Source organism: Sarcophilus harrisii, chromosome 2 (assembly GCF_902635505.1).
Source record: "Sarcophilus harrisii chromosome 2, mSarHar1.11, whole genome shotgun sequence".
Classification (NCBI taxonomy): Eukaryota; Metazoa; Chordata; class Mammalia; order Dasyuromorphia; family Dasyuridae; genus Sarcophilus; species Sarcophilus harrisii.
The window spans coordinates 158,903,483-158,975,571 of NC_045427.1; the positions used below are offsets into that span (position 1 = coordinate 158,903,483).

The following is a 72,089-nucleotide window of genomic DNA, read 5'->3' on the forward strand; positions in this document are numbered from 1 at the left end:
GCAGGAGATACATATAGAGTAAAGCGTAAAAGGCTGGAGCAAAATCTATTATGCTTAGGTGAAGTCAAAAAGAGGAGCCATCCTTATCTCCAGATCAAGCAAAAAGTAAAATTGATCTAATTAAAAGAGATAAGGAAGGAAAATACATCCTGCTAAAGGGTAGCATAAACAACAAAGCAATATCAATATTAAACATATATGCACCAAGTGGTAATGGCATCCAACTTCCTAAAGGAGAAGTAGAAGTTGCAAGAAGAAATAGCACAAAAAAACCTGTAATAGTAGGAGAACTCCAACCTTACACCTCAGAATTAGACAAATCAAAACCACAAAACAAATAAGAAAGAAATTAAAGAATAAATAGAATATTAGAAAAAATTAGGTATGTTGGATCTTTGGAGAAAAATTGAATGGAGATAGAAAGGAAATATTTCTTCTCAGCAGTTCATGGAACCTATTCAAAATTGACCATATATTAGGACATAAAGACCTCAAAATTAAATGCAAGAAAGCAGAAATGTAAATGCTTTCTTCAGATCATGATGCAATAAAACTACATTCAACAAAAAGTTAGGGGAAAATAGACCAAAAGAATTGAAACTAAACAATTCATCTTAAAGAATGATTGGGTGAAGCAGCAAATTATAGATAACAATTAATAATTTCACTCAAGATAATGACAATGATGAGACGTCATACCAAAATTTGGGGATACACCAAAAGCGGTAATAAGAGGGAATTTTGTATCCCTCAGAGGCTTACTTGAATAAAACAGAAAGAAAAGATTAATGAATTGGGCTTGCAACTAAAAAAACTAAAAAGACCAAATTAAAAAACCCCCAATCAAATACTAAATTGGAAATTCTAAAATTAAAAGGAGAAATTAAAAATTGAAAGTAAAAAACTATTGAACTACATTAATAAAACTAAGAGTTGGTTCTATGAAAAGCCAATAAAATAGATCAGCCTTGGTAAATCTGATTAGAAAAAGGAGGGAGGAAAATGAAATTAGTAGTCTTAAAATGAAAAGGAGAACTTTCCACCAATGAAGAGGAAATAGGAGAAATAATAAGGAGTTATTTTGCTCAACTTTATGCCAATAAATTTGATAACCCAAGTGAAAATGGATGACTACCTCCAAAAATACAGACTTCCCAGACTAACAGAGGAAGAAGTAAATTGCTTGACATAGTCCCATTTCAAAAAGAAATAGAAACAGGCAATTAAACAACTCCCTAAGAAAAATCCCCAGGACCAGATGGATTACATTGAATTTTACCAAAACATTTAAAGAACAATTGGCCCCAATGCTATATAAAATTATTTGATAAAATAGGGAATACAGGAGTCCTACCAAATTCCTTCTATGACACAGACATGGTACTAATACCTAAAACCAGGTAGGCTGAAAACAGAGAAAGAAAATTATAGACCAATCTCCCTAATGAATATTGATGCTAAAATCTAAATAAATTATTAGCAAAAGACTACAGAAAATCATCTCCAAGATAATACACTATGATCAAGTAGGATTTTACCAGGAAATGCAGGGCTGGTTCAATATTAGAAAACTATCAATACTAATTGGCCATGTCAATAACCAAATTAACAAAACCATATGATCATCTCAATAGATGCAGAAAAGCATTTGATAAAATCCAACATCCATTCCTATTAAAACACTTTGAGAGTATAGGAATAAATGGACTTTTCCTCAAAATAATCAGCAGCATCTATTTAAACCATCAGTAAGCATCATATGTAATGGAGACAAACTGCAACCATCTCCCACCAAGATCTGAGGAACAAAGGTTGCCTCATATCACCGTTACTATTTAAATTGTATTAGAAACGCTAGCTATAAGCAATAAGAGCTGAGAAAGAGATTCAAAGGAATAAGAATAGGCAATGAGGAAGCCAAATATCACTCTTTGCCGATGACATGATGGTATACTTAGAGAACCCAGAATTCTAGCTAAAAGTTATTAGAAATAATCCACAACTTTAGCAAAGTTGTTGGTTATAAAATAAACCCAATAAGTCATCAGCATTCTTATATCACCAACAAATTCCAACAGTCAGAGTTACAAAGAGAAATTCCATTTAAAGTAACTACTGATAATATAAAATATTTAGGAATCTATCTGCCAAGGGAAAATCAGAAACTATATGAGCAAAATTACAGGACCACTTTTCACACAAATTAAGTCTGAGATCTAACCAATTGAAAATATTAAATGCTCTTGGATAGGGCGAGCAAATATAATAAAGATGACAATATTACCTAAACTAATCTATTTATTTAGCCTATACCAATCAGACTCCAGAAAACTATTTTAATGACCTATGAAAAATAACAACAAAGTTCATATGGAAAAACAAAAGGTCAAGAATTCAAGGATGTACATAAAAAAATCAAAATGATGGTGGCTTAGCTGTACCAGATCTAAAACTATACTATAGAGCAGCAGTTACCAAAACTATTTGGTATTGGCTAAGAATAGATTAGTTGATCAGTGGAACTAGATTAGGTTCAATGGATAAAACAGTCAACAAATATAGCAAATCCTAGTTCTTTTGACAAACCCAAAAGATCCCAGTCTTTGGGATAAGAACTTACTGTTTGATAAAAATTGCTGGGAAAATTGGAAACTAATATGGCAGAAACTAGGCATTGATCCATACTTAACGTCTGACACCAAGATAAGGTCAAAATGGTTCATGACCTAGGCATAAAGAATGAAATTATTAATAAATTAGAGGAACATAGGATAGTATTACCTCCTCAGACCTGTGAAGGGGAAGGTTTTTAAGACCAAAGCAGAACTTCAGAAGATCATTACTGATCACAAAATAGAAAATTTGATTATACCAAACTGAAAAGCTTTTGTACAAACAAAACTAATGCAGACAAGATTAGAAGGGAAGCAATAAACTGGGAAAAATATTTTACAAGTCAAAGTGTTCTGATAAAGAGCCTCATTTCCAAAAATATAGAGAATTAACTCAAATTTATAAAAAATCAAGCTCTATTCTCCAATTGAAAAATGGTCAAAGGATATGAAACAGACAATTCTCCAGATGAAGAAATTGAAACTATTTCTAGTCATAGAAAAGAGCTCCAAGTCACTATTAATCAGAGAAATGCAAATTAAGACAACTCTAAGATACCACTACACACCTGTCGATTGGCTAAGATGACAGGAAAAAATAATGATGATTGTTGAGGGATGTGGGAAAACTGGGACATTGATTCATTGTTGGTGGAGTTGTGAACGAATCCAACCATTTTGGAGAAGTTTGGAACTATGCTCAAAAAGTTATCAAACTGTGCATACCCTTTGATCCAAGTATACTACTGGGATATATCCCAAAGAGATTATAAAAGAAGGGAAAGAGACCTGTATGTGCACGAATATTTGTGGCAGCCTTTTGTAGTGGCTAGAAACTGAAACGAATGGATGTCCATCAGTTGGAGAATGGCTGAATAAATTGTGGTATATGAAAATTATGGAATATTACTGTTCTGGTAAGAAAATGACCAACAGGATGATTTCAGAAAGGCCTGGAGAGATCTTACACGAACTGATGCTAAGTGAAATGAGCAGGACCAGGAGATCATTATATACTCAACAAATACTAGATGATGACCAATCCTGATGGATCAGGCCATCCTCAGCAACAGATCAACCAAATCATTTCTAATGGAGCAGTAATGAACTGAACTAGCTATACCCAGAAAAAAGAACCTGGAGATGACTAAAAACCATTACATTGAATTCTCAGTCCCTATATTTATGACACAACCTGCATCTTTGATTTCCTTCAAAGCTAATTGTACAATAATTCAGAGTCTGATTCTTTTGTACAGCAAAATAAGTTTGGTCATGTATACTTATTGTGTATCTAAGTTATATTTAATATATTTAACATCTACTGGTCATCCTGCCATCTTAGGGAGGTGGGGGGTAAGAGGTGAAAAATTGGAACAAGAGGTTTGGCAATTGTTAATGCTGTAAAGTACCCATGTATATATCCTGTAAATTAAAAGACTCATAAAAAAAAAAAAAGAGAAAAAAAAAAAAAAAAAAAAGAGAACTGCCCAGATGTAAAGAATCAGAAGGTAAAATAGGCATTCGAAAAGAATTCATCGAACACCTTCTGAAAGAAACCCTAAAATAAAACCCTAGAATATTGTAGGCAAAACTCAGAACTATCAGATTAAGGAAAAATTTTACAAGCAGCAAAAACATTTAAATACTGAGGTGCCACAATAAGTGATCACCCAAGATCTGACTGCCCTATATTAAAGGAAAGAAAGGGCCTGAACATGATATCTGAAAAGGGCACAAGAACTTGGGATGCAGCATAAGAATAAACACCCAGCTAAGTTGAGCATTTTCTTCCAGGGAAGAAGATGGACGTTTAATGAAACAAATGAATTCCATTTGTTTCTGAAGAAAAACCAGAATTAACAACAAAAAATTTGATCTCCAGGCATAGAAACCAAGAGATGCAGAAAAGGTAAAAATAACTCCTTGAGAATTGTATTTCTGTTGGATATACAAAAAGAATACATGTATAATTTGATTCAGTACTGAATAACACAAAAAAGGGAAGCAGATATGGAAAAGGGATGATGGCAGAACAAGGTGGGAAGGAGGGTTAAAAAGAGGGAAACCACATCCCACAAAGAGGCAAAGGACAACATCACATCTGAGGAGTTAAGGGGAGGAACATTGGTGAATCTTACTCCCATCAGAGTTGGCTCAAAAGAAAAAATAATTGACATTTGTTTCAGAGAAAATTTCTCCCCATTAAAAACGGGGAAGGAAAAGGCAAAAGAAAAAGAGTAATAAGGGAATGGAAGGGAAAAGACTCAAAAGGGGAGAGGGAGGATTATAAAGAGGGTAAGCTAATCAAGATACAAGAGGGGTACATAAGTTTAAAAGAAAGAAGGAAGAAGAATAAAATGCACAATCTGGTATTAGGATGCAAATACATGAATTTAGTAATTCAACAACAAAATGCTAATGGGATGAACTCCCATAAAAGGAGGCAGATAGCAGACTGGATCAAAAGTCAGAACCCTACAATATGTTGTTTACAAGAAACAATATTAAAAGCAGGCAGATACATATAGAGTAAATGTAAAAGTCAAAATCATTATGCTTCAGGTAATCAAAAAAAGTAGGTAGCCATCCTATCTCCAGATCAAAGCAAAAGCAAAAATCTGATCTAATTAAAAGAAGATAATGAAGGAAAATACCATCCCTAGCTAAAGGGAGCAAAAAACAAAAGCAATATCAAATTAAAACATATATGCACCAAGTGAGTATAGCCATCCAACTTCCTAAAAGGAGAAGTTAAGAGAGTATGAAAAGAAATGAAACAAAACTGTCAATAGTAGAGAACTCAACCTATGCACTCCAGAAGTTATGGACAAATCAAAACCACTAAAAACAAATAAGAAAGAAATTAAAGAAGTAAATAGAATATAGAAAAATTAGGTATGTTGATCTTTGAGAAAACTGAATGAGATAGAAAGGAATATACTTTCTTTCAGCAGTTCATGGAACCACTTTCAAAAATTGACCATGAATTAGGACATAAAGACCTCAAAATTAAATGCAAGAAAGCAGAAATAGTAAATGCTTTCTTTTCAGACATGATAGCAATAAAATACATTCAACAAAAGTTAGGGAAATAGACCAAAAAGTAATTGAAACAAAGAATCTCATCTTAAAAGAATGATTTAGTGAAGCAGCAAATTATAGAACAATTAATAATTCATAAGATATGACAATGATGAGACATCATACCAAAATTTGTGGAATGCAGCACAAAGCGTAAAAGAGGGAATTTTATATCCTTAGAGGCTTACTTGAATAAAACAGAGAAAGAAAAGATTAATGAATTGGGCTTGAACTAAAAAACTAAAAAATCCAAATTAAAACCCCAATAAATACTAAATTGAAATTCTAAAATTAAAAGGAGAAATTAAAATATTGAAAGTAAAAAAAACTATTGAACTAATTAATAAAACTAAGAGTTGTTCTATGAAAAGCAATAAAATTAGATAAGCCTTTGGTAAATCGATTAGAAAATAGAGGGAGGAAAGAAATTAGTAGTCTTAAAATGAAAAGGTACTTTCCAACCAATGAAGAGAAATTAGAGAAATAATAAGGAGTTATTTTGCTCAACTTTATCCAAAATTTATAATCTATGAAATGGATGACTACCTCAAAAATATAGACTTCCCAGACTAACAGAGGAGGAAGTAATGTTTTGAATAGTCCCATTTCAGAAAAGAAATATGAACAGGCAATAAACTACTCCAAGAAAAATCCCCAGGACCAGATGGATTTACTATGTGAAATTTTACCAAACATTTAAAGAACATGCCCCTAATGTATATAAATTATTTGATAAAATAGGGAATGAAGGAGTCCACCAAATTCCTTCTATGACACAGAATGGTATGAACTCAAACCAGGTAGAGCTGAAACAGAGAAAGAAATAATATTAGACCAATCTCCTCTAATGAATATTGATGCTAAAATCTAAAAGAAGATATTAGCAAAAAGACCTACAGAAAATCATTCTCCAACATTACTACACTATGATCAAGTAGATTGTATACCTGGAATGCAGGGTGGTTCAATATTAGGAAAACTATCAATATAAATTGGCTAATAACAATATTATCAAAACCATAGATCGTCTCAATAGATGCAGAAAAGCATTTGATAAAATCCTAACATCCATTCCTATTAAAACACTTGAGAGTATAGAACAAATGGACTTTCCTTAAAATAATCAGCAGCATCTATTTAAAACCATCAGAAGCATCATATGAATGGAGACAAACTAACCATTCCCAAAAGATCTGAGTGAAACAAGGTTGCCCATATCACCAGATACTATTTAATATTGTATTAGAAATGCTAGCTATAGCAATAAGAGCTGGAAAGAGATTAAAGGAATAAGAATAGGCATATAGGAAACCAATTTATCACTCTTTTGCCGATGACATGATGGTATATCTTAGAGAACCCCAGATGATTTGCAAAAGTTATTAGAAATAATCCACAACTTTAGATAAGTTAGTTGGTTATAAAAAACCCACATAAGTCATCAGCATTCTTATATATCAGAACAAAATCAATCAGTCAGATTGCAAAGAGAAATTCCATTTAAAGTAACTATGATAATTATAAAAATATTTAGGAATTCATCTGCCAAGGGAAAATCCAGAAACTTTTGAGCAAAATTACGACCACTTTTCACATCCAAATTAAGTCTGATTCAACCAATTGAAAAATATTAAATGCTCTTGGATAGGGCAGCAAATTAAAAGATGACAATATTCCTAACTAATCTATTTATTTAGCCTATACTAACTCAGACTCCCAAAAACTATTTTAATGACTAGAAAAATAACAACAAAGTCCATATGGAAAAACAAAGGTCAAGAATTCAAGGGACATTAAAAAAATCAAATGAAGGTGGCTTATTGTACCAGATCTAAAATTATAGTATAGAGCTAGCAGTTACAAAACTATTTGGTATTGGCTAGGAACTAGATTAGTTATCAGTGGAATAGATTAGGTATCAAGGACAAAACAGTCAATAAATATAGCAACCAGTCTTTGATTAAACAAAGATCCCAGCTTTTGGGATAAGAACTTACTGTTTGATAAAATTGCTGGGAAAATTGGAACTAATATGGCAGAAACTAGGCATTGATCCATACCTAACGCCGAACACCAAGATAAGGTCAAAATGGTTCATGACCTAGGCATAAAGAATGAGATTATAAATAGATTAGAGGAATGAACACAGGATAGTTACCTCTCAGACCTGTGGAAGAGGAAGGAATTTATGAGCAAAGAAGAATTAGAGATCATTACTGATCACAAAATAGAAAAATTTTGACTATACTAAACTGAAAAGTTTTGTACAAACAAAACTAATGCAGACAAGATTAGACGGAAGCAATATAACTGGGAAAATATTTTTACAGTCAAAGGTTCTGATAAAGGCCTCATTTCCAAAATATATAGAGAATTAACTCTATTATAAAATCAAGCCATTTCCCAATTGAAAATGGTCAAAGGATATGAACAGACAATTCTCAGATGAAGAAATTGAAACTATTTCTAGTCATATGAAAAGATGCTCCAAGTCATTATTAATCAGGAGAAATGCAAATTAAGACAACTCTAAGATATCACTAACACCTGTCGATTGGCTAAGATGACAGGAAAAAATAATGATGATTGTTGAGGGATGCGGGAAAACCGGACATTGATGCATTGTTGGTGGAGTTGTGAACGAATCCAACCATTTTGGAGAGTAGTTTGGAACTATGCTCAAAAGTTATCAAACTGTGCATACCCTTGATCCAGCAGTGTTACTACTGGGATTATATCCCAAAGAGATTATAAAGAAGGGAAAGGGATCTGTATGTGCACGAATGTTTGTGGCAACCCTTTTTGTAGTGGCTAAAAACTGGAAAGTGAATGGATGTCCATCAGTTGGAGAATGGCTGAATAAATTGTGGTACATGAATATTATGGAATATTACTCTTCTGTAAGAAATGACCAACAGGATGATTTCAGAAAGGCCTGGAGAGACTTACACGAACTGATGCTGAGTGAAATGAGCAGGACCAGGAGATCATTATATACTTCAACAACAATACTATATGATGACCAGTTCTGATGGACCAGGCCATCCTCAGCAACGAGATCCACCAAATCATTTCTAATGGAGCACTAATGAACTGAACTAGCTATGCCCAGAAAAAGAACTCTGGGAGATGACTAAAAACCATTACATTGAATTCCCAATCCCTATATTTATGCACACATGCATTTTTGATTTCCTTCACAAGCTAATTGTACAATATTTCAGAGTCTGATTCTTTTTGTACAGCAAAATAACGTTTTGGTCATGTATACTTATTGTGTATCTAATTTATATTTTAATATATTTAACATCTACTGGTCATCCTGCCATCTAGGGGAGGGGGTAAAGGGGTAAGAGGTGAAAAATTGGAACAAGAGGTTTGGCAATTGTTAATGCTGTAATGTTACCCATGTATATATCCTGTAAATAAAAAGCTATTAAATTAAAAAAAAAAAGAAAGAAAGAAAGTTTTTTGAAAAGAAAAAGATACCATCAGAAGCATTTTGTGTCAGGCGAGATATCTTGCACGTTTGTCTATTCACAGGACTATCTAGATCTTGTCCTTCAAGAATATGGAAAGAATCTAATATGTAGTATTGCTTTTATATTATTTAAACAGACTTTCCTAGACATGATCACTTCAGCCGAAGTGTTTGTGACTTGCTTCCATAAGTGTCTTTGAAAAGCTTCAAGAAAATAATAAATACTTGGTGGTCTTGTCAGATGATGTTGTGATGATCAGAAGTGGTGTACAAAGCCAAGGATTGAATTAACCTTCATAGATGTAAAAGGCCTTGAAAAGGGGATTCTTTATGTCTTTGTACTTCCAGTATCTAATTTAGTACCTTATGCTTAATAATTGTTTGTTGATTGACTGATCAATACCTCTGACTTGCACTTTTCCAACTTTTACATTAGTGTAATAAAAATCTTGAGTACTAGTACAGTTCAGTTGGAGACTTTTTTGTAAAGTTGGGAAAGTAAATTATCCCCATGGGCCTCAGTTTATTCATTTTTAAAACAAGAACTTGAGGTTTCTAAGGTATCTCTAAGTTCTAACATTCTGTGATTTTGATTCTTCTGGTCAGTCTTGAGGCCTCAGCCTTCACAAAGGAAATGCTGACAGCTCAGCACTGTCAAATATCTTCTGAACTATTTTACTTTCCAAAGCATAGACATATATCTGATGCTTTGGGAGAAAACTAAAGAGTAAGAAAAGTAAAGGGGAAAGAAAAAGAGTCTTTCCAGTGAATTGAGATGACAAAAAGGTGTGAGGAGGTGTGGTTTGAAAAATAATCAAGGAACCTCAGAACTAAAGATCCTCTGGTTCTCAATAAACAGGTTAAAAAAATAAAAACAAGCTTTTACATGACTATTTTTTTTTATTGTCATGCAACCAGTCTGGACAAAGTGATAGATAACTGAGATAAGTTGCATTGTCCTTGGAATAGCACCTATGGGAACTCAAAATGACAGAACATTTCCAGAATCTCTAAGGAATAAAAGTATTCACATTGTACCATTATCCTTCTTGCTCTCCTTACTTAAATTAATATTTTAATGAGGAAAGGAATATTTTTGGAATGATTTTTGAGGCATATATATGGTAAATTAATGTAATGGAACATTATTGTGTCATAAGAAATGATGAAAGGGATGGTTTCAGAGAAACTTGGAAAGACATATGAATTGGTACAGAGTGAAATGAGCAGAACCAGAAAAATAATTTATACTATAATGATGACATTGTAAAAAGTAAACAGCTTTAAAAGACTCAAGAACTTTAATTAGATATAATGGCCCACTATAATTCCAGAGGAACAGTGATGAAGTATGCTTCTTCACTCATCATGGAGAGATAATGGACTAAATATGCAGAATGAATCTCATAATTTTTGAATATAAATAATGTGTGTTTTGCTTGACTGTGCATATCTGTTACAAGTATTTAGGTGTTTTTTTTTTCTTCCCTCCATGAGAAAGTTAAGTTAAGAAGAAAATGAATTTCATTCATTGGGGGGGGGATTCCAAATGGAAAAATACTAAATAGAGAATGATATTATTTTTATTTTTTGTGGGTTCATTGGGTTCATCAACTGGAAAAAATATTTACCTAAGAAAAACGTGACAAAAACTAGTGGAAGTGATATAAACCTTTAGAAATGATTTAATCTAAACTCCTTATTTTGCAGAAAAGAAAACAAATACAGATGAGGAAAGAAGTGATTTGCCTGACAAATTAGAAGAAGTCAGATTTGAAGCAAGACCTTCTGACTCTCAATTCTCTGTGGAAGGAGGATAAATAAGACTATAACACCCATCTCACTTGAGTAGTGAGGTTCAAATGATAAGGCTTCTGAATTGATTTACAAGCTTTAAAGCACTCTATAACTCCAACTAATTATTGTAATTATGAATAGATATATGCATCCTGACACAATAGAAAATGTAAAAGTAACAGAACAGAGAAGCTTAAAGTCCTCTGAGGGTTCTTAGGAGGGAATGATGATTTTCTGAAGGAGGTATCAGGGAATGCTCTATAGTAAAGAAATTTCAAGACATAAAGCAACTTGAAAACATATTTAAGAAGACACAAAGTAACCCAAAAACTCACATGATTTGTTCTCATAAAGCTGAGATACAGAATAAGAAGATTGAAAATCAAATCACCATCAATAAATATTTGTCAAATACTTATTTCATTCAGATCAAAGAATCCTTAAGTGAAAGAATATGATTCTGTTTCCTCATTTGTAAAATGATTATTATATCTATTTCATAGAGTTATTGTGAGAATAAATTGAGATAGTTCCATATAAAAGTACTTTGAAAATTTTGCTTACCTTGTTATTGTTGTACAATCATTATAGTAATAATATCAGACACTTTGTAATCTCATTTGAGGTTTTCTTGGCAAAGATACTGGAGCAACTTGCCATCTCCTTCTCCAGCTCATTTTATAAATAAGGAAGCAGAGGCAAAATAAGATTGAGTAACTTCCTCAGGGTCATATAGCTAATAAATATCTGAGGTCAGTTTTAAATTCAGTTGTTCTTGACTCCAGCCCAGTGCTCTATCCACTGCACCATCTAGTTACCCTCCCCCTATACATGTTAGCTGGTAATATGGCAATGACAACAATGATGATGATAACTACAATAGGGGAGTCATCCTCAATTTCATGATTTTCACGTATTATTTACCTTATTGGACTCAGGAAGCATTTGAGATGCTATCTGCACTCAAAAAACTAAATTTCCTAAAGAATAACTAACTCAAGAGTTCCATCCTATATTCAATATCCAGAATGCAGAGACATGGTGAGTGACCAAAGTCTTTCTCCAGGGCATAATCTCTGGAGATGCATACCAAAAAATCTGTCTCAATTCAGTTTGGTTACAGAGAAATAAGCTGAGGCCCATTTACCTTCTTACTAGACATGCTAAAAGACACACAGCAGGAAACTTGAGGCACAAGGAATGTAATTTTTTTTTTTTGCACACCTTGTTGTAGGCCCCAAGATATCACCTTTAAAGACATCTCCATCTAGTCAAATGAACACAATTCACTCCCTTCATGTTTACAGAGACATTATTTGGTCCTGATATTTCCCAGGGATTTCCCAGACCCTGCCACGAACAGATTTCTCTAAACAGAGAAGGAACTTAATTTACTTCATTGGACATTGTGGGAATTCTCTTCCATACTATCTATACCACCACCCTTTGTTCCCAGAATTATTTGTCTCCATTTGTCATATCCAGCCTCAATATACAAATCAGTCTCAGTAATGAGACTGAAGAGTCTCATTCTTTTGAATATCTTCAGTGAAATTATCAAAGCATACATTCTAGTAATCAAAATGACTCATTGGTCCATATATGTATCATTTCACAATCTAATGGCTCCCAAGGTAAATGATTCTAAACCTTAATCTGTTTTTTAGCCATGGGAGTCCATTTTCTGGTTCCCAGAATCACAGGTAGCTCAAGAACTCATCCAAAAACATTAATTGCACTTACATAGTACTTTAAGGTTTACAAAGCACTTTTTCAAGCATTAACTCTTTTAGATGAGGAAATTGAAACACAGAGAGGTTAAATGGATTGCCAAATGTCACACAGTGTCTGTCAGAGATTTGAATTCAGATCATCCTGTCACCATGCCCCACATTCTATTCATTGTACCAGCTAGCTATGACTAACAAGACTATGATTAGGAAGACATATAGGAACTCCATGCTCCTTATAGTTATGTGTTTCCTAATCATCCTGATTGCTGCTTTAATACCATCTAACACATCCTTTATCAGTCGGTCTAATCCAGACAGTTCTCAGGAGAACATATCTTATTAGAGTGGGGGAAAGGGAAGGAAAAGAACTGTATATTATATTTCTGTATTCTCTCATAATAGCTAGATCAAGGTTTTATTTGGTAGTTGCTCTTCTACCACCCCCATATTTAGAATATGTTGATAGATTACATATAAAATGGATTAGTGAATATTCCTTTCTACAGACATCACCAGGTGAGTCCATTATCTATAGATATTTGCTATTTGACTATTAGTTACAGACATCATTCATTAGCATCATCATAGGAAGAAGAGTGAAGGAGAAGAGGAGCTAGATGTTAGATAGATATAGATATAGATAGATACATACATACATATATATATATATACATATATATATATATGTGTGTGTGTGTGTGTGTGTGTGTGTGTGTGTGTACTTACTATGTGTCAAGCATTATACCAAATACTGAGAAGACAGATACAATGCATTATAAGGGGGCAGGGAGCAATAACATATATAAGGAACTTTGAAAGAGCAAGAGAAAAATCCCTGAGTAGTGGCAAAATTGCTGGTGAGGAGGTAGAGAAAAAATCTGAAGAGGGAGTAATGTTTGGTGTGAAGAAAAGAGAAGAGAAGAGGAAGAGAAGAGAAGAGAAGAGAAGAGAAGAGAAGAGAAGAGAAGAGAAGAGAAGAGAAGAGAAGAGAAGAGAAGAGAAGTTGGGCTCTTTATGTAATATTGGCTTAGAACTGGATCTTAGCACTAAGGGCAGTGGGTTCATAGGGAGGCTTTCCAATGTGGGAAGGATATAGGCAGAGACAGAATGGAGAAGTTTTGAACAGAATTTGAGTTGGAAGTAAAATATAATCCATCTGTTGAGCTTCTTATTCTCATTTCTGCTTAATGGGAAAAGATTGAAACCTATGGAAATTTTCAAGGTTCTGTCATTTCATCAAAATGAGTACTCTTACAGGTAGCACCCATCACAGTCCCACTATGTATAGGAGGTGGTTTTTAATTTTTTCTTTTTTATCTAGCAGCTGATTAAAATGAAAAAGAAGAGGGAAGTAGAAAATTGCTTTTATACAACTATCAAGCTTGAGAATAGTTATAAAATGGAAAAAGAAATCTTAAAAAAAAACCAGAAATTCAACTTTTAAAAGAAATAGTGCAAGAAATGGTTATCTATCTATATACAGATTCTCAAAATGTGGATAACAAGATAAACTTGAGGTCCTAAATCCCAAATCATGCCCCGGTAGCCAATGTCCTAATGGTAATATTCTTGGCACTTAACTAGTTGCCGCTGTTGTTAGAAACCCAGTGAATTGCCAGTCCTGTGCTCTAAAGAGTTGTAAGAGCTGATATACCCTTGGCAGAGCCTTTGAAAACTCAAAGTCAGCTTTGCACTGCAGTGAGGTATCAGAGCAAGACTGCAGAGAGAGGAATCTTCCTGTAGTTTTGTGTAAGTCAACAGAAGGTGAAGATATATCTGAATGGGGCAGGAGCTTTTCAAGCAGCTTTCCTTGAGAAGAGAGCATTAAACAGGAAAGAAACTTTCACAATGGCTTGCCAATTGGAAAATCAAAAGTGAGAAGAAAGGGGAAAAACAAGGTAGGAGACTGTCATTTTTAAAAAGAAAACAAGAAGAAAACTGAACTTACTGGTTTTTTTTTTAAACCCAACCACATCTTCTAAGTGAGGAAATTAAATGAACGTTTCTTTGAACAAAAGCTTCATGGCCCCTGATCTGCACAACAGGGTTGCTAAAAGGCCAATGCTAACCTCCCCTTTATAATGGGAAAATTTTTTATTTAGCAACTCTGATTAATTCAAATGCAAATTAGACATTCAAAGCATCTATTATTTATTTCCCATGTAGGGCCACGTCTCTGTCCTCCCCTTTTGATGCTCAGAGGCAGTATGCCAGGGGAGTATGGAGTGTTTAGGAGCTGTCTTTAAGGAACTGAAAGATTTTTGAACTTTGGGAGGTTCTCCAAAACTATGTGGCACAAATATTGTATTCTGCTTCAGGGACTTGACCTCTTCCTTTCCTTAGTATTTCTGTCAGTGAATTAATTCCCTTCATAACCAGTGAAAAACCTTGGGGGACCAAGTAACCCTGTACAGTAAGAAGTTAAATGACATCCCAGAATGTACCCATGGAATCACCTGTGATGGGATATTCAAATCAATCAGTAGATATTGTCAGGTACCTGAATTCTCAATCTGAGATACTTAGTGGGAGAAATAGCATTTTTATATTCATTAATCTATAATAGAAATTTAGCATTTCCTTCAATTATTTAAAAACATTTTTTTCTGAGAAGGGGTCCACAGACTTTACCAGATTAGCAAAGATTACCAGATTACATCACCCTTCTGACACAAAACTTTCTTTTTTCAGCTCAGGGAACTGACTTTAGTATTGCTTTTACCACTATTCAATTCAACAAATACAATTTTAAAAAGTATGAAATACCTGGCGAAACAGATTGCCTGACACTGGGAATAAAAAGATAATATGGGATATAGCCTTTCCTCAAAAGCTAATTAAAAAGTTGGTGTCTGGAATATAATTTAAATTTCTTAGCCCCAACTTAAAATACAGAAATAATATGCTCCTTGCAAGCAATGGAGTTCAAACAGCAAAGGATCCTAAGAATGCATTTGACCAGAGTCTTTTTAATCTAATCAAAAGGAATTTAAACTGAAAAGGAAAAGAAAGGAAGAAAAGTATTTTGTATGTCTAAAAGGTTAGCATGCGGTTATAACAGGAAAAAAGCAATAGAGAAACTCAGAAATCCATGAGAGATAAAAATGTAAACAAAAGAATATCTGTTTACATATAGATTTTCAAAGTATAAATAACAAGCAAGATTATCTTAATACCAAGAGGTAGGCTTAATTATATTATTTGAGAATCATCAATAGATATAATTCTGAAGTTGTTTGCTTCACTCAAAAGAATTAGTTCTGTGGGAAAAGAAGGTATATTTCTTTTGGTGATGACAAGCAACTGGAAACTGAAGGAATGCAGTGGCTAAACAAGTTGAATATGATCATGATGGAGCATTATCATTATATGAAAATAATGAGCAGGATGGTTTCATAAAAGCCTGGAGATACTTATGTGAAAGCAATTCATATTCACTAATGCAAAGTGGTGAGAAAAATTAGAAAAACATTATACACATAACAGCAAAATTATAGTATGAAGAACTGTGAATGACTTATATTTTGATCAATACAATTCCCAAGACAATTTCAAAGGACTTTAGATGAAAAAAGCTATCCACCTCCAGAGAAAGCTATCCATCTCCAGTAAAAGAATTGATACAGTCTAAATGTAAATTGAAGCTTAATTTTTTCAATTTACTTTTCTTGATTTTTTTTCAATGTTACTAAAATGGAAATAAGTTTTATATGATCTCACATGTAAAATTTATATCACATTTCTTGCTTTCAAAATGGGTGGGGAGAGGTAGAGTGAGAGAGGGAATTGGGGAGTGAAATTTTAAAAATAAATGTTAAAAATAATAATCAATTTTTTAAAACTTGTTAAAAAAAGAAGTGATAAAATAGTATTGTACACTAATAAAATATAGTCATGTGAGAAAATTAAGAAATCTAAAAAGTGATTTTGTAATTGGGCTCTAGATTAGCTGGACAAAAAGAGGAAAGAAATAAGGAACTTGGAAATTCATTCCAGAGCCTGTCATGGAGGTAAGTTACTGGAACTATGGGAGGTTCCTAACTTCTATTTTTCTACTTGAAGCATAAAACATATTAAATTATTAACTCACATTAATGATAATTTCATTATTCAAATGGTAAGTAACTATTCAAGCAAACCTGCTTTGGATCTGATTTTTATTAACAAGTTCTGGAAATGATGGGAACTTTAGGGTAAGTGGTCACTCTATGAAAGTATTTGTGAAAGGGAAGATGAAAGACTGTTATAGTCTGATAACTGGTGCAAATTGGCCACTCTTGAGATACTCATATCTCTGGGCTTAAAACTCAAAAAAGTAGAAAGGAAAATAGCCTGCTGTATTTTTGTTGTTGATGTTGCTTTTGTTCTTAATTTTTTGTTGCATTTTATTTTCAAAAAAAATAATTGTTGGAGGGATGGGCACAACTAACTACCAGTCTCCTCATCAGAAGGACAATAAAATCAACTCTCAAAAAAAAGTGTGAGATTATGCTGCATATCAGGTTAGCTACATCTAGATTTGGTCCTAGCCACAGCTTTACTTCAGTATGCATTCACCATCTCAACAATGAATGGTTTTGCTATTCTTTACAATTCTAGAATCATAATCAAATCACATTTGTTATAGCTTTTAGAAAGAGTGTACCAATCCAATCTCCTTTGACTTCCCTACTTAATGTCTCTGTAATTTTCTAAACTTTATAAATATATAGATACTAATAAAGAAATGTCATATTGCTGTTCTTCTTTTTTCAGTCATGTCTGACTCTTCATGAGTCCATTTGGGGTTTTCTTGGAAAAGATGCTTAAGTGGTTTGCCATTGCCTTCTCCAAAGTGAGGAAATTGATGCAAACAGGGTTAAGTGATTTACCCAGGATCAAACAGCTAATAAATGTAATAAATGTCTGAAACCAGACTTAGATTTTCCTGACTCCAGACCTGTTGTGTGTGTATGTGTGTATGTGCATGTGTGTATAAGTGTGTATGTGTGTGTTTGAGAGAGATAGAGAGGTAATAGATTGCGTGTGTGTGTGTGTGTGTGTGTGTGTGTGTTTATAGATAGATAGATATGTAGATATATCTCGATATACATATAGATATGTGTATATATATACATGCATATTTAGATTGGAGGAGGGTAAATTTATCTATTGTCCAAAAAAGGAAAAATAGAATTCTGTTAAGCATAGGTCAAGGGATTTAACTTTTATTCTTGGGATATTTATAGAACCTTCTATTAATGAGTTGGTTAATGAACATTTAGAAGACAATTATTGATCATAAAGAGCTGGAATGGTTTTGTCAATAATGGATGATGACATAGTGTTAATAGAGTATAGCCCAATTACTATTTAGCCTCATGTACTTGGGACCTCAGTGCATCAACTCAAACCTCAGCCCATTACCTCTCCTGCTTTCTTTTATTTTAGAACACAGGTGGTCATGCCATCCCTGACTCCCCCAAGGGGAGGTGATCACAGCCTCCCTAACTTCTCAGGAAAGGTGGTGAAAGCACTAAAAAGGAGATAATCACGCCCTCCCTGACATCTCAGGAAGGGAGATGAAAAGCACCAAAGGGAAGTGGGGGTTGCTAGTGGGTTTCTGGGCTGAAGGGTCTTATTATGCACAAACCCATCAGCATGGGAGGTATTACACAAGCACATAGCAATAACGCAGAGGCTATTAGGGATGACTCTCCCCACAGTCAGTGCAGGCTCGATGTGGTGTAACAAACATGAATTGTACACGCAAGTAGCGGAATAGCAAACAATATAAATCAACATGGTGTTGGAAAAGATCACCAGAAGTCCTAGAAGGAGGGTATGTAAACAACAGTCACACATACACCTTCTTCAGCAGCCAAGAGATAGTCCAAAACCAATCTATTGTCCATTGCTTCACATGTCAGGGAATCCAATGATCCCCCTGAGTTTTTGAAGTCCTGCAAAAGTCTTTTTATGTGTTAGGGAATCCAATGATTCCAGCAGATTTTGAAGTCCTGTAACAGTCTTATCATTTCTCAGAGAATCCAATGATTCCTGAGAGTTTTCAAGTCCTATGTCTCAGAGAATCCAATGATTCCTGAGGGTTTTCAAGTCCTATATCTTAGAGAATCCAATGATTCCTGAGGGTTTTCAAGTCCAACAATCTTTGATGTCCATGAGTCAAACGCCATAGAATGGCACTTGTCTTTAAGTATTTGAAAAGCTATTATTTGGAAGAAGGATTAGATTTGTTGACTCCTAGAAATAATTTTCTTCAGTTACTTTCATTATTCTTTCTCTTCTCCAAAAACCTATAGCACTAACTTAGACTGCAAATATTTGTAAAGTATTTAATACAATTGACTGGTATATGAAAATACTCAATAGAAGCTTCCTACTATCCATCCTTTCTTTCTTCTTTTCTTCCTTCCTTTTTTTCCTTCCTTCATCACAGTTCATATTGGCACCTTCTTTTTTTCCTCATACTTAGGACTTCATTGATACGAGAAAATCCCGGGTATATAAACTGTCTCCTCCAATTTATATTGCTAATCTTCTGTAACATAATTTTCAAGAGTTGACTGAAACAATAAAGTTAATAACAATACCATTATTATTCATAACTAGTATTTATATAACACTTTAAAGTTTGCAAAACACTTTATGAATATTATCTAGTTTTATCTTCAAAAAGGTTAACCCTAGGGTTTAAATACTATCTTTATTCCCATTTTTCAAGGAAACTGAGGTAGATAAAGTCTAAAATGACTTCCCAGAGTCATGATGTAGTTGAACTCAGATCTTCCTAATTCTAGGTCTGGTGCTCTATCTATTTTGTGTATTCCTTTCTAGATATATATATATATATATATATATATATATATTCATATATATTTCTATATATACAGAGAGAGAGAGAAATAGATATATAGATATGTAAATATGTAAATATAGATAGATACAGATAGATAGATATCAATATTGATATAAATAGATAGATAGATAGATAGATAGATATCATCTGATTAAAACTCAGGTCTTTGCAATCAGTTCTAAGAGTTGTGACCATCAGTAAAGGAAGATGAATGGACATTGTGATATATGGAATTCTTCATATTTGCTTACAATATTGAGCACAATGATGGTCATATTTTAAATGATTAATTATCAAAAAAGCAATATAATGGAGCACAAAAAATACTAATCTGGAGTCAGATAACATAGGTTCAAATCCTAACTCTTCTTATAACCTGTGTAACCTCATTTCTCTGGACCTCAGTTTTACCATCCTTGAAATAAAGGTTATAGAACAATCTACATGTAAGGCCCAGTTCTAAATTTGTGATCTATGAATATTCTTTGATTTGATTATCATCTCATTTTCCTTCATTTATTTCCTTAAAGATATCCATTTATGAATTAGCTCTGCCATTAAGAACTGTGTCTAGATCAATTCTTATCCAAGACTCATCCTTTATTTCCTTCTCAGCTTTTTTGTCTTTTCCTATTTTCAAACTTCATTCTGAATGCGTCTTTATTATTCATTCAGTCTTCTTTCACCTTTATACTGAACTTTCTTCTGACCTTGCTGCCTTTGCTACAACTGAGTTCACAATTATTGATCTGCACATATAGTCCATTATTTGAGATTTGGAACTGGTTTCTAATGAGATGACTTAACTACCCTTCTTCCCTTATATTGAATGTTATCTTCTCCTCCTCAAATTCCTCTAATTATACATAATCTATATTTCTTCCCCCTATTATTATAGACTGAATTTAATTACAATTATTTGTGCATCTCTTATCATCCCTCGTCACTGCCCATAGCTCTAGACCCCTGTTCAATGCCTTATACATAGCAAGGTACTTAATCTATGTTTCTAGCTTCGAATAGAATTGAAAGGAATTCCTAAAGTTCAACTATATTGAACAGAAATGAGAATTTGTACTATATATCTGAAACTCAGTTGCATAGCCAAATGAAAGAGATTTGGGTTTTCCTTCCTTCTGGATAAAAATTAATCACTTTTTCCCCCAAGACCCCTGAGGAGGAGACATTGAACAATTACACCATTCTGAAAGAATGGTCCAGACATTGACTAGTTGTTGTAATTGCACAGGAAACTGGCTCCAAGCCTCTGCAGCTTTTGGCCAGTCCTGAATCTCACCATTAGCTTTTCCTTTTTGTATGGCCAATAACCAAAGGCCAATAAAAGGATGGAGCTTGGGGCTGGGGAGGAAGTGGTGTGGAGTGCTGCCAAGGATAATCATGAAGGAAAAAGGCCATGTTGTTGAGAAACATTTTCCTGCTGGTGCCTTTCAGGCAGATGTTTTTAAACTTGAAAAACGCAGCTCCTCATAAGTTTGCTGAATGATGTGAGTGTCAGAGTCAGTGATTATGCAAATTCCTCCTCAGTATCAGGCGCAGACATTGCAGACTTACTCCTCTCCTAACATTCTAAAGGAACTCCGGAGTTAGGCAGTCACCAAGCTTGATGAATTTAGGAACATTTTTTTTTTTTCTGCTGACTGAGCTCTTTCTGTTTGTTTCAATAACAAGTAGAAGTCCCCTTTGGGGTACTAGGGGCTTGGCACTGAATGAATAACTAAGCATTCCGCATGACTCAGGGGCAGGGTGTTCTGTACTTTATCATTAAAAAAAATTGCACAGGGGAAAAAAGATATACACTTGCATGTGCACACACACACACAGGCACATTCTGATTTTAGGAACCCAAAATGTTGATTTTTAGCAGTAGAAATCGAAGGAACATTGCTGGCAAACAAAGTGCCTGTAACTCTCTCTCAAAACAAGCCTCCAAGGGTATGGTAAACCATCATTTCCAATACCCAAAAAGGGAAATAGCAACAATATCCATGTCCTCAAATCTATATACCAATCTGCTAACTATGGAATGAAAATCTGAGGTTCTAGAAAGATAAGTGCCATGTTCAAGGTCACACAGGAAAAAATTTTTGGGTGGGATCATTCAGTGCTACTCCCCCTGGTACTCCAAAAAGCAACTTCCACTTATTATTGAAACAGAGTCCAAATCCAGCACACTATCAATTGCACTGGGCTTATTTTGCATATAAGCCTGCACACACACACACATATAGAGACAAGAGTGCTTTCACATGGATATAGTAAGGAAATAGTGCTAATTCTGGAGACTAATCTTGTTATGCCAAAGTTCCCTTTTAATGGGGTGACCAGTTCCTCCAATTGTCCTATTTCGAAATTCTGCCTTAGGTTATAACCATCCCCTCTTAATGGTTGAGATAAAGGTTTTATAGACATTCCTTAATGTCATTAGAATATCAGTAACCAGGTCCTTCCATTATGTCATTATTCTTGTTATTCCATAAAAGGCTGGGTGCCCCGATACTGGGGCTAGACTCTTTGAGATGATAGTCTCCTCTAGCCCTGGGATCAACTGGTCTCAGTATTTCTCTCCATTTAATAAACTATTGAATTGGTCTCTAATCTCTGTCTTGCTCAGTTTCTTCGGCATTACAATTTTACCTCAGATGCTTTCTATCTATTTTACCTTGATTGGAAAGTTACTTAAGCTTTCCCAGGTCTCAATGTCCTCATTGAAAAAGGTTTGAATTTGACTAGATGACCTCTACTATCTCTTCCAACTCTAGATATATAAATAAGTATGTATGAATGGATGGATGTATGTGTAAGTGTTCTCAGGGAATAAGTATGCCATAAAAGTTGTAAATGGACCTTAATAAATGTTTGTCAATCAGATTTAAAATAAAATTTATTTGAAAACATATAGGGTGCAATTTTCTGAATGTGTATCAAGCAAAATACTGGCTACTATAAGTAAGTGGTAGGTCCTATAACCAGCAAAATGGAAACTATTTATTATTTTTTATTTTAACTATAACCTGAGTTATTGGATTTTCAGTTTAAAAATTGAATAAAGGCTTTCTGAAATATCTATATAGAAATACTTTTCTATATAAGATATGACTATAAATCAAAAAAAACTGAATCCCTTAAGATATTATCAAAGCTGTTTTTATGGTTACATATAGAAGCTATCTCAAATTCATAAAAAAAGATTTGTTCTAGAAGTTTGTAAACTGGTTGGCATTTTCTCTTAAAAGCAATGTAATGTCACAAAAAGCTTTGTTAGTGTCATGTATTGTAAATGACAGAGAGTATTACCCAAACATCATTTGTAAACCCATTCACCATATAACATTGATTTTATAATGATAATTTCCATATGAAATGCTTTACAAGTTATTTGTACATTTTTTTTTCTTATGGGAAGAGACATTCATAGTTTCTAGTGATGATATATGGAGTACATGCTCCCTGCTATGGTAGAATCAGTTTTTCATTTCCCTATTATTTGTCCAGTAGTTGGAGATTGAGATTTTCCCCAATTTCAGGCCAATGATTGAAAGAACCAAGTATGAGACCAAGAAGTCCCTTTACAAGATACATAAGCAATAGTTGTCCAGACTTTTCCATGAATACCTCTAATGAAGGAACTTACTACCTCCCAATTTTCTGATATCTATGAATCTTACCTACCTCTCTGAAATTTTACATGGTATTCCCAGGTCTGCCCCTAGGGCAAACAAACAATCTAGTGTAGATTCCACATGGCAGTCCTTCAAATACTGGAAGACCCTACTCCCCCCATCTTTCTTCAACCCCATTTCTTCAATCAGGCACCATAAGGCATGTCATTAATTCCTATATTGTTTTTGTTTCCCTCTTATTAATGTCCTATATTTTGTGCACATGCCTCTCAAATTTTGCACATAGAACTGAATACAATATCAGCACTTCACTATCTAGTTTTATGCTGCTGAGTTATTTAGAGAATTTTTGTCCCCTAAAACCTCCAAATACTTTTCACTTGAACTTTTGTGTCCTGCCCTATTCTTAGGTATTTGATTATTTGAACCAAAATACTGAACTTTACATTTATCATTATTCAGTTTTATTACCTTGGTTTCCATCCATTGTTCTGTTATCAAGATTCTTCTTGATCCTGATTTTGTCAACAAATCTGTTACTTATCCTCCCTATATGTGTAGCATGTGCAAATTTGACAACTATGGTTCTATTCTTTCATTCAAATCATTACTTTTTTTTAGAAAAGGTAAACAATATGTAGCCAATCACAGAAGACTGCAAATCCTCCACTGAAGACCTCATTCCAAGTTAAGACTGACCAATTAGTGACTACTTTTTCATTCTAATTCTAGCATCTGTTGTAATTCACCTAACTATACTTTTATCTATCCTCCAATATTAAGTATCTTTCTCCCTGTATTGATACTTATCCAATTACATTCTATTGCATTTCTCCTTTGGGTTTTGTAAATTTACTCAGGATATAATATCTTCTTTTTTTTTTTTTTTTAATTTAATACCCTTTTATTTACAGGATATATGCATGGGTAACTTTACAACATTAACAATTGCCAAACCTCTTGTTCCAATTTTTCACCTCTTACCCCCCCCCCAACCCCTCCCCTAGATGGCAGGATGACCAGTAGATGTTAAATATATTAAAATATAACTTAGATACACAATAAGTATACATGACCAAAACATTATTTTGCTGTACAAAAAGAATCAGGCTCTGAATTATTGTACGATTAGCTTGTGAAGGAAATCAAAAATGCATGTGTGCATAAATATAGGGATTGGGAATTCAATGTAATGGTTTTTAGTCATCTCCCAGAGTTCTTTTTCTGGGCATAGCTAGTTCAGTTCATTACTGCTCCATTAGAAATGATTTGGTTGATCTCGTTGCTGAGGATGGCCTGGTCCATCAGAACTGGTCATCATATAGTATTGTTGTTGAAGTATATAATGATCTCCTGGTCCTGCTCATTTCACTCAGCATCAGTTCGTGTAAGTCTCTCCAGGCCTTTCTGAAATCATCCTGTTGGTCATTTCTTACAGAACAGTAATATTCCATAATATTCATATACCACAATTTATTCAGCCATTCTCCAACTGATGGACATCCATTCAGTTTCCAGTTTCTAGCCACTACAAAAAGGGCTGCCACAAACATTCGTGCACATACAGGTCCCTTTCCCTTCTTTATAATCTCTTTGGGATATAATCCCAGTAGTTACTGGATCAAAGGGTATGCACAGTTTGATAACTTTTTGAGCATAGTTCCAAACTACTCTCCAAAATGGTTGGATTCGTTCACAACTCCACCAACAATGCATCAATGTCCCAGTTTTCCCGCATCTCCTCCAACAATCATCATTATTTTTTCCTGTCATCTTAGCCAATCTGACAGGTGTGTAGTGGTATCTTAGAGTTGTCTTAATTTACATTTCTCTGATTAATAATGACTTGGAGCATCTTTTCATATGACTAGAAATAGTTTCAATTTCTTCATCTGAGAATTGTCTGTTCATATCCTTTGACCATTTTTCAATTGGGGAATGGCTTGATTTTTTATAAATTAGAGTTAATTCTCTATATATTTTGGAAATGAGGCCTTTATCAGAACCTTTGACTGTAAAAATATTTTCCCAGTTTATTGCTTCCATTCTAATCTTGTCTGCATTAGTTTTGTTTGTACAAAAACTTTTCAGTTTGGTATAGTTGAAATTTTCTATTTTGTGATCAGTAATGATCTCTAGTTCTGCTTTGGTCATAAAGACCTTCCCCTTCCACAGGTCTGAGAGGTAAACAATCCTATGTTCCTCTAATTTATTAATAATTTCATTCTTTATGCCTAGGTCATGAAGCCATTTTGACCTTATCTTGGTGTACGGCGTTAAGTATGGATCAATGCCTAGTTTCTGCCATATTAGTTTCTAATTTTCCCAGCAATTTTTATCAAACAGTAAGTTCTTATCCCAAAAGCTGGGATCTTTGGGTTTGTCAAAGACTAGGTTGCTATATTTGTTGACTGTTTTATCCCTTGAACCTAATCTATTCCACTGATCAACTAATCTGTTCCTTAGCCAATACCAAATAGTTTTGGTAACTGCTGCTCTATAATATAATTTTAGATCTGGTACAGCTAAGCCACCTTCATTTGATTTTTTTTCATTAATTCCCTTGAAATTCTTGACCTTTTGTTTTTCCATATGGACTTTGTTGTTATTTTTTCTAGGTCATTAAAATAGTTTTTGGGAGTCTGATTGGTATAGCTAAATAAATAGATTAGTTTAGGTAATATTGTCATCTTTATTATATTTGCTCGCCCTATCCAAGAGCATTTAATATTTTTCCAATTGGTTAGATCAGACTTAATTTGTGTGAAAAGTGGTCTGTAATTTTGCTCATAAAGTTTCTGATTTTCCCTTGGCAGATAGATTCCTAAATATTTTATATTATCAGTAGTTACTTTAAATGGAATTTCTCTTTGTAACTCTGACTGTTGGATTTTGTTAGTAATATATAAAAATGCTGATGACTTATGTGGGTTTATTTCATAACCAGCAACTTTGCTAAAGTTGTGGATTATTTCTAATAACTTTTTAGCAGAATCTCTGGGGTTCTCTAAGTATACCATCATGTCATCGGCAAAGAGTGATAATTTGGTTTCCTCATTGCCTATTCTTATTCCTTTAATCTCTTTCTCAGCTCTTATTGCTATAGCTAGCATTTCTAATACAATATTAAATAGTAACGGTGATAGTGGGCAACCTTGTTTCACTCCAGATCTTATTGGGAATGGTTGCAGTTTGTCTCCATTACATATGATGCTTACTGATGGTTTTAAATAGATGCTGCTGATTATTTTAAGGAAAAGTCCATTTATTCCTATACTCTCAAGTGTTTTTAATAGGAATGGATGTTGGATTTTATCAAATGCTTTTTCTGCATCTATTGAGACGATCATATGGTTTTTGTTAATTTGGTTATTAACATGGCCAATTATATTGATAGTTTTCCTAATATTGAACCAGCCCTGCATTCCAGGTATAAATCCTACTTGATCATAGTGTATTATCTTGGAGATGATTTTCTGTAGTCTTTTTGCTAATATCTTATTTAAGATTTTAGCATCAATATTCATTAGGGAGATTGGTCTATAATTTTCTTTCTCTGTTTTCAGCCTACCTGGTTTAGGTATCAATACCATGTCTGTGTCATAGAAGGAATTTGGTAGGACTCCTTCATTCCCTATTTTATCAAATAATTTATATAGCATTGGGGCCAATTGTTCTTTAAATGTTTGGTAAAATTCACATGTAAATCCATCTGGTAGGGAGTTGTTTAATTGCCTGTTCTTTTTCTTTTTCTGAAATGGGACTATTCAAGCAATTTACTTCCTCCTCTGTTAGTCTGGGAAGTCTATATTTTTGGAGGTAGTCATCCATTTCACTTAGGTTATCAAATTTATTGGCATAAAGTTGAGCAAAATAACTCCTTATTATTTCTCTAATTTCCTCTTCATTGGTGGAAAGTTCTCCCTTTTCATTTTAAGACTATTAATTTCATTTTCCTCCCTCCTTTTTCTAATCAGATTTACCAAAGGACTTATCTATTTTATTGGCTTTTTCATAGAACCAACTCTTAGTTTTATTAATTAGTTCAATAGTTTTTTACTTTCAATATTTTTAATTTCTCCTTTTAATTTTAGAATTTCCAATTTATTATTTGATTGGGGGTTTTTAATTTGGTATTTTTTAGTTTTTTTAGTTGCAAGCCCAATTCATTAATCTTTTCTTTCTCTGTTTTATTCAAGTAAGCCTCTAAGGATATAAAATTCCCTCTTATTACCGCTTTGGCTGCATCCCACAAATTTTGGTATGATGTCTCATCATTGTCATTATCTTAGTGAAATTATTAATTGTATCTATAATTTGCTGCTTCACCCAATCATTCTTTAAGATGAGATTGTTTAGTTTCCAATTACTTTTGGTCTATTTCCCTAACTTTTTGTTGAATGTAGTTTTTATTGCATCATGATCTGAAAAGAAAGCATTTACTATTTCTGCTTTCTTGCATTTAATTTTGAGGTCTTTATGTCCTAATATATGGTCAATTTTTGAATAGGTTCCATGAACTGCTGAGAAGAAAGTATATTCCTTTCTATCTCCATTCTATTTTCTCCAAAGATCCAACATACCTAATTTTTCTAATATTCTATTTACTTCTTTAATTTCTTTCTTATTTGTTTGTGGTTTGATTTGTCTAATTCTGAGAGTGCAAGGTTGAGATCTCCTACTATTACAGTTTTGTTGTCTATTTCTTCTTGCAACTCTCTTAACTTCTCCTTTAGGAAGTTGGATGCCATACCACTTGGTGCATATATGTTTTGTATTGATATTGCTTAGTTGTTTATGCTACCCTTTAGCAGGATGTAGTTTCCTTCCTTATCTCTTTTAATTAGACCAATTTTTACTTTTGCTTGATCTGAAATAAGGATGGCTACCCCTGCTTTTTTGACTTCACCTGAAGCATACTTTATATGTATCTCCCTGCTTTAAATGTGTTTCTTGTAAACAACATATTGTAGGGTTCTGACTTTTGATCCAGTCTGCTATCTGCCTCCTCTTTATGGGGGAGTTCATCCCATTCACATTTATGGTTAGAATTACTAAATCTGTATTTCCTACCATCCTAATAACCCCAGATTGTGCTTTACTTATTCTTGCCTCCCCAACCCTCTTTCCCCCTTTTAATCTTATGTACCCCTCTTGTATCACGATGCTTACCCTCTTTATAATCCCTCCCTCTCCCCTTTGAGTCTTTTCCCCTTCCTTCCCTTATTACTCTTTTTCTTTTGCCTTTTCCTCTCCCCATTTTTTATGAGGCGAGAGAGAATTTTCTCTAAAACAAATGTCAATTATTTTTTCTTTGAGCCAACTCTGATGAGAGTAAGATTCACACAATGTTCCTCCCCCTCTCTAAATTCCCTCAGATATGATGTTTCCTTTGCCTCTTTGTGGGATGTGGTTTCCCTCTTTTTATCCCTCCTTCCCACCTTATTCTGCCATCATCCCTTTTCCATATCTACTTCCCTTTTTATGTTATATCAGTACAATCAAATTATACATGTATTCTTTTTGTATATCCACAACAGAAATACAATTCTCAAGAGTTATTTTTACCTTTTCTGCATCTCTTGAGTTCCATGGTTGGAGATCAAATTTTTTGTTTAGTTCTGGTTTTTTCTTCAGAAACAAATGGAATTCATTTGTTTCATTAAATGTCCATCTTCTTCCCTGGAAGAAAATGCTCAGCTTAGCTGGGTAGTTTATTTTTGGCTGCATCCCAAGTTCTTGTGCCTTTCGGAATATCATATTCCAGGCCCTTCTTTCCTTTAATGTAGAGGCAGCCAGATCTTGGGTGATCCTTATTGTGGCACCTCGGTATTTAAATGGTTTTTTTTTGGATGTTTGTAAATTTTTTTCCTTAATCTGATAGTTTTGAAATTTGGCCACAATATTCCTTGGGGTTTTTATTTTGGGTTTCTTTCAGAAGGTGTTCGATGAATTCTTTCAATGCCTATTTTACCTTCTGATTCTATTACATCTGGGCAGTTCTCTGTGATGATTTCTTGTAAAATAGTATCTAGGCTCTTTTTTTCATCATAGTTTTGGAAAGTCCAATAATCCTCAGATTATCTCTCCTAGATCTATTTTCCATGTCTGTCATTTTTGCAAGTAGATAATTCATGGTTTTTTCCAGTTTGTCATTTGTTTGTTTTTGCTTGACTGATTCTTGCTGTCTCAATGAATCATTAGTTTCAATTTGTTCAGTTCTAATTTTTAAAGAATTATTTTCTTCATTAGCTTTTTTTACTTCTTTCTGTATATGTCCAATTGAGTTTTTGAATGTATTGTTTTGGTCTGTGGAATTTTTTTCCATTTCACTAATTTTTTTTTTAGTGAATTATTTTCTTTTTCCAATTCACAGATCCTACTTTCTTGCGTGTTCTTTGTCTTTTCCAATTCACAGATCATACTTTCTTGTGAGTTCTTTGTCTTTTCCAATTCACAAATCCTACTTTCTAGTGAATTCTTTATTTTTTCCAATTCACCAATTTTGTTTCCCTGCACTTCCTGGGAATTTTTTAACTTTTCTAATTCGTATTTCAGGAAGTTTTTGCTCTCTTGTAAGGCTTCTCTTTCCTTTCCCCATTTATCTTCTAACTCTCTTTTGAGACTTTTAATGGTCTCTTCTATGAGAGCATCATGTAAAGGAGGACAGTCTGATGCATTTTTGCTGTTTGAGGTCTCTTCAGGTTTGCTGACCTGTTCTTTTTCTGTATAGAAGCTGTCGATTGTTCTTTTCATCTTTTTATTCATGTTTTAAAGCCTTTAGGGTAGGTCTCCTAGGCAAGGGGGTTACCAGCTTCCTCTGCAGAACAGGGAGAGATGTAAACAGATTTCCGGCTCCTATGGGAGTGCTCTGAGTGAGAGTTTTCCCTTCCCCCAACAGGAAGTGGATTCAGCACTGGCGGAGCTATCCAAGTGCCCAGTAGGGCTGTGTGGGTTAGTGATTGCCCTAGGCTAGAGACTAAGGGGTGAAAGTGTCACTGCCCCAGGCCGGAGCCTCTTGTGGGACTGTGAGTATTAGCAGCTGACCACAGATGCAGACCGCCCAGAACTCTGCCCCAGTGTCTCTGCCCAATGCAAATAGGTCCTGGAAAAGCTCTATGGCCCCAAGCCGAGCCCCCCACTGCGCAGATTGGAGGCTAACCCAGGCTGAGTCCTCCTGAAGTGCAGGATCACAACTGCCCCAAGCAAAAGCCCCGTACTGCGGGTTGGGGCTGTGTGCTTGTGCTGAGATCTGTGCTTTCACTTTCGGTTTGAGGCTCTCCTCGGAACCTAATTTCTCTCCCCGTCTGTGCCGATCTCCCCCCTGGCCCCGGAACTAACTTTTTTTGGCGAGACTGCAGATTTTCTTCGGCCGGTGAGTTGTTCTCCTTCTTATCTTTACGAATTGTGGCAGTCAAGACTATTTTTGAGGCTTGATATAATATTGATAAAGAGGGTAAGAGAAGAGCTTAGAAAGTCGCTTGTGTCTTCTCCTCCATCTTGGCTCCGCCCCCTCTTTCTTTCTTTTTAGTGCTCTTTTAATTCTTCTGATTATATCAGAGAGGATGGCCTTAATTAAAGCTAATGACAGTTAGCATTTTCTTTCAAGGGCAGAACCTCCAAATTCAGGAGAATTTGCAAGAGAGGTGGTAAAGGGGACTGAAAGAGAATTGGGAAAGAAGAGTATCAGAGGGGAATAAATATGTAAAACTAGACCCCTTAGTCCCACAATTAGGATGGTTTCTTGTGCTTATTACCTATATTAGACTACATTCTGAGTGGTTACTTAATTCAGAGGAAAGGCAGCTTGATGTTTTCCATGAGAGTTGTTTTTGTAGGTAAGAGAGACTTGAATAGGAATCTTATCTCTGATACTCACTATCTTTGTGATTTGGGCTGATTGATTAAACCTCTCAAAACTTTTTTCATGGAAAAATGGAAATCATAGCATAAACAGTTGGAAAGAGCCTTAGAAGTAATCAAGTCTAGCTTCCCTCTCCAACATACACATGCATACACATATACAATACCAATTTCATAGATGAGAAAACTGAGGCACATAGAGATTTAGTAATCTTGTTCAGAATTATCCAGCTAGTAAATGTCTTAGGTGGAATTTGGACCTACATTTTTTTGATTTACACTGACTCCAAACCCAGCATCCTCTAAATTCAGTGCTTCCTCACACCAGGATGAGATAATAAACATAAAGTGTTAACAATCCTACAAAAAACAGGTTTTATTATTTTATACTTTTAAAAATTGATGAGAGGTAGGGCCAAATTGTAAGGAATCCTAGTGAGTAAGGAATGATAAGTAAGTCTCAGTCATATTTTTTGGGTAACTTTTTGCTGAGAACATGATAATGTACTTGCCATTATTCGATAGAATTCCAGAAAAAAGTATAGAGGCAGACCATTCTTTTTATGCATTAATCAATGAGCATCTTTTATTGCAAGCCTGTGTTTACCCCAAAATTGGAAAATAGCATGGCAGATGATTGAAAAAGAAAAGTCTAACTGTCAGATCTGTAGAAAAGAGAGGAATTTATGGCCAAAAATAACTAAATAATATTATGAAATGCAAAATGAATTATTTTGGATACATAAAATTAAAAAGTTTTTGCACAAACTAAACCAATATATTCACGATTACAAGGGAAGCAAGAAACTGGGAAACAATTTTTATTGCTAGTGTTTCTGATAAGAACCATATTTCTAAAACATAAATAATTGAGTGAAATTTATAAGTATACAAGTTATTCCCCAATTGATAAATCTTAAAGAATATGAACAGATAATTTTCAGATAAAGAAATTAAAGCTATTTTAGTCATATGAAAAAATGCTTTAAATCACTATTGATGACAGTTGAAAACAATCTTTACATATATTTGGAAAAATAAAATAGTATTGAGAGGGAAAATGTTCATGATCTGGATAGATAAATAGTAATGCTATCTAAGAAATACTTACTCAGTCTAGTAGAAAACTGTAAGAGAAACTCATTTGGACACCATGAAGAAAGAAACAGACTTGTAAGGTTAAGATTTTGGAGCTGTCTTTTTCACAATGTTCTATGTATATGTATAGCACTAATATTGTACTTAAAATTTGAACTTATCCTTTTCAAGTGTGCAGAACCAATTCTATGTTCATTGAATGATGAGTTGTAACTATAGGTAAGAGGAGAATCAGCAGAAGCAGTATCACAAAAATCTGAAGGGGAGTGTATATATGGAAAAAGGTAATCATTAAAGTCCAGTGCTACAGAGATATGGAGAAGGATTAGGATTAAAGAAAAAAAAAAAAAAGACCTTAAGATTTGGCAATTTAGAGATGAATCACAACTTTGAAGAGAATGTTTTCCTTTGAATTATGAGGAAAGAAAGCAAATTCATAGGTTACAAAAAGGAGATGAACTGATGTCACCTAGTATAGATAGCTTTCTCAATGAGTTTATCTAAGAGGAAGAAAAGAGATATAGAACAATAATTAGCAAAGATGGTCAGATCAAATGAAATGTTTTGGGGGTTTTTTGGGTAGAGGAGAAATGAATATATTTAGTGGAAAAAAGCAGGAAGGTATTAAACAAAAAGAACCTTGACAGAAATTTGCCAAAAAGGTTAGAAAGGGGTGAGATCAAGGGAATTTGTACAGGGTACAACTATATCAAGGGCTACCTTTTCAGTGAAGAAATAGTAAGGGAAGATCCCTGAGTGATCTTAGAGGAAGATGATAAGAGAAGAGTTAATTCTTATTAAAGAACTTTTTTTTAAATGAATTATTAAGTACTACCCTTATCACATGTGAAAAGTTTGGATACTGAGAAACAAAAAAATATTTTAAGGTAGAAAATTAACTTTGTATTAAGAAAAAAAGATTAAATCATTTTATCAAGGTTATAGAGTATTGCTCTTTTTGTATGTGAATTGTTTGATTACTGAAAGGGACATAAATGTTTATGATGAACTGAAAATTCGTATGTGAAGAAACACGGTTCTTTCTGATGAATAGATGTGAGAACAGATATAGATTGTTCAGAAGACTGCATAGAGAACTGAGGGAACCTGTTTGGGAGCATAAGAAAAGAATGAAACTTCATGGTATGAGAATCTCTCAGTTTATTTTCACATGTTTAGAAGTTAAATTCTTTTTTTAGCTAAAATTATGTGTAAATAAATATTAATTTGAAGAAAATAGAAAAATTAAGGATTATTGACTTTATAATTAATAGAAAGTTGGACTTCATGAATTTTAACTTAAAAGGGAAAGTTATAAAAACTGCATTAGGGACATTGAGGCATGGGGAAAGGTAAAAAGATTTTTTAAAATTTCTTTTAAATTTATTTAGTTTTTTTATTTTCTCCATTTGGCGAGGGGATGGGGCTTCCAAAAATTTTTGGAAAAGTAGGTTTTGCAAGGGCAAATGTCGAAAATTACCCATACTTATGTTGAAAATAAAAAAGCTTTAATAATAAAAAAAACTTAGAGTTTAGATTCTTTCCCTTCCTCCCTCCTCACTCTCTTCATTGAAAATGCAAGCAGTTCAATATAATAACATATACATATGCTATTATCAACGTAATAATAACAATTATACATGTATAGTCATGAAAAACATTTGTATAATAGTCATGTAGTTAAAGAAAATATGTCCACATAGATTAAAAATATGTCAAGAAAAATAAAGTTTAAAAAATTATTTTCAATCGGCATTTAGACACCATCAGTTATTTCTCTAGGTATAGATAGCATTTTTCATCATATGTCCTTCACAGTTGTCTTGAATCATGTATTGCTGAAAATAGCTATGCCATTCGCAGATGATCATCTTATAACATTTGTGTTGCTTTGTAACCAGTACATTTTATTTTGCATCACCTCACAAAAATTCTTTCTATGTTTTTTTTTTCCTGAGAGAATCCTGTTCAGCATGTCTTTGTACATTATCATGTACAACAGTATTCCATTATAATTAAATAATACAATTTATTCAACCTTTTCCCATTTGATAGGCAACCTCTTAATTTTTGATTCTTTGTTCCCAGAAAAGAACTGCTACAAATATTTTTGTACATATATGTTTTTTTCCTTTATAATTTGTAAAAATCCCTTTTGGAATATGTAGTGGGCCAAGAATATTGGTGGTAGCATTGGACTCTACTGATTACTTTCTCCTGGATATATATTTGTCTTCTGATTTTTATTGATGTTGCCTTGTCATACTTCTTCTCCTATCCCTCTGTTGCCTAGTTACTCCTTCTACCTGTATTGATTACTCATCATTCTCCTTTGCTCCATCTTCATCCTATCATGTCTCTAATTGTTGGTGACTTCTATGCATCTCCCTTGGCTTTTCCTTTTTATCCCTCCTCACTTATTTATCTTGTTTGCTCCTATATATATATATAAAATTATCATCTCTTTGTAAATGATTCCCAGATCTATTCAAATAGTCAAAGTTGCTGTCCTACAATCCCTATCTCCAACTTTATTTTGTACATTTCAAAGTGGACACCCTAGAGTCAACTCAAGCTCTACATGTCCAAAACACTATTCATTATTTTTTCCCATACATCTTCTTCTTTCCCCAACTTTCTTATTGAGCATAGATGATAACTCCATTCTTTTATTCACCAAGACTTGCAACCTCAGTATTATCCTCATTTTTTAAAATTTCAAGTTGTGATACTGGAGGTCTAACTCAGACCCATAGAATGGATCTCTTCATGTGAGAGGATGATGATGATACAAGGAGACTGAGGGGCAGTTGCTGTTCTCTGACCTCTCCACTTAAAGGCAGTTGTGATGTCTGACCTCTCTCCTCTTCCCTCTGCCTCCAATTTATATCATTCCCAGTCCACAAGCAACACCTGTGTCAGTGAAGGCTGCCTTGCAACTCCTTCAGATGTTATGATTCACAGCTGTGGAGGCTCTCAGAGAACTGACCTGCCTCTTCACCTATGCATAGTCCTTAACAATTTTCCATTTTTTGTTTTAAAAGCAGTTATTTTCCTCCACAGCATGGTCAATAAATTTGTGCATTTGCTGTTATCTGAGTGCTCACACTGAAGAATGAAAGCAACACTATCACCTCTAGAGGGTTATAGCAAGTGTTGGTCTTGTGAGATGTCATGGAAGCAAACTTTTAAATGGAGAAGAGGAATAGTCAGAATAGGCATTTAGTCTCTCATCAGTCTCCTGGATGGGCCCTTTGATGTGTTGGCCCATTTAATTACCCCGTCTAAAAAACATCTTACCAAGAATCTTCTCCCTTTCCTTCCCTGCAGGTAGGAACTCTGGGATGATCCTACTCACGATCAGCTCTTGAGCACTGCTTCTTCTTATGTTCCATGTTTGGGTGCCATATGTTGTGATATGGGAGCTACCTGCCAGTGGTAGCTGGAAGTCTAACTCAGACCTGTACAATGGATCTCTTCATGTGAGAGGATGATGACAATGACATAAGGAAATTGAGAGGCAGTTGCTGTTCTCTGGTGTATCTTCAAGAATAAGACTCAAGAATAAAGCCTACAGACTTCAGACGACTGCAGACTCCATCCTTGACCAGACTTATGGTGGCTCTTCATCTTCCTCACTTCTCCATTTGACAACAAAGCCCATCCACAGATCCTCCAGAAAGCTAACCCGGACTTGACATTTTTGGTGTCCAAATGTGTGGCACTAGACTTGGGGCCCTAGATGCGAGGCTCTGGCCATAACACTTACACTCAGGAGTTTGACTGAAGCAATCATAAACTCAATGGAGAAGACCCTGTGATCCCAAAATAGGGTGAATACAAAAACAGACAAGTGGGAAACTTTGTTAAGGGCTAAACTAGTCACTTTTGTTCTTCAGCTGAAATGGGCAAATATTAAGAAAAGAGGATTCCCCCACCCTGAGGGCAGTGTGTAGCATGCATAGTTAGATTAATAAAGAAGCAAGATTCATTGATGACTTGGAAGCAGATAACTGGACTCTTAAATATATTAAAGTGCACATCTCCTTGGCTCTCTAAGGAAGAAAAATAGAGCTAGATATGTGGAAACTAGTGGGAGAGCAACTAATTGAATATTATGAAGCTAAAGTTCCTGATTCAATTCCTGAGGAAACATTCCTTATATACAGTATAATACAATTGACTTTAAAGGACCCCACAAGTTCTAAAAAAAAAGGAAAAATTTCAATGTAGATACCTAGACAAAAAAGAGTGAGGAGAAAGAGCAGGAAGGGGATGGTACTGACAAAGCAGCTGAAACTCATGGAGAATTGAACAAGAAAGGAGTTAAGGATAGTGCTGATAAACTTAAGGGATATGGTGCTTCTTACTTTCACAACTCAGTTTCACTTCTGCCTACCCCTGAGCAGACACCTTAGGGCATTCCCCATCTCCTGACTATCCTCTCCCAACTTCACTTTAGTGAATAGAGGTATGAGGAGGAGTGGAAGGGGCAGTGACACCATCAACATTACCCGTGCAGCAGCTTTATCAACCTCTTATGACACAATTACAAAAGACATTAGCTAAAGCTAAAGAGGAAGGACAGGATACATCTGATCTGAGAAGAGAAACGTACCCTGTGATTGAAGAGTTTCACTCTTCAGGTCAAGAAAAAAGAGGATATACTCCTTTTAATCTGGAAATTATCAAAGATCTGAAAAAGGCTTGTATTAGAGAATTTGGTTTATAAAATTTTAACCCCTAATAATTGTAAATCTATTGCAAGCAAATGTTTAGAACCTGGATAAAATTTGTTGTGGCTTTCAGAGTATAGTGAACTTTGTGGAATACAACCACAAAGATATAGGCAAACTGAAGTAAAATACCAGTCATCTCTGATCAACTAACAGGTGTAGGTCTTTATGCAGATGCTTTAGCACAGATTAATTACCCTATAGCAGCATATGAGCAAATTGCTGCTGCTGCTATCAAAGCATGGGGCATCCTCCCAGGAAGATAAGATAGAGAGGGAACCTTCACAGAAACAGCACAAGTCCAAATGAACCCTTTGCTGATTTCATGGGATGTCTGCAGACAGCCATCATACAAATTATTGATTAAAATGTAGCAACAAAAATTATGATAAGACAACTTGCCAGAGAAAATACTAATGAGGATTGTAGAAGAATTATACTAGGACTACAAAAGGATGCTCCTTTAGATGAGATCATAAGATGCTGCCACAGTGGGCAACAATACCTTTTATATTTAAGTTATGATGCAGATTTCTCAAGATCTGAACATGGGAAGACAGGATCCCTTTTAGTAAGGGAGTTCAGAGAGACTCATCAATGCTTTCAATGTAATAAAGTAGAGCACCTGAAGCTTAATGTTGGCATAAAAAACAGGGTAGGGGAACAAGACCCAAAACCCTATGTCCAAAATGCAACAGCGGCTTCCATTGGGCATCAGAATGTAGATTGACTAAGGAAATTGGAAGCAGGACTTGGCTCCAGGGCCCAAGGCAAAAATACTTGGAGAATGCCAATGTTATACCCAGAGAGACTCTAGAAGTTTAGTACTCCAACATGATCAATCAGCCAAGAAGCAACCTGATGGGAGAAAGGGATTACAGTTGGGGAAAACAGAGCTGTATGCAGCAGGGACTACTGAGACTCCTGGAGAGGCGAAATCTTCCTCAGTCTGGCCTATGGATCCTTTGCCTCCAGGCACAGTACCCTTGACCATTTCACCTCCTGAGAGTGCTTACAAAATGCATACACTGACTTGGGAAACTGGGGAATATGTATACAATATTCTAGTGACTAATACAGGTAGACAATGTGCGACTTATCAACAGGAGAAATAGTAACATCAGGTTTACTGATACACACTCCTAATAGGCAATCTGGGGATAGTTGCCCAAATTTTGACTCCCAGCAACAGAATCTGGGAATATTCTGGACTGCAGCAGTTACAACTGACCAAGCTATGCTCACTAGCTATGTAAATGGCATACCATTGAAAGGGTTGGTAGACACAGGTACAGTCATTAGAAGTGCCAGTTGACCCAATCATTGGCCAAAGATTAAGGCAGACACCTATATGTCTGGCATAGGAGAATCAATAGCAGCTAAAGTTAGTTCTGCCCTTTTGAGATGGATATTGGAAGGTGAAACAGAGTTTTTCTTCTTTTGTAGTCAAAAAAAATCCCCATCAATCTATGGGGAAGAGACATCTTAAAACAGTTCGGATTACAATTGAGTACTTTGGCTTTTTAGACAGGGCTACTGTTGAAGGCCTGACTACACTCTCACCTGTTCCCATTCAATGGAAAACTGATACACCAGTGTGGGTAGAACAGTAGCCCTTGACATGTGAAAAAATCCAGGCCTTATTAGATTTAGTACAGGGGCAACTTGATCAAGGACACTTACAACCTTCTCTAAGTCCTTGGAATTCCTCTTTATTTGTTGTTAAAAAGAAATCTGGAAAATGGAGGATGCTGACTCATTTAAGAAAAGTAAATGAACAGATGGAAACTATGGGAACTCTTCTGCCTGGACTTCCATCTTCTACTCAATTGTCTGGAGAATTGCTTCTTTGGATTATAGACATTAAGGGTTGTTTGTTTCTATCCTATCCCTCTAGATAAGGAGGATATGAAAAAAATTGCCTTTTCAGTTCCCAGTGTTAATTTATCTGAGCCTTATAAAAGATATGAAAGGACAGGTTTGCCAAGAGAATGAAAAACAGCCCTACTATTTGTCAAATGTATAATGCTACTGCTCTTACTCCAGTAAGAAAAGTATTTCCAAAAGTAATGTTATTACATTACATGGATGATTATATATGTGGTAGACACAGGTGCTTGGCACAAAGTGAGTTCTTAATGAATGCATATTGATTAATGATTGAATTTTAGACATTGAAGGGTTAAATGTTCTGTTCTCTAAAATATAATATGCTCTGGGAGCAGGTTTCTTGGGGAGCTTCTGGAGGCAGCCTTAGTTTCAGTTCTGAGTAATAATCACCTCAAATGCAGCCAGGAATTAAAAGTCCAGAGTACTTTATTATCTCCTTCAAAATAGCCCAGTTAGTTTTCTTAGAGGCCTCTCTCTCTCCTTTGTTCCCAGAGCTCTTACCACTAGTCCTTTGTCTCTTGCAGCTTCAGCCTCTAGCTCCCTCTGAATCCAAAGCCTCCAGCCAGCACAAAGGTGAAAAATGGAATGAATCTGTCTTGACTCTGAGAGTGGTCTCCTCCTCTGGTGGGCTTGTCCTTCTGACTTGTGAATCTCCCAACTCAATTCTCCCTCTGAATCTCCCAGAGCTTCCAGTGGACTTGTCTTTTTTTATGCTCTTTTAGAAGTGTGAACTCTTAAAGGTATTAAAAGTGTGAAGTCTTGCAGAACTCTAACAAGTACTAAGTACATTAGTGAACCAGAGAACTGCTAAGCACTATGCTAAAATTAGACAACTGACTTAGCACCTTGTAAGAATTCTAACAGAAGGGACCTTGGAAACCATCTAGTTAAACAAATGCCAAAATGTAATCTCTACTTTGATACCTTAAAATATGGTCAAGCCATTTATGTTTGGTGACCTCCAAAAGTAAGAAACTTACATTCTGTTGATGACACCCATTCCATTTTTGAATTGCTTTACTCATTAGTGATTTTTTTATCCTGACATAAAATGCAAATATTAGACTGTTTCTAGTTTTTTTTTTCATTTGGACTCAAGCAGAAAGAGTCTAATGCTCCTGTCTTCTCACATAACTACTCAATATAGTTGAAGATAGAGTTCCCTCTAAGTCTTCTTTAGAATAAAGATTCTATTTTAAAAACATTTCTCCAATTTAAAATATATTGTTTGAATCTTCCACATCTTGACAAAAATAGTAGAGTTTTTTAAAGTTAGAATGCAATGATTTCCACACCACCAGTCAGTAGAATGTTATGTGAAGTTTTGATGTTGTTTGAAATTTCCCTAGAGAGATAGATCTAGACATAATTGTGAGGGAGACCATATACCTTCAGCTCTTCACTCTTTTGTGCCTTTTCTTTCATCTCTCTACCACACAGGGGAAAAAAAGAAAAGAAAAAAAAAAACTTATGCAATGAATATGCACAGACAAGCAAAATAAATTCTACCATTGTCCTGTGTAAAAATTCATGATTCATTCAGTATATATTGTCAATCACTTCTCTGTTAGGAGGAAAGCAGAATTCTAAATGATTGGTGCTCTGTAATCATCATTGATCATTGCTTTGAACAGACTTTTAAAATCTTTCCAAATTGTTCATTTTTTACAATGCTGTTGTTATGGTATAAATTGTTCCTAGATCTTTTCTCTTCTCTCTGAATCATTTTGAAAAGAGATACAAATGATACCCACTCCACTCATCCTTTCTTTGTTTATATAGGCTTTTACTTGTATCCTCTGATTACTGTAAGATAACTTCTCTTACTTGACTCTCCCTATGACTTCACTATCAGAATTTTTCTGGGATTTCAGTAGGGACTTGAAAGAAGCTAAGGGAGGTTAAGAGAAAGTAATGAGAGTGGAGAGAAGTCTAGATATGGAGGCAGCTGGTAAAAATGATTTGAATCAGGAGATAAAAAGTTTTATGCATGGAATGATAAGGAGGGCAGTGTCATACAATTGGAGAGTACATGGGATGAATAAGTTGTAAAAAGATTGGAAAGGTGTAAAGGGAACAAGTTATAAAATGTTTTAAATGCTAAATAGAAGATTTTTCTCACTGGGCCAACTTGGGCAGATTGCTTAATACTTGTCTTATTTTTTTCATCTGTAAAATGGGGATAATAACAACTCCAAGGTTGTGATGAAATACAAATAAGAAAAATATAAATCACTTAGCATAATGCTTAGCATTTGGTGAGTGCTACATAAGTGTTAGCTATTATTATTATTATATTACATTCTGGTTTTTTGGATAAATTATTCTTGGCTAGAGGCCTTTATCTTTTGTCTTTTGGAATATTTTGTTCTATTCTCAGCTGCTTTATGGAGGTTGCTGCTAAATCTTGGGTGATACTATGAGTTTCAGTAAGGAAACATTTTCTTTAGAGCTGAAGCCATTTTTTTTTTAAACCTGGAAACTCTGGATTTTGGCTATGATGTTGCTTGGGGTATTTATTTTGGAGTTTTAGTTAATGAATTCTTTTAATTTTCATTTTTACCTCTGTTTGTAAGTGATCTGAGAAATTTTCTTTCAAGAAATCTAACCTCAGCCAGGGTCTAAGTCCACATGCTCAGCCCTTTTTGAAGACCTTATTGTGCTTGCTGCTCTTGACATCACAATACTTTCAGCCTTGCTTGGGATTCTTGGTGGATTTCACATTCTCACTCCCTCTGGGAGACTTCTTGCTATTTGCCTGAGGGCTAAATAGAAGATCACTGAACTGCTTACCTACTTTGGAAATCTGGAATCTTAGTCCATGATCCTAGCCTATCACAATGTAATTATCGGCCCTCATAAATTGTCTGTGTATATATATACATATATATATATATATATGTATATATACACAAAATTATTATAATAAATACATATAAAAATTATACAATTTTTGATCCCCATTACTACTTTGTCAAGTATTCTTCATAAATATTTTTTATAACTGTTGTTTCAATGAACTGGGTTCTATTGCTTTTTCCTGTTCTGCCATCTTGAGTGCTCATACACTCTTTTTAGCTTCTTCATTTCCCTTTTTAATATTCCTTTGTCTCCAGGTATGAAGGCTTTCTATACTTAGCTGTATCCCTTATCCCTCATTGTATGATCTCCCATAACTAAGTCTGTCATCAACAAAGATTTATTAAGCACCTACCATGTGCCAAATACTTTTATTAACCATTAGGTATACAAAGAAAATCAAAAAGTTGTTCCTGCTTTCAAGAAATTTACAGTCTAATAGGGGAGACAACATGAAAGATACTATGTACAAACAAATAAATTGGAGATAATGAATAGAGGGATGCCTGTCATCAAGGGGATTAGAAAAGTCTTTTTTATAGAAGGTGGAACTTGAAAGAAGCCAAGGAGAGAGCAACAAAGATGGAGAAAATTCCAGGAATGGAGACAGCTGGTAAAAATGCCTTGAATCAGGAGATAAAATGTATTATGCAGAGAATGGTAAGGAGGTCAGTGTTACTCTTTCCAGAATACATAGGGGTAAGCAAGTTATAAGAAGATAGGAAAGGTAGGAAGGGAGCAAGTTATGATATGTTTTCATTTTCATTGCTAAATAATGAAGTTTTTATTATACTCTGGAGGTAAGGACATACTATAGTTTTTTGAATGGAAATGGGAAGTATTGTGCTCAGACCAGGCATTTAGGAAGAAAGACCTGGATAAAAGAAAATTAACACAGGGAGACAGGCTTTTCTTTCCTTTTTTTCTTTCTTTTTATGCAACACTATTGCAAAATACTATAAACATGAAATGATGAGGGTCTGTACCTGAGGGATAGGTGTGTGAAGGAAGTGAAGTAGACATATATGAGATACATAATGAAGAAGATAGAAACCAAAGCATTTGGTAATATGTCATATGGTAAAAGAGAAAATGTTATGAATAAAATCTGGATTGCCAGCCTGGTTGTCTAAGATGAGGGTGGTTTCTTCAACAATAATAGGAAAAGCAGAGGGGAGAACTTGGGAAAGATAAATTTAGTTTTGGATATGTTGAATTTAAGATGTCTATGGGATATCCATTTCAAGATGTCTAAAAAACAAGTGGAAATATGAGACTAAAGTTCATCACAAAGGTTTTGTACTGATTTTCAGCATCAGAACCACAATTGCTGATTATGATTCTAGTGAAAACTGAGGGTCTTTTCTGCCTCATGTAATGCCAGAAAAAATTGGTTAAAACCTGTGTTTAGTAGAAACTATCTCACTGAGAATCATTGACTCTTAGGCCAATCTTCACATTGACCATATTAAGACCATTAAAGCATGAGCTGGTCATAAAGAATGACAACCTAAAATTCTTAAAAGACAGTTTTTCAGTCATACGGTATTTGTATTATTCCCCTAGGCTTGTCATTGTGAGGATAAATGATAAAAGTGCTAAAAATTTATCTCTCAACAAACTGAATACTCCCCTATTTCCAACAAACCACTAATGTGTATTTTTTGCTTTGGTGATCTCCAACAGCTATCGCTCTTTTTTCCTTCCTTTCTCATTGTTTCTTTCCCACATAAAATAAAATGAATTACTGCAGTTTTGCCATGAGTCCAAAGAAACAATAACTCCCTTTCCTTCAAGAAATCTAGAGGAAATAAGTCCATTATTTTTATTATTATTATTTGTTTTTATATGATTTGTCCTTGCTATATATCCTATTCAACAATCACAGAATATTACTGGGGGAGAAACCGTCAAGTCATCCAGTGTAAGAAAGGTTTTTAATAAACTTTCATTTGTTGATTTTGACAACTCCCATACCATATTTTCCTTTATGTCTAATTCCATTTAGAAATGTGCTGGGATACTGTTGTTGTTATTGGGGGGATGGGGGGGTGGATTGGATTATTAGCTGAATCCCAAATATCTTATAAAGACAGACAAAAAAATTTACATAATAATTGAGTCCAAAAGCTACAACTTACAAACATTAATGATATTTTGTTCTTAGTGGGAAGTGAGGACATAATATAGTTAATATCGGAGGCTATTATCTTTCTTTTATAGATAGGGAAACTGAGGTTGAAAGAGGACTTGGAATCCTGTCATATAACTATGAAATACCTGGGACAAGAATCATACTCATCTCTTCCTGACTCCCAGGAAAATACTGGAGAACTAATCAGCCTTTAGTGACAATTGTTATTCTCCCATTAATTAACTGAATAATTTTGAAAAAGTCATTCTTACTTTTGGATTATCAGTTTCTTATTTGTTAAATAAGGGAAACTGACTAAATTTTATCTCCAACATTCCTCAATCTCAAAAGTTCTAGGATTCCATGAAGGTCTGTAACTATTCATACATGTCAGTGCCTTGGTGCCTACATGGAATATTTACTACTTGAAACATTTATATTAATTCCTCTGCTCACAAAGGTCATTCCCACAGGATGACTGGCAGATGACTGAATTATAGAGTATGTCCCTGACATATCACTTCAGCTCAGCTATACTGCTGGAAGGAAATGAATCCAGGGCTATTTAAGTGAAATCACCCCATACTCAAGTGGATGAAGAACAATTTGACATTTATCTTGCTTCCTCTCTCCCTAACCCCATCTTCCCCTTTTTTTGCCCTTGGTTGATATTCTCAGAGTCTTATACATTTTTGTGTTTCCTTGGTACATTTTGCAAGGTAAATACAAGTAAACTCCACTTTCTAATGTATTCTCAGTAACTAGCTATATCTTTGACACTAACCATCTCAGCCAAAAATGATCATTTCTTCATTTCCTCCTTTGAATCTCTTTAGTAATTCTGCCTGCATGTACTGTGATGGACACTAGATATTTTTAACTCACTATTTTATATTATTAGTAAGTTTTCACCTATATATGTTCTAACTATATTGTTCTTGACGTAAATGCCTGCCTCTATCTCCACCTCACCTGGCATCTAGGACTGTGCCCTATATAATACATGCTCAGTAAAAATGAGTGATTAAAATGATTTTCAGAAATTCAGAAGAATACTGCAGAAAGAAAGGCCTCTCTTGTTCCAGGCATTGTCCTAAACCAATTAGATTTTCTTAATAATAATAGCTGACGTTCAAGTTTGCAGAGCACTTTATATGAATTATTTCCCTTTAAGGTGGACATTACAGTGCTTAAAGGCACAATTCTTGGCACATAGTAAGCATTCATTACATGGTTTATCTATCTGCTACAAGCCATATTTACATTTTATAGATGAAGGAAACTGAGAATCAGACAGTTTAACAAGTTTTGCACAATTTCACAGCTCATGTTAGTGATAGGATTTGAACCTAACTTTTCTAGGAAAACCTTTAACCACTAAACCATGTTGCCTGTCTAAAAGAAAAAAAAAAAGGAACAAGTATTTATTAAGGCTTATTATAAGCTAGGCACAGTGCTTCTTTTTAAAAATCATCTCATTTAAGACACAATAATCTCAGGCTATGTAGTGGCTGTTATTATCCCAATTCTATGGTTAAGAAAATTGAGGCACATAGATATTAAGCTTTATTTGCATACATATGTATGTATAATTGTACATATATATATATATATGTTGCATATATGTGTACATATTTTATATATATATGTGTGTGTGTGTGTGTATAAAACATGTGTCTATGTTAGAGAAAAAGTTCTGATTTGTTAGGTGCAGCTGAAAGAGATGGGAATAACTTCATCCAGGGTCATTTGAAATTGTTCTTTCCCCCCAAATTTAGAACAAGCACATTAAAAGCCATTTGTGCAATTACTATATTTACTCCTGTAATTCTCCCTTTTCATTACTTCCTGGTAGGCTGCTATGGCTAAACAGTGGGGCGCACCTTTTAAAGCAAGCCTTTAAAAGCTTGTCCAGGTGAAGAGGTGTGAACAGTGGTGGGCCACAATTGAGTCTACCTCCTGCAAACAATTTTTAAACAAACACAGTTGACACCTCACCCTCTTCTCTGGCTAAATTTTCAGAGGTTCAGGATGACTGATTTTCTCAAGAAAAGGAAAAAAAGAAAAGCCTTGTAAGTATTTGTAAAATGACTGAGAAAACTGGGGGAAAGAATATGGGAGTAATTATGGCAGATTCTTGAAGAGACAACTGAATATGTCTTAAATGTTGCTTTTTGTTCTGTCATAAAAAAATCTAGAATCTCCCTATGATTGAATGATTTTTATGGATTTCAATACAATGTAGTATATAGGGAAGAATACTGCAATTGGGGTGAGGGTATCTGACTTCATAGGATCACAGTTTCATAGATTTATAGCTTGATGGAACCTTAGTGACCATGATATTTAACTCTTATTTTACAGATAAGCAAACTGACATTGGGATAGGGTAAACAACTCATTCAGGATTCATAGTTAATAGGTTTCTGAGCCAGAATTGGAACTCAATTCTTCCTGATTCCAAGCTCCATACTCTCTCCCCTGTATGGACCACTTAGAGGCCTAATTTAGGCTATGCTCCTTTTTCTCTTTTTTTGGGGGGGGGTGGGGAGGAACAAGTAGGTGGACCAGTGTATAGAGTGCCAATCCCAGAGTTAGGAGACAAGAGGCAATGAGTTCAAATTTGAACTCATTTATTAAATGTGAGATCTTGGGCAAATCACTTAACTGAATTTGCCTCAATTCTTCATCTATAAAATGATGGAGAAGAAAAGGGAAAATTGTTCTGGTATCTTTGCCAAGAAAACCACAAATAGGGGCATGGAGAATCAGCAACAATTAAAATGAATCAACAACAACAAAAGAGTTTCTGTGTGTGTTAGCTGTGAAGCACTTATTCACCTTCCTCTCAAGGAGAATAAACAGAAAAGCAAACACTTGTATCAAATCATCTCAGTGAAGCATGACAGATTTCCATATTGTTCAGGTCAAAAATATATATGTCATTCTGCATATCCATCCTTCACTGCTCTGACAGGAAGTGGTGCCCTATCATCTTCCATACATGTGGCACTGAGCCAGTATTTTAACTGAGTCTCAATTTTCTCATCTATAAGCCACTGGCTTCAGTAAATGGATTGTTAGGTCCCTTCCATTTCATTCTGTGATCCCTTAAAGTTATCAGAGTGTGTATTCCTTTCAATAGTTACCTCCAAGATCAGAACCCATCCATGCTTTTAAATTCCATGTAAATTTGATAAAGTCCACTTGTATATCGTTCACAAGTCCTTCACCCAAGGGGGTGGGGGTCTTTGTGCTCCCCACACAATATCATATTGGTGTTCTTAGCATAAAGACTAGCCACTTGAAGTCCCCCAACCCGATAATAAATGCTAAATCCCCAAGAAAAGTATAACAAAACAGTGCCAATATATCAAAATATAAATGACATAAAACTGCCAGAAACTTCTGATAACAATGATAACAGAGATACCTGATTAACAGAGATTGGATCCAAAGTGAAAGTTAGAGTATTGGATTGAATCAAATCAGATGAAATTCAGCAAAATATACATATAATCCTAAATCTGAGTATGGAAAAAAATGACTTTATAAGGTTGAGGAGTGATAGAAAAGGCAGAAGTTTGATTTTTTTCTTTCCTCAATAGTATTTCTTTTCCCTAAATACATGTAAAGATAGTTTTCAACATTTATTTTATATATTTATTTACAGTTTATTTACAAAACATATGCATGGGTAATTTTTCAGCATTTACCCTTGCAAAAGCTTCTGTTCCAACTTTTCCCCTTCTTCCTCCCACCCCCTCCCCTAGATGGCACGTAGTCCAATACATGTTAAATATGTTAAAGTATATTCAACATTCATTTTGATAAGACTTTTGTGAATTTTCCACATTTCCTCCCTTATCTCCCTCCTCCCCAAGATAGCAAGCATTTTGATATGTTATACATGTTCAATAATTTTAAACATTTCCATATTTGTCATGTTGTGCAAGAAAAGTCAGATCAAAGGGGAAAAATATGAGAAGGAAAAAACAAGCAAATAAAAAGGTGAAAAAATACTAAACTTTGATTCACACTCAGTCTCTATAGTTCTCTCTCTGAGTTTTCATTTTTCATCCAAAGTCTATTGGAATTTTGGAATACTGCATTGCTGAGACGTGCAAAATCCATCACAGTTGATAATCACATACTCTTGATGATACTGTATACAACATTCTCCATGTTCTTTTCTCTTCACTCAGCATCAGTTCATGTAAGTCTTTCCCAGATATTTTTGAAATCATCATTACTTATAGAACAATAATATTCCATTACATTCATATACCAAAACTTAATCAGCCATTTCCCAACTGACAAATATCCATTCAATTTCCAATTCTTTACCACTACAAAAACAAAAAGCTGCCACAAACATTTTACACATGTAGGTCCTTTTCCCTCTTTTATAGTGTCCTTGGGATTTAGACCCAATAATGACACTACTGGATCAAAGGGTATGTACAATTTTATAGCCCTTTGAGCACAATTCCAAATTGCTCTCTGGAGTTATTGGATCATTATACAACTCTATCAAAAATGCATTTTTCCTACTGATAAATAATCAGTTTTCCTACACCTCCTCCAACACTTCTTATCATTATCTTTTCCTGTTTTCTTAGCCAATATAAGAGGTGTATACTGGTACCTCAGAGTTGTCTTAATTTGCATTTCCCTGATCAATAGTCTTTTAGACCATTTTTCATATAAATATAAATGACCTTAATTTCTTCATCTGAAAATTATCTGTTCATATCCATTGACCATTTATCAATTAGGATATAACTTGTATTCTTATAAAGCTGATTCACTTGTCTATATGTTTTAGAAATAAGCCTTTATTAGAAACACTGGCTGTAAAATATTATCTACCAACTTTCTGCTTTCCTTCTTTTTCATTTTTTTATTATTATAACTTTATATTGACAGAACATATTTATGGGTAATTTTTTACAACATTACCCCTTGCACTCATTTCTGTTGTGACTTGTCCCTTCCCTCCTTCCATTCCCTCCCCAGATGGTAGGCAGTCTTATACATGTTAAATATGTTATAGTATATCCTAGATACAATATGTGTGTGCAGAACTCTTGTTGCACAAGAAGAATTTGATTCAGAAGGTAAAAATAACCTGGGAAGAAAAACAAAAATGCAAGTAGTCCACATTTATTTCCCAGTGTTCCTTCTCTGGGAATAGCTGACTCTGTCCATCATTGATCAATTGGAACTGAATTAAATTTTCTCTTTGTTGAAGATAGCCACTTCCATCAGAATAAATAGTCATACAGTATTGTTGTTGAGGTATATAATGATCTCCTGGTTCTGCTCATTTCTCTCAGCATCATTCATGTAAGTCTTTCTAAGCCTCTCTGTATTCATCCTGGTGATCATTTCTTACAGAACAATAATATCCCATAACATTTATACCACAATTTACCCAACTATTCTCCAATTAATGGGCATCCACTCAGTTTCTAGTTTCTGGCCACTACAAAGAGGACTGCCACAAACAGTCGTGCACATACAGGTCCCTTTCCCTTCTTTATGATCTCTTTGGGATATAAGCCCAGTAGTAACACTGCTGGATCAAAGGGCATGCACAGCTTGATAACTTTTTGGCCATAATTCCAGATTGCTCTCCAGAATGGTTGGATCTGTTCACAACCACCAACAATACATCAGTGTCCCAGTTTTCCTGCATCCCCTCCTTCATTCATCATTATTTTTTCCTGTCATCTTAGTAAATCTGACAAGTGTATAGTGGTATCCCAGAGTTGTCTTAATTTGCATTTTTCTGATCAGTAGTGATTTGGAACACTCTTTCATATGTGTGGAAATAGTTTCAATTTCATCATCTGAAAATTGCCTGATTTTAATGACCTATAAAAAATACCAACAAAATTCATATGGAAAAACAAAAGATCAAGCATTTTAAGGGAATTAATGAAAAAAAAATCAAATGAAGGTGGCTTAGCTATACCAGACCTAAAATTATATTATAGAGCAGCAATTACCAAAATCATTTGGTATTGGCTAAGGAATAGATTAGTTGATCAGTGGAATAGGTTAGGTTCAAAGGACAAAACAGTCAACAACCATAGCAACCTAGTGTTTGACAAACCCAAATACCCCAGCTTTTGGGATAAGAACTTACTGTTTGACAAAAATTGCTGGGAAAATTGGAAACTAATGTGGCAGAAACTAGGCATTGATCCACACTTAACACCGTACACCAAGATAAGGTCAAAATGGGTTCATGACCTAGGCATAAAGAATGAGATTATAAATAGATTAGAGGAATGAACACAGGATAGTTTACCTCTCAGACCTGTGGAAGAGGAAGGAATTTATGAGCAAAGAAGAATTAGAGATCATTACTGATCACAAAATAGAAAATTTTGACTATACCAAACTGAAAAGTTTTTGTACAAACAAAACTAATGCAGACAAGATTAAAAGGGAAGCAATAAACTGGGAAAATATTTTTACAGTCAAAGTTTCTGATAAAGGCCTCATTTCCAAAATGTATAGAGAATTGACTCTAATTTACAAGAAATCAACCCATTCTCCAATTGATAAATGGTCAAAGGATATGAACAGACAATTCTCAGATGAAGAAATTGAAACTATTTTTAATCATATGAAAAGATGCTCCAAGTCACTATTAATCAGAGAAATGCAAATTAAGACAACTCTAAGATACCACTACACACCTGTCAGACTGGCTAGAATGACAGGGAAAGATAATGTGGAATGTTGGAAGGGATGTGGGAAAACTGGGACACTAATACATTGTTGGTAGACTGTGAATACATCCAACCATTTTGGAGAGTAGTTTGGAACTATGCTCAAAAAGTTATCAAACTGTGCATACCCTTTGATCCAGCAGTGTTACTACTGGGCTTATACCCCAAAGAGATCATAAAGAAGGGAAAGGGACCTGCATGAATATTTGTGGCAGCCCTCTTTGTAGTGGCCAGAAAATGGAAACTGAGTGGATGCCCATCAGTTGGAGAATGGCTGAATAAATTGTGGTACATGAATATTATGGAATATTAGTGTTCTGTAAGAAATGACCAACATGATGATTTCAGAAAGGTCTGGAGAGACTTACATGAACTAATGCTGAGTGAAACGAGCAGGGCCAAGAGATCATTATATACTTCAACAACAATACTATATGATGACCAGTTCTGATGGACCTGGCCATCCTCAGCAATAAGATCAACCAAATCAGTTCTAATGGAGCAGTAATGAACTGAACCAGCTACACCCAGTGAAAGAATTCTGGGAAATGACTAAAAACCATTACATTGAATTCCCAATCCCTATATTTTTGCCCACCTGCATTTTTGATTTCCTTCACAGGCTAATTGTACAATATTTCAGAGTCTGATTCTTTTTGTACAGCAAAATCATGTTTTGGTCATGTATATAAAAAAAGTTGTTCATATCCTTTGACCATTTATCAATTGGAGAATGGCTTGATTTCTTATAAATTAGTGTCAATTCTCTGTATATTTTGGAAATGAGGCCTTTATCAGAACTTTTAAATGTATGAATGTTTTCCCATGTTTCTTCCCTTTTAATTTTATTTGCATTAGTTTTGTTTGTACAAAGACTTTTTAATTTGATGCAATAAAAATTTTCTATTTTGTGATCAGTAATGATCTCTAATTTTTCTTTGGTCACAAATTCCTTCCTCCTCCACAAGTCTGAGATGTTTCTCTAATTTATTTATAATCTTGTTCTTTATGCTAAATCATGGACCCATTTTGATCTTCATCTGATCTTATATTGATATATGGTGTTAAGTGTGAATCCATGCCTAATTTCTGCCATACTAATTTCCAGTTATCCCAGCAGTTTTTGTCAAATAATGAATTCTTATCTCAAAGTTGGGATCTTTGGGTTTGTCAAACACTAGATTGCTATAGTTATTAACTATTTTGTCCTATGAACCTAACCTATTCCACTGATCAACTAGTCTATTTCTTAGCCAATACCAAATGATTTTGGTGACCGCTGCTTTATAATATAGTTTCAGATCAGGTATAGGTAGGCCACCTTCATTTGATTTTTTTTTTTATTAATTCCCTTGAAATTCTTGACCTTTTGTTCTTCCATATGAATTTCGTTGTTATTTTTTCTAGGTCATTAAAATAATTTCTTGGGAATCTGATTGGTATATCTGCTTTCCTTCTAATCTTGGCTACAGTACTTTTGTTTGTGTGAAACTTTTAGATTTAATCTTATCAATATTATCCTTTCTGCATTTCATAATATTGTCTATTTTTCTTTAACCATAAATTCTTCCCTTCTCTATGGATCTGACAAGAAGACATTTTTTTCAATCATAAATTTTTTCTTTCTTCAAATATCTGGCAGATAAACTATTCCTTGCTTTCCTAATTATTGTATTACCCTTTATATCCAAATCATGAACCCAGTTCAACCTTGTCTTGGTATAAGGTGTAAGATGTTGATTAATGCCTAATTTTTGACATACTGTTTTCCTACTTTCCCAGCAATTTTTCAAATAATGAGTTTTTATCCCAATGCTAAAAGTATGGGTTTACCTAACACTATATTATTATAGTCATTAGATATTGTGTCTTATATACTTAACTTATTCCACTGATCCATTACACTATTTCTTAGACAGTACCAAATGATTTTGATGACAGCTGCTTTTTAATATAATTTTAGGTTTGATACAGTCAGACCATCTGCCTTTGCCTTCTTCTCATTAATTCCCTTGATATTCTTTACCTTTTGTTTTTTTCCAGATGAGTTTTGTTTTTATTTTTTTCCAGCTCTGTAAAATAATTTTAGCAGTTTGATTGGTATGGAATTAATTAAGTAGATTAACAAACTGCATACCATTTGATTCAGCAGTGTTTCTACTAGGTCCATATCCCAACGAGATCATAAAAAGGGGGAAAGATCCATGTATGCAAAAATATTTTTAGCAGCACTTTTTGTAATAACAAAGCATTAGAAACAGAACAGATGCTCATCAGCTGAGGGATGGCTATATAATGTTATATGAAAGTAATGGAATTTTGTTTTTCTAGAGAGAGCCATTTGCATCCAGAGAGAGGATTGTGGGGACTGAATGAGGATCACCTTTCTTCTTGTTCTCTGCTTGCTTGTTTTTTTTTTTTTTCTTCTCATTTCTCTCCTCTTGATCTGATTTTTTCTTGTGCAGCATAAATGTGGATATAAGTTTAGAGGAACTGCACATGTTTAGCGTATATTGAATTATTCGCTGTTAAGGGGAGAGGAAAGTGAGAAGAAGTGAGAAAAATTTGTAATACAAGTTTTGCAAGGGTGAGTGTTGAAAACTATTTTTTGCATATATTTTGAAAAACAAAAGGTCATTATTATTTTTAAAAGTATAAGTAGATTAATTTAGGTAGAATTGTCATTTTATTATATTAGTTTGGTATATCCATGAGCAAATGATATACTTCTACCTGTTTATATTTGACATTATTTGTGTTAAAATTGTTTTCTACTTGTATTCTTGTAGTTCTTGGCTTTGTTTTAGCAAGAAGACTCCAAAATATTTCATATTGTCTATAGTTATTTTAAATATGATGGCTCTTTCTAACTCTTGCTGCTGAATTTTGTGACAACATGTAGAAAATGCTGATCATTTATGTGGGTTTATTTTATATTCTTTAATTTTATTAAAATTGTTAATTTTTTTCTTGTAGTTTTTTTTAGTTGATTCTCTAAATATACCATCATCTCATCTGTAAATAGTGGAAAAGGCAGAAGGTTCAAAGAAACCTAGGACATTTAACAGGGTGCAACTTCATTATGGCTCAGTGATAGAATATTGCAATCAAAATAGTTAATTTATAGATATCTAAACCTGAATTAAGAAGGTCAAAGAAAGTCATAATCCCTCTATAAGACAACATCTGAATCATGATGGGAGAGAAAAGTCAGAGCAAAAGGGAAAAACCAAATGAGAGATAGAAAAAAAGCAAAAAGAAGTGAACATAGCATACGTTGATTTTCACTCAGATTCCTTTGTTGTTTTTCTGGATGCAGATGACATTTTCTGTCCAAAGTTTATTGGGATACTTTGAATCACTGAACCACTGAGAAGAACCCAGTATTTCATAATGGATCATTGCACATTCTTGCTGTTATTGTTTGCAATCCATTTCTGGTTCTGCTTGTTTTGCTCAACATCGATTCATGTAAATCTTTTCAGGTCTTTCTAATTTTTTTTTAATAGAATCTGATATTCCATTATCTTCATGTAGCACAATTGTTCAGCCATTCTCTAATTAATGGGCATTCACTTAATTTCCAATTCTTTGCTACCACAAAAACAGCTGCTACAAACATTTTTGCACATGTGGGTCCTTTTCCCTTCTTTATGATTTCCTGGGGTTATCGCACCCAGGAGTGGTGCTGTTGGGTAAAAAGGTATGCACAGCTTGATAGCTACCTGGGTACAGTTCCAAACTGCTTTCCAGAATAGTAGAATCATTTCATAATTCCACCAGCAATGCATTAGTTTCCCAGTTTTCCCACATCTTCTCCAACATTTGCCATTGACGTTTTTCTTTCATCTTAGCCAATCTGAGATATATGATACTTCAGAGTTGTTTTAATTTGCATTTCTCTAATCAATACCAATTTAGAGCACTTTTCATATGGCTTTCGATGGCTTTAATTTTGTCATCTGAAAATTGTCTATTCATATCCTTGGCCATTTGTCAATTGTGGAATGACTTGTATTCTTATAAATTTGACATAGTTCTTTATAAATTTTAGAAATGAGACCTTTACCAGAAACACTGGCTTTAAAGATTTTTTTCCCAGCCCTGTACTTCCCTTTTGCTCTTGTTTCTCCTGGTTTTGTTTGTGCAAAAAAATTTAATTTAATGTAATCACAGTTGTCAGTTTTTTCTTTCATAATATTTTCTTGTGCTTCTTTGGTCATAAATCCCTTCCTTTTCCAAAGATCTAATAGGTAATTATCCCTTGTTCTCCTAATTTGTTTATGGTATCATCCTTTATGCCCAAATCATGTACACGTTTTGGCCTTATTTTAGTATGGGGTGTGATAGAGGTTTATCCTGAGTTTTTGACATATTTTCCATTTTTCCCAGCAATTTTTTCAAATATTGAGTTCTTATTCCAAAAGTTGGAGTTTGATCAAATAATAAATAACTATAGTCCTTGATTATTGTGTGATGTTTAGTTAATCTATTCCAGAGATCCACCACTCTATTTCTTAGCTACCATTAAATGGTTTTGATGACTGATGCTTTATAATATAGTTTTTGGTTTGGCACTACTAAAGCACCATCCTTTGTTTTTTGTTTTTTTTCATTTCTCCTGATATTCCTGACTTTTTCTTCTTCCAGATGAATTTTGTTAATATTTTTTATAGTTCTATAAAATATTTTTTGGCAGTTTGATTGGTATGGCACTGAACAAATAGATCAATTTAGGGAGAATTTTCATTTTTATTATATTAGCTTGGTCTACTCATGAACAATTAATATATTTTCAGTTGTTTCGATCTGACTTTATTTGTGCGAGAAATGATTTGTAACCATATTCATATAGTTCTTGGGTTTGTCTTGGCTGGTAGATCCCCAAGTATTTTATTTTGTCTACAGTGATTTTAAATGGAATTTCTCTTTTTATCTCTTACTGATGGGTTTTGTCAGTAATATATAGAAACATATTTTTTATTTGTATGAGTTTATTTCATATCCCTTAACTTTGTTAAAGCTGTTAATTTTTCCAGTAGGTTTTTGGATGATTTTCTAGGATTCTCTAAGTGCATCATCATATCATCTGCAAAAGAGTGATAGTTTTATTTTCCCATTACCTATTCTAATTCATTTAGTGCCTTTTTCTTTTCTTATTGCCAAAGACAACATTTCTAGTACAATGTTGAATAACAGAGGTGATAATGGGCATCTTTGTTTCACCTCTGATCTTATTAGGAATGCATCCAGTTTCTCTCCATTACAAGTAATGCTTGCTGTTTGTTTTTAGATAGATACTGCTTATTATTTGAAGGAAAGCTTCCTTTATCCTTATGATTTCTAATATTTTAATAGGAATGGCTTCTATAATTTGTCAAAAAACTTTTTCTGCATCTATTGAGATTATCATATGATTTCTATTAGTTTTGTTATTGATATGATCAATTATGGTAATAGTTTTTCTGATATTTAATCAGCCTTACATTACTGGCATAATTCCTACTTGGTCATAGAGTATAATCCTGCTAATAAATGGCTGTAATCTCTTTGCTAATATTTTATTTAAAATTTTTGTATCAATATTCATTAGGAATATGGAGCTATAATTTTCTTTCTCTATTTTGATTCTTCCTGGTTTAAGTATCAGTGCCATACTTGTGTCATAGGAGGAATTTAGCAGTACTCCTTCTTTACCTATTTTTCCAAATTGTTAACATAGTATTGGAATTAATTGTTCTTTAAATGTTTGGTAATATTTATTTGTGAATCCATCTGGCCCTGGATATTTTTTCTTAGGGAGTGCAGTAATAATTCAATTTCTTTTTCTAAAATGAAACAATTTAAGTAATTTATTTCCTCTTCTGTTAACTTGGATAATTTATATTTTTTTGTAAATATTCACCCATTTCAGTTAGATTGTCAGACTTGCTGTCATATAGTTGGATAACATGGCTCTTAATTACTATTTTAATTTCTTTTTTTATTGATGGTAAGTTCATCCCTTTCACTTTTGATGCTGGTGATTTGGCTTTTTTCCTTTCCTTTTTCAGATCAAATTAACTAAAATTTTATGTATTTGTTGGCTTTTTTTTTTCATAAAACCAACTCTAGTTTTATTTATTAATTCAGTAGGTGTTTTTAGTTTCAATTTTATTAATCTCTCTTTTGAGCTTCAGAATTTCTGACTTGGTATTTAATAGAGGGTTTTTAATGAGTTCTTTTCCTGGCTTTTTTGGTTGCACATCTTATTCATTAATAGCCTTCCTCTCTTATTCATTTAGCTATTTACCTATGTAAAATTTCACCTAAGAACTGCATTGCCTGCATCCCATAGGTTTTGGTATGTTGTCTCATTATTGTCATTCTCTTGGATGAAGTTGTGAATTGTTTCTGTGATTTCTTTTTTTGACCCACTCATTTTTTTAGAATTGGATTTTTAAAATTTCAAATTGGTTTTTAGTCTATCATTCCCTGCCCCTTTATTGATTATAATTTTGATTGCATCCTGGCCTGAAAAGGAAGTATTTACTATTTCTGTCTTCATGCATTTGGTAGTGAGGTTTTTATGCCCCAATTTGTGGTCAGTTTGGTGTAGATGTCATATACTGCCGAGAAAATATATATGTTCCTTTCTGTCTCTATTCAATTCTCTCCAGAGGTCTGTCATATTGAGTCTTTTGGGATTCTATTAGCTTCCATAGTTTATTTTTAGCTTATTTTGTGGTTAGATTTTGAGAGGGGAAAGTTGAGGTCAGCCTCCAGTAAAGTTTTGCTGATTATTTCTTCCTGTAACTGACTTAAAATCTTCTCTAGGAATGTGGCTGCTCTACCATTTGGTGCATACACATTTAATGTCATTACTACTTCATTGTTTATCCTACTCTTTATCAAGAAGTACTTTCCTTCCTTGGTTCTTTTAATAAGATCTATTTTTTATTTTGGCTTTGTCTGAGATGAGAATTGCTGATTCTTCTTCTTCTTTTTTTTAATACTTTACCTGAAGCATAATAAATTCTGTTCCAGCCTTTTACCTTTACTCTGTGTCTCTTTATGTTAAATGTGCTTCTTGTAAACAACATATTGAAGGATTCTGCTTTTTTTTTTTTTTTAATTCACTCTGTCATTCACTTTTACTTTATGGGAGAATGCATCCTATTCATATTCACAGTTATGATTACCAGGCTCTGTATTTCCCTCCATCCTATTTTCTCCCTTGAACATACTTTTTTTTTTCTCTTTTTCCATCTTGTATTTAATCCTGTATGTTTTTTACCCACCCCACTCATTACCCACCCACTCATTATGTCATCTCCTATCACCCCTCCTCCTTGTCTTAGTTGTGGTTTTTAACCCACTCCACCCATTACCTTATCTTCTATTTTCCCCTTACCCCATTCTTAACTTTTCCCTAGCTATCTTGTGCTTCCTTTTTCTTTCCTCTTTCTCCTACTTCTTTATAGGGTTAGATATGTTTTCATACCCAACTGAATGATTAAATAATTCTCCCTTAGAGGCAAAATTGATGAGATCAAGTTTCAGAGCATACTCACCCCTTCTTTTCTTTCCCTCCATTTTAGTACATCTTTTGCTCCTCTTCATTTGAACTAATTGTCCTATTATACTTCCCCTTTTCTTTTTTCCTAGTACTGACCTTTTTCTATCCCTTAATATCTTTTTCTTTGATATCACCAAATCAGAATCTATTCACAGACACATCTTTAGTCCATGTGATACCCCCTCTGTCTGTCCCAGTGACAGATACAGTTCTCTAGAATTATAGATATTATTTTCCCATCTAGGGATATAAACAGTTTAACCTTTAAATAACATATATTTCCCCTGTTTACCTTTCTATGCTTCTCTTGAGTCCTGCATTTATAGATTACATTTTTTGTTTAGTTCTGTTTTTTTCAATAGAAATGATTGAAAGTTTTTACTTCATTGAAGCTCCCTCACCTCTCCTGAAAGATGATGTTGAGTCTTGCTGATTAATTAATTCTTGATTGTACCCCTAGATGCTTTACCTTCCAGAATATGGTATTCTGGGCCCTCTAATCCTTTATAGTAGAAACTGCTAGATCATGGCTAATCCTGACTGTTTTTCCTTGATATTTCAATTGTTTTTGCCCTGCAGCTTGAAGTATTTTTTTTCCTTGCGTTTATACTTTTGGAGTTTTGCAACAGTATTCCTTTGGGATTTTCCTTGTGGGATCTCTTTTCAGAGGTGATTGATGTATTCTTTCAATGAGTATTTCTTCCTCTGTTTCTAGAATATTGGGGCAGTTCTCCTTAATTATCTCTTGAAGAATGCTATCCAGCCTCTTTTTTTGAGTTATGTCTTAAGATAGGGCAATGATTTTTAAATTGTCTCTTCTAGATCTATTTTCCAGGTTGGCTGTTTTTCCAATGAGCTACTTCCTGTCTTCTTACATTTATTCATTCTTTTTAATTTGTTTGACTAATCCTTGCAGTTTCATAGAGTCATTAGCTTCCATTTGTCCTGTTCTAGTTTTTAATGTGATTTTCTTCAATTAGCTTTTATATCTCTTTCTTCCATTTGGTTAATTCTACTTTTTAAAGAGTTGTTTTCTTCAGACAATTTTTTCTTTTCTTTTCTAACCTACTGACTCTCTCACGCATACCTTTCATTTCCTTTATCATTTTCTTTTCTTATTTGCCTTTTACATTTTTTTTTTAATGAGCATTACCAAGAAGCCTCTTTGGGATTGAGACCAATTCATATGACTCCATGAGATTTCTTCTGTGCACATTCTGTCCTTGTCTGAGTTTGTGCTTTGGTTCTTCCTGACATCATAATAGCCTTCTACATTCAAGGTTTTTTTTTTCCTTTTTTTTTTTTTTTTTTTTTTTTTTTTTTTTTTTTTTTTTTTTTTTTTTTTTTTTTTTTTTTTTTTTTGTTTGTTGTTCATTTCTTTCCTTTGATGTTGGTATTTTCTCTCTCTCTCTCTCTCTCTCTCTCTCTCTCTCTCTCTTTTTTTACTTTTAAGGTGGAGCTTTGTTCCTGAGGTAAAGGGGCCACTGTCTGGGCAACTCTGAACCTTGGCTTTGAGCACAGTGCTCCTTTGTGTTTGCATGAGGTAGCTTTGCCTTTTCTTTTCATGAGCCTGGTTTCCCAGAGTTTGCTTTCTGTTTGGAGTTTGAAACTGGAAGCTGTCTCACTGCTGTGCTCCTCTACTGAGCCAGTTCTTAGTTGCTGATTTGCTGTGATTAAGCCTTTACCAAGGGCTTTCCCAGAATCTATCAGACCTGGTCTGAACACCCTTTTTATCCCAGTGAGACTGACCTTTCTTGAAGTTATTCTGGTCTGCTTTGATCTGGACAGGGGTTCCATTCTGTTCAGAGGCTCAGTTTCCTGTGGTTTTTCAAGGAAAACTGGAAGAGCTTAAATAGCTTCCTGGCTTTACTCTGCCATCTTGGCTCTATCCCTGGAAGTCTCTACAAGTCTTTAAGATTTGAAAAAGCACTTGTCATGTTTTATCTCACTTGACCTTCACAATGACTCGTGACATAGGTGCTATTATTATCTCCATTTTATTTCTGAGAAAACTGAGGCTAAAGCAAGGTGAATGACTTGCCTAGATCCAAGGTATACCCAGGTCTTCACTCTACATCCAGGGCTCTATCCACTTAGCTAAATTATTGCTTGGTGTGCATTCAGTAAGTCAGTCAATATTTATTAAGTGTATACTTTATTTATGGCAGTATAGTAAGCTCTTAGAATACAAAGAATTAGTCAAACATTTTCTGTCTTCAGAGCTTACAATCTAATGAGACAATGAGGATGGTGAAGAAACTTTGTTCATGCCTTATGAGGATCAGTAAAAGAAACTAAAAAAGTTTAGCTTAGGAGAATAGAAGTCAAAGAAGCGCATGTGGTTTGTTTTTAGATATTTGAAGATGTGTCATATGGAAGAGAGATGAAACATTTGATCAAGCTTAAGAGCTGGCAGAGCTCACAATGGGTAGTTTCAGTGGAAATTTAGACTTGTTATGACAAAAAGACGATAATCTTTGTATATCTTGTATCTCTGAAATGTCCTTGGCCTTTCTCTTTCCCTCAGGGGTACTCAGCAATATTAAGGACCCCTTCCCTCACCTTTTCCTCTGGCTTATTCTAAATGGAAAAGTCCCATCACAAGATTGTGAGTTCCTTCTTTTTAAAAGTCTAACCAGAAGATGGCTGGCCACTCATTAGGTATGCTAGAGTCAGAATTTATTTTTACTTATAATTTGTACCAGACATCTGCTGAAACCCTTTCCATCTCTGAAATTCCATGTGATTCTACAAAGTCTAAAAACTGTTTCTACCATTTGGAAAATTTATTCATTGTAGCTTAGAACCTGATTCATATTTTTCTTCTCTTTTGCTGATTCTATTAAATTCTAATTTTAATGATTAATGCCCTTGAACATGTCAGGGGGGATTTTTTGGAGAAATTTTGAAGACTATTGTAGTCTCCAAATTTAAATAAAATTATATTTTAGTAATGACCTGAAATTTTTGATGTTTCTGCACCCAAGGCAGCATTGCTGAAACTCAGCATGGCTAAATTGATGTGTAATGATTTTTATATTCATACGAGGAGGTTGTACAATGTGACTGGGGCTTGAGCTTTTTAAAATGGAAGTTGGAATTCAATCAGATTGCCATTTCTAAGTATGAAGTACAGCATTCTGAATCAAAGACCACAAACCTGCAAACTCTGGCATGAATCAAATATAAGCTTTAGTAATGAACTTGTTTTTTTCTATCTGCTCCCAAATCAGCTGTGCCTTCTTGAGCTGCAAATCAGGAAAATGAGGCAATGGGCAACTAATGTTACTATCCCTGGTGTCCTGCCTGGCAAACAGCTACTCCCAGGGTTCCTGGCAAGTCTGAGTTTTCTAATGATCTCTCTTGCCTAGGTTGTTATTCAAAATAATCTGCATTGAGCTCAAAGGATATAATTCCACATAGGATAGTGTGCAATTTGTCTTATTTTGCAAGAATCAGATGGAAATCCTGGCTTGCTAGGTTGTGGAATCAAATTGAATTCCATCCTTTATTTATTTCAGCAAAGGGAATGATGGACCCAGTGCTGTGTAAATCTATAATAGTTGCTTCCATTATTCTCCTTTTCCACCAAAGTTAGATAAAGTCAATTGGTTTTCTGCTGGTCCTCAAGCATGTTCTTGGGGCCTAAATAAAAGGAAATAGAAGAAGTGAAGTTTAAAATGATAGAAAAAAATTACCTACTTCTCACCATTGGCCAGAATCAAAGAAGGAAGACCTCACAAGCAAGGAATAGTCATTTTATTATGTCATGAATTAATATGTAAGGAGTGCATGGCTCAGTGCTAGGTGCTATGGAAGATTCAAAGAAAATACTAAAAAATATGAGCCTTGCTCTCAAGGAGCTTATAAATATTAACGTGTTCATTTAAATACAGGATAAAAAGTTCATTTTGTAATTTGAAATAAATTACAGTTTAAATGGCATTTAAGAAATTGTGCAGTGCATTATATAAAGATCTACCTTTTAAATACAAATGTTCTCTCAGCAATACTCTATAGCTGCAAATCTTGGAACACTGTGTCATGGATTATAGGTACAAATGAGTTGAAATGTATGATGCATACAAGTTAGCTGAAGCATGTTTCCAGGACAGTCTAAAGCTCAAGAAATAATATAAGAATATCGCTGAGAAAATGTATGGTGAGAAAAAGAGTTAGTATAGTCATGTTGTATGAAACAAGATAGTAAACAGCCCAAGTACTGGTATCATCAAAATGTAAAGTACATAGAGGTAGTCTTCTAGTTCTTTGATTGGTCATCCATGTAGGATTCCTGGAAGAAAATTATTAAGAATAGTACAAGATTAAAAAAAGCAAGACGGATTTTGGTTTGTATTAGTGTAAGGGATACCACATCCTTGGGGCAAATAGGAAAAAATAGTACTGACATTGAAGGTGGCAAAGAGTCAGTGTGGATCTTGAATTCAATTATGATCTTGAGCAAGTCATTTCTGCTCCATCAATCTCAGTCTCTTCATCATTAAAACAAAGGGGTTCAATCTAATAAGCATTTGTTAAGAACCCTCTACAAATACAATACAATACAACATTGGATTTTAATTTTTTTATTACAAACTTAAATGTCAACAAACTTACTTTATTGCAAAAAGAACAGAAAAGAAGTTTGTATATGAAATTGTGAACTTCTGTAACTCCATAGGTTTTTTTTAGTATATATCAGATAAGGTAATAATTGTCTACTTGTCTCTGTTTCCTTTAGAACTTCTTTCTGATCTCTTCCATGAATTTTTAAAATATTCTTTTCGTTTTTTTTTAATTTTTCCTCCTTATTTTAATTTTCTTACTTCTTTTCTTTTCTTTGCTTATATTTGTATCTTTATTACTATCTACCAACTCACTTTCCCATGGAAGACCTCACTTGTAATGATTAATTGTAGTCAAGCAAAATAAATAAGTGCATTAACTAAGTAAGGAAACTTGAAGTCTCATTCTGTACTTCTAGTCCTTCAAATGTTCTATTAGTCTTCTGAAGTCATTAGTCACTGCTTAGATCTGAGTTTGGAGGGGTGTTCAGGATGATTTTACTTTATACTAAGGTTCTTAGTGTATAAATTGTTCTCTTGGTTCTGATCATCGGACTTTGCATACAAGTCTTGCCAGTTTTTTTTCTGAATTCATTATTTTTATGCTGCCACAGTGTTCCATAGCATTGATATACCATAATTTGTTCAATCATTTCCAAATTGATGTGCACTCTCTTTGTTTTCAATTCTTCACTACAACAGAAATGTACTACTTTAATTGTTTTGGTAGATATAGGTCCTTTCCCTTCATTTTTAATCTTTGGAGGTCTATCAGTAGTAGAATTACTTGGTTAAAATAAAACATCCAAAACTTCCTATACAATTTCAAATTCTATGTGATCTTTAAATGAAATGATTCAACTAGGTAAACAGCATAGTTTTTCCCTAGCTCTAAATACATTTTCTGATATAATTTAGTTTGTATGCCAGCTCCAATATGTAATAGCAATATGACTATGAGCAAATCACTTTGACATTCAGGACTTCAATATCCTCATTAGTAAAATAGAAATAATGATATTTAAGTTCTTTTCTCACAATGTTGTTATGCAGAAGGCTATTTTTCTCTAAGATTCTGTCCATTTCAAAATTTGTGGGATACTATGAACATATACCTTTCTAAGCAGTCATTCCTAATTTGAATTGAATATATGACAAGCACTAGAAAAATGGAGATTTGTAATAGCAAGTATTTAATTGGCAAATGAATGGTCTAAACAATAAGAATCATAAGAAGGATTTGAGTAGTCCTTTTTTTTGTTTATGTATAAAATATGAAGAAATATAAACAATTATACATATAACATGATGTGGTGGAAATGGATATTGCATTAAGCATCAAGAAACTTAGATTTTAGTCCCTTCTCTCCACTAGTGACCAGCTGTTAATTCTGAGGCAGATCACTTAGCCTTTCTGAGACTTAATTGTTTCATCTCTAAGTTAGTGAAAATGATACTTTATTTGATCAAAGATAGAAGACTTAATAGAAAAAAAAAACAAAATTTCTTGCACTCTAAGTTCTATGAATGTATGGATTTGGACAATATAGATCAATATTGTTGATATTTCCAGCAACTATCAAAGTTTACTCTACAGGTTTTTCAGTTGTTTCAGTAGTGTCTCACTCTTTTTGATCTCATTTGGAGTTTTCTTGGCAGAAGATACTGATCAATTTCCTTTCCAACTCATTTTACAGATGAGAGAACTAAAGGAAACAGGGTTAAATGATGTGCCTAGGGTCACACACCTAGTAAGTATCTGACTTCAGATATGAACTTGAGAATGTGACTTGTTTTTGACTGTAGGCTGGGAACTATAGCCATTGCACCACATAGTTGCACACATACATGGTGGATGCTTAATAAATATGTGTTCAATTAGTTTAATTTAAGTCTCTTAAGTAGTTTGTGTTTCTGTGTTAATTAGTTTTCAGTTATCTTCTCTGCCAATTATGGTGCACGCTGTGTTTTTGTTTGTTTTGTTTTTTGACTTTCTTTATATCCTCAGCACTTAGCACAATGCTTGGCACTTAGTAGCTTCTTAGTGATTTTTGACTTAATTTATATTTGGAGAAAGAAGCTTTGACATTAGAACATAACCCTATTTATTATCCATGTGATCCTTGGCAAAATCAATTGATTTAAGTTGGCTTAAGCTTTTTTTGTCCAGAAATTAGGAACTCTACTAGATGATCTCTAAGGTCTTTTTCAGTTTTAGTATTATTATTTTATAATAACTGAAGGGAAGGACAATGTTTTCTGGAAAGTAAAACTTTCAACATCTAATGAAGTTGGTGGTCTTTCCATTGCTTTATACTACCTTCCAATGATTCTATGATCTTAGGAAATTAAGTAGAAAATTGCCACATTCCCTCTATGTTACAAAGATGTAGCATTTTGTAAGCTTTCTTTAAAGTCAATATGACAATCTTCTGTACTAAGAGAAAGTTGCAATCATATTTAACCTCTCTATCAAAGTCATTTGTAGGTTTCCTTCTTCCCTTGTTCATCATTCAAATGAGTCTGAAAGCTGAAAGACAGAGTGAGGGATATAATTTGTCCTTCTCTTTCCAGGAGTCACACAGATGGTCTTTCCTGTAATAAGTTGGATTATGTGCAAAGACAGCATTTCTCCTTTACTAAACTCAAGCAGGAATTTATCATAAAGGTCCTTGGATGAAGGACACTGGAAAATATAGTGGACACTATCTTCAACAATGGTTTTATGAAAAGATAAAGAAATGCTTTTCATATGAGTGATTCTCATATCAGCCTTCATAAAGGCAAAGGGCATAACATTAAATTTCAACTCTGTTAAAGCAACTCAGTAAGGAACTAAGATAATTTGGTCCCGGTACTTTGCTTCCTGACAGTTGGGCTTAATACAGAGATAGGATTTGGAAAATATTGTTGAAGGTGCTGTCCTATAATTCCCTCTTTATGTTGAGTGTGGCTACCATGCCTTCTGGGAGAAGTTCAGAATGGTACTGAAGCTGAAAATGGAATAAAGAAGATTCTATTTAAAGGATGAAAAAAAAAACCCCAAAAAAACAAAAGACCCTTTTTTCTTCTTTTCTGAGTAACCTGAAATATTTGCCTCTTTGTGCTAAGTTCCCTTTTCCATCAACATTTCTTTTACCTACTGAATACTTACCCCTCTCCATTTTTTTTAAAACTCTGGACCTAACAAATATTTTGTGAGGAAGGATAAAATAGAATCAAAGACAAAGATGGACTTGATTTCAAACAGTAACTGTGCTAAGAAGGTTAAAACAGAGATATGATCTAAATATCCTTCTTTCTAAAAATAAAGAAATAGAAATTATTTTTTTCATTACCATCTTAAAAAAGGGGCCTAAAAGGAATATCTTTTTAATGAAGCTTATTAAATTCAAATTGTTCTTCATAATAAGACAACAGTGGTGCAAGGACAAGGCCTGGAAAGTAAGTAAAGCCAGGAGTAAAGCCATCTTTCCTTTAAAATCTCAAAAAATGGAAAGAACATAAAAAATGCTCCTAATTTTATTTCCCTAAATGCCATCATACAGAACACAGCCTGTTGTTCCTAATATCCTTTCTGTTACATTGTGGGGTTTTTTTGTTTGGTTCCAGAGAACATAATCTTGGCAAAACCATCAATGTTTAGGAAATTAATTATAAACTAAAGCAAGAGTCACTACAACTCACAAAATGTGCAGTCGGCAGGTCCCTTCCCGTTCCATTCATTTTCATCATCCATTTTCCTACTTGAGAATATTTCCTTTCACATTACTGAATTAAATTAGACTTGATCATCTCTAGCTTGACATTAAGGAAATAGCAAGAGCTTTAGGGAAAAGATGGCCCTGCTGAAGATGGGGTGACCCTTGCTGAGTTTAATTAGCTTGCTATGGAGAGCATGTTTGTGCATTACAGTGGATTAAATTATTACTTCTTTTAAAAGGCTTTTCATGTGGCTGCTATATGGCCCTTCTCAAAGACTACTTCACTCTCTAATTCAGTGAAATGCAGGACAAGGATCAAGGTTTTGCTTCATTGGGATATCTTTTATTATTGTGTTAAAGAGATTTATAAGGACATAGTCAGCAAAGCTAAAAAAAAAAAAGAATTATCGTATTCCTAAGAGAAATGTATAGGTTTTTATTCAAACCAAGTGCAAATGACACAACAGTTTATTTTAATCTAGAATGCCCTTTGGAAATGATCATCATGTGTTCAGGTAAATGATACACAGACTGGGACATGGTACAATGGGAGTAACTATGTGAAGGTTATATATGATCCATATAAAGACTAGTTTGGGTGCTGGGATGTGAGGTCACTTAAACTGGAATTCAAGACAGTTTAATTAGATCAGAAAGAATTAAAAATCATAGGAGGGTTTCTACTCTATACATGATAATTTCTCTATTATTATTCCATTTAGTCCTGCTACTATTTCCCCAACTCTAAGAGATTTTTAAGAGAATAAAGTGTCTTTCTATAAGAACAACAGGTGGATCTCCTTCCTTGTTCACCTTAGGAGATGAAACTGCCACTATGATCCTATTATGGGAAAATTACCAGTATTTTTTTTTAATATCATCTCTGCTCTCTTTTAGGTGATGGGAATAGCAGGAAAGTAGGAGAGTAAGGAAGAATAATTAATGGAAGCTGATCTTTTGATACCCTCTATGGTTATTTTTCCTCTTTCCACCAATCTAAAATTTTCATTCTCCTATAACAACCTGTTATGTTATTCCTTTTGCCTTATTCACATTTCCTTTCACTAGTTAGATGCTAGCCATTTTTCAAGATCCAGATCAAGTCCTAAGGATCTCAATGAAGTCTTCCTCTGTAAATTCATAAAACTACAGTGTTCTCTCCCTTGTCTAACTCTTATTACATAGATCATCTTCATTTATTAATACCTGGTAACCAATTTTTTCCTCATAATTATTGTATTTTGCCATCTTAATGCCAGAATGGATTGTAAACTCCTTGAAAGAAGGAACCTTGACTTATACATTTTTTCATAGCATGTAATGTAATGCTGGATATATGGGAAATCCAATGATTGTTGATAAATTTATTTCTTTTCACCCCTCCCTCTGTTGATTTTCCATTTGACTATTCATTATTCATTCACTCTCAAGCCAAGAAGACTCATCTTCATATTACATAGCCCCATAACCTAGGGTCTATTTTGAACTTAAATATATTTTTAAAAAATTCAAAATAATATTCCCTTCATAACCCTATTTATTTTAATTTGTGTATTTAAAAACATTACTTTGAGTAAGAGTCCATAGGCTTCATTAGACTGTGAAAGGGGTATTTAATCAAAAAAGGCTAAGAATGCCTCTAATTGGGCAAAATGTAAAATTCTGGCTAATCTTAGGATCTGATTCACACTAAGATAGAAATATGGAGAGGAAATGCTACTTAGAGCAAAATCATCTTGAGAGAAATAGTTAATTTCTACCTAAAAATTCACTGGGAAATAAAGTCTTCAGACATTATAACTGGAAATAATAATTCTTAATAAATGCTCATTGAATTAAGTTGAATTATGCATCTTGTTCTATTTGAAAAGTATCAAACTAAATAAATATTAAAATATGGCACTATTACTTGTCTCATAAACTTTGTGAGATTAACAGAATCTAATATTCCCTTAGTAAAAAAAAGTCATTATTTGTATGACTAAATTTATTTTTACAATATAAGATTTATTTATACATTTTATATATGTCTTAAATTTCCCATTATATGCTATCCTCAACTCATCTTGGAGAACTCTATCTTATAATGAAAAATAAGAGGGAGAAAAATAAAGCTCAACAAAACTAAACAATAAATCAATAAATGATGTTATATGCAGTGTTATCCACTAAAAGTCCCTCAATTCTTAAAGGAAATGAAGCAAGATGTCTGCTGTCTCTTTTTTCAGGCCAAAAATAGTTCTTATAAATTTTCTACTATTTAGTTTACATCTATATTTTAGTTATTGTATATACTGTTTTTATAATTTTACTTCATATCATCTTCATATTATATAGTATAGTCATATAATATAATTTATTTAGCAGTTTCCTAAATTATACACATAACAATTTTGCTTTACAGAACTGGGTAGCAATTAGAGTGTTGAACTTGGAGTCAAGAAGGCCTGATATCATATTATGCCTCAGACTTTTATTAGCAATAGGAATTTGGAAGAATCATTTCTGTTCTCTCATTTTCAGTTTCCTCATCAATTAAATGGGGATAATAGTAGACACTTTCTTCACAGAATGGTTGTGAGGATTAAAAGAAATAACATGTGGTTAGCTTTTGGCAATGCTTAATTGTTTCAAGTATTTTATACTATAAAAAGTGCTCCTGTAGCTGTATATATATATATATATATATATATATATATATATATATATATATGTAATATAAAATCTCAGGATTTTATTTTTGTCATTGATCTTAGAAGAGATTCCTTCTAAGTATGGAACCTCTTGGTCAAAGGATGTGCCCATTTTAGTCCTCTCTTTGCACAGTTCTAAATTGCCCTCTGAATGGCTGCACTAATTTACAATTCTAATAATTCACCAGCATTTCCATTTACCCACAACCCCCTCCAACATTTATTTTTCTGATTTTTGTCATTACCAATTTGTTGCATGTGAGGTAAAATCCCAGGGGTGTTTTGATTTATGTTTTTCTTGTTCTTAGTGAATTAGAGGATTTATTGACCATAGTTAACTCATCACAATCCTTTCTTGTCATTCTTCATCATCTTGATGACAATAGCCATAAAATATTCCTTTCATTTTCTTTATTTTTTTATTGAATCATAGTATATGAAAAGCAATAGTTGATAGGATATTGATTTCTTTCCTATTTTCATAACCTTTGGGTATAAAAATTCAGTTAATGTGCCTAATAGGAAAGAAAAATTAATAAATTCATGGAAAACAGATATTATTTATACTCCCATTTTCACAACTAATAGTTAAAATAAACTCATGTTTTTGTCAAAAATATCAATATAGTAAAATATTGATAACCCTTAGTTCTCTGACATAAAATACCAAACTAGTTGGATTCAAATAAACTTATAAATGAGAAAATATTTCCACTTATCAATGTCTATTATTATACTTCATTTAATTTTCAACAAAAATGAGTTTGATGATTTCTATACACAAAATACTGTACTAGACCTTGGGGAAACTACAAAATTGAGTAGTTTTAGGTCCTGCTTTCTAAGAGTACACACTCTGGTGGAGGATGAGACAGCCACATAGATAAATGAAACAGAAATTAGAATATAAGTGAATAAGGAGAGTGAGAATATATTAATATATCACAAGATGGAGAAACACTTAGAACTTAAGAGATCACAGAAAGTGATGCTACTTAAGCTTGACTCCCATAGAGTCATAAGGCAAAAAGATGATGGAGGTGTTTTACGAATTGGGAACAGTGAGGAAGAAAATTTAGAGGCTTGAAAGTTTGGACATGTTCAAGAAATGGAGAGTTATACACTTTGGTTGGAACATGAGAGTAAATTGTGTGAGATAATCCTGGAAAGGTAATTTCAACAGTTCCAATTGCCTTTAGGATAAAACACAAACTCCTTCATTTGGCATTTAAAGTCCTTCACCATCTTTTTTCCACCATTTTTTTCAGGCTGATTACACATTACTGCCCCTCCTGCACTTTATGTATCAGCTAAACCAGCTTCCTTGTTAGTCCCCATGCACAACATTCCATCTCCAGCTCTGTCTCACCATAGGCTGCTATGTAAGCCTGGAATATTTTGCCTGCCTCACTTCTACTTCTTAGAATCTCTAAAGCCTTTCATAATTCAAAGCAAATGGTCCCTTAATGGCACCCTCCTTCAAGAAGACTTTTTTTGTGCTTAAAGAAGACTTTTTTGATTTCCCCAATTGTCATTACCTCACTGCTTCCCATTGCATCATTTTGTGATTATTTTGTAAATATTTTCATGTGTTTTCTATGAGCATGTTGTATCCCCTTCTCAACAAACAGCCCCTTGACATCAAGGTACTATTTTGTTTTCCCCCTTGTATTGCTGTGTGAGACCTATAGTAGGTCCTTAAGTAAATGCCAGTTGATCTGTTTATTGACAGGTAGAATGCAGACTATGGAGGGCTTTGGATGCCAGGCTAATGAAGTAGTTTTTATTTCATAGAAAATGGTGCACCAGTGAAAGCTTCAGAGCAGTAGGTTAATGGGATCGTATTTGTGATCATTTTTTGTTGATTCATTGGCTTCAACGAGCAGGAACAAGTGGAAGGGACTATTGTCGTGGTAACTCTTCAGGAGGTTATTGTAATTATCCAAGTGAATGTTATTAGAGCTTGCTAAGGTGATGGCAGAGAGTAAACATTTGGTTAGTTTTAGGAATAAAAATATGTAAGGAAAAAAGAGGGATTTCTATCTTTAGTTGTGAAATATGATTTTTTTTTACCCTTTGGAACTACAGAAGGTTACATAACAAGGAAATTACTCTGTTATAATCCAAACTAGAATGCATAAGTGTTCTGGATTTGATTTCTTGGATCAGAAAAAAATGTCTGGAGACAAAACAAGACATCAGTCAGTATGACTTAACACCACCATCCTCTACTTTACCCTCCCTACTCAGCATGAAATCCAGAACAACAGAGACCTTCAGATTTCAATATTTAGAGATAAACATGCCTTTATCCCATCAATCCACTTCTGTTAGCATCTTTTGGGAATGATTTCTCTAGTATCATCCTAATCTCTCACTGATGTCAGTGCCGAGAACATGGTGTATGTGGGTTTGATTTAAATTGGTTGTTGACAAGTTATGCTCTCCCTTTTTTGGAATTAGAATTGCTCAAAATTCTCTCTCTCTCTCTCTCTCTGTCTCTGTCTCTCTCTCTCTGTCTCTCTCTGTCTCTCTCTCTCTCTCTCTCTCTCTCTCTCTCTCTCTCTCTCTCTCTCTCTCTCCACAAATACAATACAAAAAAAATCATGAAACAATACCAGCTCCTTCTTCTGTTTCATTAATTCTATGGTGTTTTCTCAAACTCCCATTTCTGGTGCCTGATATTAATCATTTTGACAGAAGCAACAGGCTCAGTAATAAGGGGGCAGTTGAGATATGTGGTGGTGCCAAAAAGGTAATAAGCTTGAATGAATAGTTCAAGATGGTTTGAATGAAATATTTGAATGAAAGGCTATTTTTGGCTTTGCTTCCCACAAAGTGGATGGTATAGGTTACAGGTATCTGTCCTTCATCTGAATAGAAACAACCAAATGATGCTAAAATGACCCACAAGGACACTTAAGCTTTATTGGATTCTTCTGATCTTGTTATTCCTATGTGTTGGCAGCCAGCTCCAAAACAAGCAAGGGAGTGCTATGCTCGAAATTGAATTTTTAAAATGTGAATATTGTGCCT

At 34.1% G+C, this 72,089-nt stretch overlaps 1 long non-coding RNA gene across 1 annotated transcript; it reads left to right on the forward strand.

The window, feature by feature from the left end:
- The first annotated feature begins 14,161 nt into the window (after window positions 1-14,161).
- Window positions 14,162-36,758, forward strand: LOC116421460. The gene is made up of 3 exons (XR_004231821.1): window positions 14,162-14,605; window positions 16,652-16,717; window positions 35,499-36,758. It is a non-coding gene; the product is annotated as an uncharacterized LOC116421460 (long non-coding RNA).
- The last annotated feature ends 35,331 nt before the right edge of the window (window positions 36,759-72,089 follow it).